The sequence below is a fragment of the Gastrolobium bilobum genome, unplaced genomic scaffold (assembly GCF_033153095.1).
Source record: "Gastrolobium bilobum isolate Gb01-03AN ecotype WA unplaced genomic scaffold, APGP_CSIRO_Gbil_v1 utg12072, whole genome shotgun sequence".
NCBI classification, from domain to species: Eukaryota; Viridiplantae; Streptophyta; class Magnoliopsida; order Fabales; family Fabaceae; genus Gastrolobium; species Gastrolobium bilobum.
This window is the reverse complement of record NW_026899161.1, coordinates 500776-553147: the sequence shown is the minus strand read 5'-3', so window position 1 is coordinate 553147 and position 52372 is coordinate 500776. Positions and strand designations below refer to the sequence as shown.

General features: G+C 32.6%; 3 protein-coding genes and 1 pseudogene across 3 annotated transcripts; 3 read left to right on the top strand and 1 right to left on the bottom strand.

Moving 5' to 3' along the window:
* The first annotated feature begins 8179 nt into the window (after positions 1 to 8179).
* On the top strand, positions 8180 to 9334 carry LOC133287906 (glutaredoxin-C9-like). Its single transcript, XM_061485608.1, has one exon. The coding sequence runs from the start codon at positions 8401 to 8403 to the stop codon at positions 8818 to 8820; it is 420 nt and encodes a 139-aa protein (XP_061341592.1). The 5' UTR covers positions 8180 to 8400; the 3' UTR covers positions 8821 to 9334.
* A 3002-nt stretch (positions 9335 to 12336) lies between these two features.
* LOC133287884 (uncharacterized) lies at positions 12337 to 31871 on the top strand. The gene is made up of 14 exons (XM_061485572.1): positions 12337 to 12693; positions 20277 to 20438; positions 20638 to 20703; positions 20847 to 20990; positions 21140 to 21253; positions 26458 to 26559; positions 26644 to 26829; positions 27451 to 27540; positions 27616 to 27750; positions 28714 to 28836; positions 29038 to 29123; positions 29203 to 29815; positions 29991 to 30068; positions 30532 to 31871. The coding sequence occupies exons 1-14, from the start codon at positions 12445 to 12447 to the stop codon at positions 31570 to 31572; spliced, it is 3189 nt and encodes a 1062-aa protein (XP_061341556.1). The 5' UTR covers positions 12337 to 12444; the 3' UTR covers positions 31573 to 31871.
* A 294-nt stretch (positions 31872 to 32165) lies between these two features.
* LOC133287860 (GDSL esterase/lipase At1g28600-like) lies at positions 32166 to 34307 on the top strand (annotated as a pseudogene).
* Positions 34308 to 43779: 9472 nt separating this feature from the next.
* On the bottom strand, positions 43780 to 47629 carry LOC133287915 (NAC domain-containing protein 73-like). The gene is made up of 3 exons (XM_061485619.1): positions 47482 to 47629; positions 47147 to 47336; positions 43780 to 44375 (listed from the first exon to the last, which is right to left on the bottom strand). Exons 1-3 carry the CDS (start codon positions 47623 to 47625, stop codon positions 43780 to 43782), a joined length of 930 nt encoding a protein of 309 aa, XP_061341603.1. The 5' UTR covers positions 47626 to 47629.
* Between the last annotated feature and the right edge of the window lie 4743 nt (positions 47630 to 52372).

The following is a 52372-nucleotide window of genomic DNA, read 5'->3' as shown; positions in this document are numbered from 1 at the left end:
TTAACTATAAATATCAAACCAGGAACAAGTAAACTAAAATTGTATAATTAGCCATCCAAATTGAATTATGTATATGTACCATACAAAGTGCTAGCTTGACCAAGCAGTAAAACCAAGTACACAACATTCCCCAAAACTAGCAATCCACTGCGGCCTGCACTGCCCTGCTGCACAAGACCCAAGCCATAAATCTTCAAAGCATGCAAATAATTCATTCAACATTAGAATATTGTTGAATATAGAAATTCGTCATATTATAAATTTGTATATTTTATACCTTAATTTCTTTATTTGATACAAAAGTATAATACTTTTTTTTATCAGTTCAAAATATTCACAATTCATACTCGTACACAAATTAAATATTTATAATTAGAGTTCGTTTTTTCTACCTTCAATGTTGATAATTTATTTACGTTAAACCTAAAACGACGTCATTTTAAAGTGAAAATTAAGATATTTTTGTAATTATAATTTATTTCAAGATTATAATAATTTTTTTATTATAATTTTTTAATTTTTTAACCCAAAATAACATTATTTTAAAAATAAATATAAATAATTTATTTACATTTACTATAAAAACATTAAAACGTTACAATTTTTAAGGAACTACGTAGTTTCAATTTAGTAGGAAAAGAGGTAGCTGCATCTCTAGTGAACTACTTTGATGATACGTGTACTTGTGCAGGTCAACTTGTACATAAAAGAAATTAATGGCGAGCCTATCATTAAAAATATGAGAAAATATATTCTTATGTTATAGGAGATAATTTTTCTCTCCTACATAAATATTGATTTCTGTATTATTTTTTTATTATTTTTTATAATGATGGGTCTCATATATGATTATCTCTATTACATGAGAGAGTTCTCTCCTATTATATAACATTAATAAAACCCTAAAACAATATTGCTGCAAAAGAAAAAGACGTAAAAATATGATATAGCTACGCCAATAACATTGTTGGCAATATAATATTATATATTGTGTTATCACTTATTTTGCTTTGCTTTCGGCTAGTAAAATATTGGGAGACTGTCGTCATTGAATATGTCATTAACCTTCAATTAAATGACGTGCGTCAAATGTGGAAAAATACATGCAGCATGATTTGTTAGTACAATTGATTGGCATATATTATAAATTATTATCAGTACCTCCAAAACGACGTGGTAAGTCAAGATTTGCGTACAAAGATAAATTGGTAACGTGGATTGTGGGGCCCCTTTGAAGATTATTTACAAAACCAAAATAGTTGAGGATAGCCTAGGTTGAGTTGAGTCCATCGTTTTAACTTTACATGGGGCGAAGGTGATTGGATGGAAAAGATTGTAACAAGTGACAAACGATGAAAGCGTACAATTATTCTATTTATTTCCATTCTTTTTGCTGGCCAAATGGTTGGAAAAACATATACCATGCCTAGTTAAATATTTAATTAGTTAGCAAGGACTTATCAACAATAGTAATAGGGTTATGTATCTAGTATTTGTGAGCCTAATAATCAAAAGGTTCTTCTTTGTAAAAAGTTTATATTAAATTTTACATTCTAACTAAATAAAAAATAAATTCTGAAATGTATAAAATTTAAAAAATGATAAAAAAATATAAAATAATATAATAAGATAATAAATAATATATTTTAACATAGAATATGAGGATTCTTTTTCTTTATTAAAATTAAACTCTTCTATTAAGTATTTATCCACCAAAAAAATTAAACTCTTCTATTCTCTCTTTTTTTTCATCAAATGACTATAAGTGTAAATGACTAAAATATGAATAGAGTTATTTTGCTTTCAAAAGAAATTTATAGGTGTTCTTGTTTAAAATCAAATGTCTTGTTAATTTTGAGCATTTAATATAATATTTAATGGCCGAGTTTAATTTTAAATGAAATCAATCTTAAGTTCTTAACCATTATGTATAGTTATACATAATTAACGTTATATTCTTTCCCTTCTAACATATTTCCAGGGGTTGGCACTTGGCAGGTCACAAGCACAAGGCGTGTAACATGCACACAATGGAATACCAGAATTAACTTCTACTTTAGACTAAATAGATTTGACTTTCCTCCTTGGATGCCAAATGCCTTTTTGGTTGGCGTGGGATTGGATATTTTTTGTAATATATATATATATATATATATATATATATATATATATATATATATATATATATATATATTATTGCACATAATATTTCAATATAGCCCAAAATAAAAATAAAAAACCCAAAATATATTGAGAAAGATAGATAACACCGAAAGATATATAGTGGAAATGTAAACTAGCCTAAACACACCTTAAATTAATGTTAAATCTTGGATTAAAAGAATCAATATATATATATATATATATATATATATATATATATATATATATATAATAGTACATGTTATTACCTAATAAAATGTTTATAAGACATATATATATAATAGTACATGTTATTACCTAATAAAATGTTTATAAGACATTGGATTTCGTTTAATTTACACTTATATGATTCAACTACATTCGAAATAACCAAATAATGGTACTAGAAAACAAAGCAGGTAGAGGTAAGAATATATATTCAATTCTCCCTAATATTATCTTTAAGAGATATTTAAAGCCTTAATCTTGAGATATGTCCCAAATCAAATTAATCAAAAAACAATGAACCAATTAAAATATTTACAAATTTTTTTTACCTACAACTAATTAGCATTCATCGAAAAAAGGGAGGAAGATTGCAGTAACATTAATGAAGTTGATATATACATATAGAGAGATAGGATCCTTTGACACCGGTGTCAAATTTGAAATTTGACACCTCATCTAATAGTCGTTAGATAAAAAAAGATCAATAGTGTCACATGCTTACAAATCAGAAACGTTGATCTTTTTTGATCTAACGGCTATTAGATGAAGTGTCAAATTTTAAATTTGACACTGGTGTCAAAGGATCTATCTCATATATATATACCAACTCTAGTGAGTTAACTCTCAAATAACTCTATAAGTTTTTAATTCTTTAAATCGGTAATGTGATTTAAGTTCTTTTCAAAAATATATTTGATAGAAAATAAATATAAATTATTTGTGCAAAATAAATCTAAATTATTTGTGCACTTTACTCAACCTATTTTAGCCCAAAGGAGAATGGGAGAGTGACATAGCTTTGATAACATGATTAGGGCTCTGCATGGGTCAGGTCGGGTCAGATTTTTGTGCCGACTCGATCCAACTTGATTTTTATAGGTCATGTATTTTGACTCGGCCTGCTTTAATTTGATCCTAGTCAGGTCTGACTTGGTTTGAACTTTTTTAAACTAGTTCAGAACTGGGTCGGATCTATCCTGACTTGGTTTCTGAAGTTCTTCTGACTTGGTTCCGAAGTGGGTCAAATCTGACCTGATCCGCTTTTGACTTGGTTTCTTCACTAAATTTCGTCGAAATTTCTACGTTGCAAACGACGAAAATTTCGTCACAAAATTATTTTTTCGTCGGAATACTTTTTGTCGAAAAGCGACCTCTAATGAAAATTTTTACAAAATAAATTTTCTATCGAAATTTAGTTTCCATCAAAAGTTTTGACGAAAAAGATTTCCTCCATCAAATGTTTTAAACGAAAAAAGAATTCCGTCGAAAATTTTGAAGCATTGTTTTTCGTTCAAAATTTTGATGGGAATGTGTTCTGTCGAAAATTTCTACGGAAATTGTTTTGAGGGAAATGTTTCATTCAAAACTTTCGATGAAATTTAGATTCTCTAAAGAATTTTGACAGAATATTTTTTCCGTCAAAATTTTTTATCGAAATATTTTGTCAAAAAATTTTGCGAAATTTTTTGACAGAAATGTTTTCAGTTGAAAATTTTGATGAAAATGTTTTTAATCAAAAAACTTGACGAAAATATTGAGTCGAAATTTTTTGATGGAAACATGTTTTGCTAAAAAATTTGACAATTTTTTTTTTGTCAAAAAGTTTAATGAAATGTTTCCGTCGAAAACTTTCGCCGAAATTTGAATTCTATAAAGAATTTTGATGAAATTTTTTTCCTTAAAAAAATTTCGATGAAAATGTGTTTCGTCAAAATTTTTTATGAATATATTTTTTTGTGAAATATTTTGACGAAATTTAGATTTTGTAAAAGAATTTGACAAAAAAAACATTTCCATCAAATTTTTTTACATTAATATTTTTAGTCACAAATTTTGATAAAAATATTTTTCGTCAAAAAATTTTCGAAAAATTTGATGGAAATTTGTTACGTAAAATTTTTTGACGTAATTGTTTTACGGTAAAACTTTTCTTTTAATGTAATTGTGATTTTTTTTTCACATAATTGGTATGGGTCAAATTTTGGATCAATAAGTCATTATTAAAATAAGTCAGATCTAAAACTGACCCAAATAAAATGGGTCATTATTTAAACCCAGTTCAAAAAATAGATATTTATAGATATGATCAAAGTCAGATCAAGAACAGCACAAGTGAACCAATTTTTTTTACACCTCTAAACATGATCCAATGACCCCCTAACGTGTAAATTCACAGGTCCAATTTAATTTTTGGTGAATGCCAACTTAAAAATTCAACCGTGTGACCCCATTTTTATTTATATTTTAAATAATAAACAAACTCGATGAAAACGTGTAGTGGAACTGAACCACCCACACCCAGTATTCGAAAAACGACGCCTCCGAAACATGTGGACGGCGATCATCATACTCCTTCCCACCACCACGTGGCCAGCGAGTTGAGTTGGTGAAAATGGATGACAAAACCGTCAGAAAGTTGTCGTTTAGCTGCACCGTCCTCGCCTGTTAGTGGCACAAGACTTGTCAATTCCTAATAGGGTTGAAAAACTGTCACACCAATCTACGTGGACTTACGACCTAATAATACCTATGTTAATATAAATTAAGAAAATATTATATTTATTATTTTTTATTATTAAATTTTCACTGTTGATTTTTGTTAATTTAATGATTATAATTTATTGAAATTTATTTAATTAATAAATGTGACCCAATAAATTTTAATCGTTAGATTAATTGAAATGAACAATTAAAATTTGATAGTAAAGAAATAATAATAAAAAATACTAAGTATAACTTTTCCCTATAAATTAACATTCTTATCGAAATACCTATCATTTGTGATACGGATGATAATATAAATAAATAAATTTAAATATTGTTTCGATACTTAAAAAATATATATCAATTATCATTTTGACATTTTTATATATTAATTTTGTCAATCTAATCTATCCAAAATTAAGTCTTTAATATTCTAATTCATCTAGTCCACCATTCTAAACTTTATTATCTGGATGGAGTGATTACAATATTAGAAATCTAAAAATTGTGAGATTAATTAAAAGAGTTATCCAAAAAAATCAAATTGATAATTATTACACCTTTCAGAGAATAAAATAAGCTTTATTTAATTTAATTTTATTTATTTTTATTTTTTTTGTATTTTGACAAAGGATAGTCCAAATGCGCTACTGTTAGATTAACTCCTAAACTATACCGTGGGTCCGTGACTAATAAATTCTCTTAATAATTGTTTTTTTTTTCTTTCTAAAACTTGAACTTTAATTTTTCTCCTTAAGAATATAACTCGCTTAAAATCTCATCAAATTTTATGTATCAATCTATATTTGAAAATTATATTAGTCATTAAAACAGCAAAGGGAGAAGTTTAAGATTTTAAAGTTCAATCAAGATTTTAAACATTCTTATACGTTCAATGAAAATAGGATAAGATATTAAGATGAAACTTAAAATACAGAATAAATTGTTAAAGATATAAGTAAACTCACACAATGTATTCTGTAATATATAAATAATATGATATATGAAAAATAAATAATATTCTTTTTTCAAAGTCCGATCGACCTATCTGTTTCATTTTTTAGTAAATTCAACTACAACTATGTATTTTTTTCTGTGTTATTTAATTTTACGCTCTTAATATGTCATTATAAGCTACTTGTAAATATATTATTTAGAGATATTTATCAATGATTTTTTTATAGATAATACACAACTACATAAATAAGGGGGAAAATTATTCTCATTACCTGAGATAAGTTTTTCCTCTTACAAACGCTTCGATAACTGTGCCACTTTTTTTTTTCAAGTGGAGGAGCCCATAAATTTATTTCTATGACATTAGATAACTTATCTTTTTTAAAATAAGATTAATAAAACTCATAAATAAATACTATTGTTATAGAAGCATCTAATCTCATATTATAGGTGACACTCTCTCTTATGTCATAAACTCAACAAATGATGGGTCGCACCATGTGTTGATAAAAAATAAAAATAAATAACATGACACACTTATCAATGTATCTATATCATAAGACAATTTTTTTTTTTTTTTGGTACATTGCCAGGAGGTATCCCCATTCAACCTTCTCCGGGCACCATGCCCTCGGGGTACGGCCCGTTTGGGCTAGCCCCTCATTGTAACAGTGAGTGCACTAAGCTTCGCAACTGGAGAAAGGACGAGACTAATCCCCCAACCGAAGATTTTTGGCTTATCCTCTGGCCCCCAAAGATTTTCCAAGAAACTGCTTGAGACATGGTTTGATCCCTGCACCAAACAATCTCTTGGGAGCTCAGCTGCCAACTGAGCTACCCTAGGGGGTTCATAAGACAACTTTTTCCTACTACATAAGAGAATAATTTCTCATTCTTATATTACTCATTGGTTGTTTTTATGACTTTCTTATTTTAAAAGTACTTTTTATAAAAGGTATAGCTATTTAGATTTTTTTAAAAAAATATTTGGCTTTTATTTTTTTAGAAGCTAAAATTTGTAGCTTCAGAAAAAGCTGATTTTTGGCTTCTTTTTTTTAAAAGCATACATCCAAACAGATTTTATTTGAGAAGTGTTTTTTTCTTCTTTTAAAAAGACAGCTTTTGAAGAAAAAAAAAGTCCATCCAAACAAGCGGATGAGAGATCTTTAAATGATTTACTGTGTATCCATATTAGTTCATTTTTAAAAAAAATTAATTTTTGTATTTTTTAAAAAGAATTTATAAAAAAGTGATTATTTTTTAAATAAAACCTACTTTATTAACACAAACTGTTGTTTAAAATTTTAAGGTAATTAGTTAAATAAAAGATCCCCTAACAAAAGGTTTTCAAAAAATAGACCATAAACATATTTTCTTTAAAAGTTGGGGTACAAACGTACTGAAAATAAACATACCAGACCAAAACAAACGAACAAACATACACTTATAAAATCTTTTACAGTTCAAACTCCGATATAAGTAAAAGAAACGTAGAGTATGTTTGAAATCTGTTCAAAAAAGAATTTATTGATTTTTAGAATACAAATAAAAAAACTCGTTTAATAAGCCTTGACTTGTAAAAAAAATTAAAAATTATAATTGTTTTTAATTTTTAAAATCAAATTTAAAGAATCTATATGAATTTTTTTTGTTTTGTGTTTTGACTTTTAATTTTTAATAAACTTTTTTTTATAGAAAACTCTTATTTCATTAACTATTCTACGAAAAAAATTTAAGAATAAAAAATCAGAATATAATCAAACACATCTGTAATTGTGCAAAATAATTTTATTTTCAAAGCATGTTAAACTAAAGGGAAAATTATTTGTTCTGTTAAAGGATAGTTATTTTAGTTAAAATTAATATTTTTATTTAAAATTTAAATTAAAAAAACTTTCACTTTCTATGTCATAATTTTTATTGTATATCTTTTTCTCTCACTTGAAATGATGTAATTTTATATTTTTTAAAAGGACAACCATCAATCTAAAAAAAAGAAATCTTATTTGTAATAAAAATATTCATATAAACTTTTATTAAAAATTAATTTTCAAGATTTTTTTAGAGATATTTACATAAGTAGCTCATAATATAAAAATATAAATTGTAATATTAAAAATAAAATATCGTTAAATTATGAGAATAATATTTATTATGTGTTAGGGAATAAATTTTATCTCCTAAAACATATTTTTCTCACTATTCTTTTCACATGATCCCACATATTTATAATTTTGTGTAAAAGATAAAATTATTTCTTATAACGTTAATAAAGATTAAACTCTTAAATTATATATAAAATTTCCAGCATTAGACGGCAGTATCGTAGCATTTCTCGTCACGACTCACGAGTGCAGTGGATGTAACTTCCAGGAATCTGTTGACCGAGTCAGTGACGCAATATCGCATCACTCACAGCAGCGGTGACGCACGAGTGCGTAACTGCCATTGACGTTATAGTTCCCCCTCCCCGCAATTTTCTTATATTTCCACCTCTGCCCTCCACTATTCCCTCCCTCCCCTCGCTGGTCACAATCTCTCTCTCTCTCTCTCTCTCTCTCTCTCTCTCTCTCTCTCTCTCTGAATATCATGCACCAAGCAATCCCATATAAGAGTTGGATCACTGCCGGCACACGTGACTCACGTGATCTGCCAGTCGCCGGAGGGATCCAAGAAGCCAACGGCGGGGATCCATCCAAAGCCATCAGAATGGTTTCGGAGAACGCAGTGATAATTATTGGTAGACGTGGTTGTTGCATGTGCCACGTTGTCAAAAGGTTGTTACAAGGTTTAGGAGTCAACCCTCCTGTCTACGAGGTCGATGACGACCATGAACCTGCCCTCGCCGCCCACCTGTCCACCCAGCCTGGCTGCGGCGTCGAAGCTCTGCAGTTTCCGGCGGTGTTCGTCGGTGGGAAATTGTTCGGAGGGTTGGAAAGAGTCATGGCCACTCATATCTCAGGTGAATTGGTTCCTATACTAAAGGATGCTGGTGCCTTGTGGCTTTGACCATCTGATTTTTATTTTTATTTTTTATTTTTGAATTTCTCCGTCCGATAATGTTCTTATAAACTAATCCGGATCCCTTCTAAAAGATGATAACGAAGAGGATCGAAAACATGCTCTCAGCTAAGAGCTGATTGCTCATTGTATGGTTAGTTTCAACATATGTTGCTTTTTTTATTTTCTCTCCTTAAAAGAGGAATTAAATGTAGTTCTTAGTTTCCTCTTTTTTCTTCTTCTTATAATAAATCTCTCTTCTTATGTTGAAAAGCCAGAAAGAGAGATTTTGTACATTATGTTTCAATTAGTCTATGAGGACAAGTTTGTCTTGGATCCGAAAAATCTCTTGGAAAACGATGTTCTAATTATGCTTGGAGATTTAGAAAGTCTCAGGTTATGGTTGTTAGAGGAAACCAGACAAAGTCAAGGATTCCCGTATTTGTATAGAAAATCCACATGGTTCTTCGAGGTAATTAGTTACCAATGTGTGAAAATTTATCCTTTGAGAACTTTTATTCAATTAGAAATCAAGTGAGAAAAGATTTGGTGTTAGTTGATTTTATGACTTCTGTTTTTAATATAATAAAATTCACTGTTAAAGATTTTAATTCTTTTTTGTAAAATTTTATTTATGAACTTAGAAATAAGGTGGCAAATTTTCCTCATTTTTACCTGGTTTTGTTTTAAGTTTCATTTCTTGTACGCTGTGAAAGAGAGATTTAAATTTTGTACATTATGTTTCAACTAATTGATAAGGACAAGTTCATATTGGATTTGAAGAATCACATGGAAAACGATGTTCTAATTATCCTTGAAAAACGTTTTATCCCTCAATTAATACATTGGTGAGTTTCACGGTATTGATGTTAGAAATATACATCAGAAAACCAGACCAAGTCAAGCATACCCATAAATAATTGCATAGAAAATGCACCGGCAAATGTCCTTCCTTTTTTTAAAGAGTGAGATTTGTTGTACTAAGCGATTGTTTGGATTTTTTTTTTAAATAAAGTATTTAATGTTATTTTAAAAATTTTTGTCTAATGTTCACCCAAAGGGCATTCGTTTTGGATTAAAATATTAAAAAATTAGAATTATAACCTTGAAATAAATTAAAATTAGAAACACACACAATAATATCGTTTCAGTGAACATTAGATAAATTTTACAAAAATAACATTAGTAAAAATGAACCATTTTTTTTAGTTTTTCTTTGGCCAAACAGGTTTTGACACAAATTTTATAATGAAAAACTTTTTTTTTTATAATGAAGAAAAAGGTCAAAAGATAAAAGTTCCTAGAGGAGTTTTTTTTTAATCTCTTATCAATTTTTCTTGAATTATGTATTTTTTTGAAATGAATAACTATAGAGATAAGAGAGATTTTTCTTGAAATATGTGTTTTTAAACTAAATTTTTTATGTAATCATCAAACAGTTTTTTATTTCTTATTTTGTTTTTAATTTTAGCTTAAAAGTAGCTTCTGATTTAAAAAGAGAGTATCCAAATAACTGTTCTAAGAAAAAAACCAGTTTTGAAATTATTTTATAAACCAATAATTTATACTTAGCAGTTTATGATGATTAAATATCTCCTTTAATAAATTTAACGAAAATCGGAGAGGATTTGTAAAAAGTGGGAAAAGAACATGTTAATTGATTGTATGAGATAATGTGTAGCTTATAATAAAATTATCTTGATCTGTTTTCTATATATAAAATCTTTTGGCTCCAATTCTTTGTAGCTTTAGTCAATTCAAAGACTTATTCAATTGGCCTGCTTACTAAGTGGGATGAGATAATATGTAGTTTATAACAAAATTCACTATATTTCAAAATTTGTGCAAATTTTTTTTTATCTTGATCTAGTTTCCATAAAATCTTTTGGCTCAACTTCTTTGTAGCTTTAGTCAATTCAAAGCCTAATTGAATTGGCTTACTTACTAATTAAGTGAGTTTGCTTAAAGCATTAATAATTTGTATATAATCTGATTTTTTCTTTGATTCCAAAAGTATTGTTTTCTTACACTTTATGAACACATTAGCCAACGTAATATTGTAATGTGTTGAGGAATTAACAAACTAATTATACACCTCAAAAATCGTAAGCCAATTAGTTAAGGGATTGTAAATTTGTAATTATAAAAAATAGGACGTGAACCTTGGGAGCTAATAATCCCTCTCTTTCCTTTTTATTAAAAAAAATCAATAATAAACCTTTTATATAGGATTTATATTTCTCCGGTTGTTGTACGTGTAGCAGTTAAATACTTGCCATATATATATATGTGTGTGTGTGTGAAAATATTAAATGTGAGAAATCATAACCATACACAAGATGAAAGTACTAAATATGGAAAACATAATCATACACCTGTCATTGTTGTACGTAAAACGGTTATAAAAATGATTTTATCATATATATATATATATATGTTTACCAATAAACGAATTTTTTGTTTGAAATTTTTCTTTATTTACCAAAATTATCTAATTATCACATATTTTTTAAAATATATATTTTAATTAAAAACTTTTATTGAAAAAATAAATAAATGGATACATAATATTGTATTTATTGAAATTATACGAATTTAATATAAATAAAAAAATGAATAATGTTGTATGTTAATATGTTATGAAGTGGTGTGATTATAAAAGAGAAGAGACTAATCTATAATTATATCTAATAAGACATTATTGTTTACCAAAAAGATAAAAAATAAATAAATCATGAAAGGTAGATAAAGAAAGAATTTAATCCCAAAAATTATATATTAAAAATATAATTTCAATATTAAGTGTAAAATTAAGAAGTTTTATACTCAATGTTGACTATTAATTTGTTTATATCTAATAATTCACATTTTCTCCTTTAACAAATTGGAAATTTGTTTGTCTTTTTAAATCCTGATCCTTAAACTATTATTTTTTAATTGAAATTTTAATTAAAAAAACTCCCTCCAATTTTTTTTCCCATAATTTTTATTGTGTATCATTTCTCTCGCTTAAAATATATAATTTTATGTCTTTTAAAAAGATAAATACTAATCCCTTAATAAATCATAACTATTAAATATAAATAAATTAGGGCGTGGTGTTTGTCATTTTATATGACATAAGTTATGTCATTTTAGGAAAGAGATAGACACAGAAAATGAAAATCATAGGAGAGAGACAGTGGATGGTTTTTTATTAATTTAAAATTTAAATAAAAAAATTTATTCCGTGTCTATCTCTATCTTAAAGTGACATAACTTTATGTTATTTAAAATTACAAACATTTTTCTCAATAAATTAATGGTAAAAAATGAAAGTGTAATTTACATCCACATAAAATGATTTTGACCCTTGAAATGATCTCAATCCTTAAAAAGAAAATATCTTTTATTCTACTAATAAATATATTTGTTAATGTAACAGACAAATTTATAAGTGATTAAGGAAATAAATTCGATCAATAGAATTCCTTTCGTTGCAAGTGTTGCAACACAGAAAACAATGTTAGAATGAAATGACTGAAAGGTCCTGGCGCGAGTGGCGGAACTGTCATGCGTAAGGGGAAGGTCATTTCACAGTTTCCCTCCCCAATTTTAAACACAAAGACAGGGTACCAAAATCATTAGTAGAAGATGATCAGGTTTTTCAATCGAGGTAAGGACAATGCCGCCGATGCCTCACCAACCTCTCCGGCGGCGACGCCCTCTTCGTCGCCGGTGACCGGCCCGGCGAAGCCAATACGCCTCATCTATTGCGACGACAAGGGAAAGTTCCGCATGGACCCGGAAGGCGTCGCCACACTCCAGCTCGTCAAGGAACCTATCGGCGTGGTCTCTGTCTGTGGACGGGCTCGCCAAGGCAAGAGCTTCATTTTGAATCAGGTGATTTTTCATTTGAAGTGAATGAAAGATTTATGGTTTGGAGTTTAGGGTTTTAACTTTTAATTTGGACGCATTGTTCATTAGGATTGTGGAAGGGCATTCCGTGCTGTTGTTTTTGCTAGTGTTTTAACCATGGACTGTGATTGAGTGAGATAATTTTAGGTTATTTTTGTGTTTATGCTGAAATACCCCCTTTTTTGTTACTACGTAGTCTCTGATTATATTGGGGGCCGCTTTTGTGTCTACCTGATGGAGCACAGTGGATAGTGGTTTTGTGATTTTGAGTGGGTACATTTGTCATTTGTTTGCTTATTCATGTGCAACAGTAAGTTTGTTTTGTAGATTGTTATCGCCATTTGGATGTCTCTGTATATTGTGCTTAATATTCTGGAGCTATTCTGTAACCTGTGATTGTGCAGAAGAGAAAAAGTTGTGAACAGTTTTTTCGTGCCACTTAAAACTCTTTGACTTTGATGTTTAACTGAAGAAGAGTAATGGTTTTTATACATTGGGTTTGGAGCTTATGCTGTTAGCCTGTTACTAGTCTTAAAAGAGGTTAACATCAACATCACGTCATCACCTTGATCCCAAACTAATTGAGGTAAGTCACAGATAAACCCAAACGAAAATGAACGAAAAAGTTGAAGGAAAAAAAAGGATAAAAAAAAAATAGAAATAACAATAGAAATGAAAACGTAGCAATAAACAATTAAGAAGAAGAATAAAATAAAATAAAATGAAGTGAAAATAAAGATACATAAGAGAGAAAATAAAATAAGAAAGTAAAAATAAAAATACATAAAAAAATGGTCCAAGGATGATTCTTCATGAATAGCTTCCTGTGCTAGGTATTGAGGTTTTAGGACATTTTTTTGTACTCAAGAAACTATATGTCCCTGAGAATGTTGGATTGTCCTATGTTGCAGTAGCATATTAAAAGCTCGAGGACTGTTTTCAGAGTGGAGGGGTAAGACTAAAAAATGTTTCCCTGACCCCTAATCAATATTATTCAAGAGCAGAGGAAGAAGCTCAAATCGAAATCCTTTTGCTGCTGTAAAGGATAAAGCAACCCTAAAACCCAGGCTGATGATAAGAGATGAGATCTTCCTCTTTAAATGGGAGTTTTGTGTCTTATACACCTAGCTGATATGCAACACTGGCTCTTTCATTAACTATTATAAAAACAGCTCAAAGTAAATATTCATTATTTACATATAAATTTTAAAATATTCTTTTAAGATTGAGGGGTTTAGTGAAGATTCAAAATAAGAAACTTTGCCTTATATATTTTACATTAAGGTTACCTTATGCCATTGAATTATGTAGATTTAAAGGGCAAGCCTAGTGCACAAGGCTCCTCGACTTTGCAAGGGTAGGTTTGAGCGTCAATTTTATGCAGCCTTATCTTTATTTGTTTGCAAAGAGGCTATTTTCCATATTCTAACCTGTGAACTTCCGATCACAACGGAGCAATATTACCGTTGGTTCAAGGGTCATGTAGATTTAAGAAATTTAATTTTCAAGCTGAATAATTTACTAATGAGTAGATACATATAAAAAAGAACAGTATGATATTAGTTTAGTTTCCTAACCATGACTTGAAAAAGGGTAATGAAAGATATTATTGAAATTGTATGTAAATTGGACAAAGGGTTCTCTTTTTAAAGACATTACATGACCTAATGGGCTAAGCCCAATACAACAAATAAATAAATAAATATTATTATTTTACAACACTCCCCCTCAAGCTGAGGAAGAGATATTTATCATCTCAGCTTGCTAGTAAGCTCTTGAAATCTGTCTGAAGGAAGTCCCTTTGTCAATACATCAGCTAATTGACGCCCAGTGAGAATGTATGGAGTGGTAATCTAGCCGCTATCAAGTTTCTCTTTGATGAAATGGCGGTTGACCTCAATATGTTTAGTCTGATCATGTTGAATTGGATTATGAGCTATACAAATAGCGGACTTGTTACCGCATAGCAGCTTCATAGGTCCCTCGCATTTTATTTTGAGATCATCAAGTACAATTTTCAGCCACAATAACTCACAAATGCCTTGAGCCATAGCTCAAAATTCAGCCTCTGCACTTGATCTGGCAACTACATCTTGTTTCTTACTTCTCCACGTCACCAAGTTACCACAAAGAAACATACAATAACCAGTAGTAGAACGACGGTCAGTCACAGATCCAGCATAATCAACATCAGTGTAAACTTCTAAAGAGAGATTGCCATCACGCCGGAATATTAGTCCTTTACCAGGAGTGGCTTTAAGATACTGAAGAATTTTCTCCACTGCCTGCATGTGGTTCTCCTTTGGATCGTGCATAAACTGACTGACAACACTAACAGCATAAGCTAGGTCTGGCTAGTATGAGCCAGATATATCTGTTTCTCAACTAGCCGTTGATATTTTCCTTTATCAACTGGAGGACTCTCCTGTTCATAACCTATCTTGTGATTCTGCTCAATAGGAGTATTCGAAGGTTTACACCCAAGCTTTCTTGCTTCATTGAGAAGATCAAGAACATATTTCCTCTGACTGATAAAAATTCCTTTGTTTGAATGAGCTACCTCTATCCCTAGGAAATATCTCAGTTTTCCAAGGTCTTTAACTTCAAACTTAGAGGCTAATCGTGTTTGCAGAATATGTCTCTCCACAAAATCATCACCTGTTATAATAATATCATCAACATATATAAGGAGCACAGTGAGCTTCCCATCTTGGGAGTGCTTAAAGAAAAGAGTGTGATCTCCTTGACTCTATTTGTATCCTAAGGTCATCATAACCTTAGTAAACCTCCCAAACCAGGCACGAGGTGACTGCTTCAATTCATACAAGGTTTTTCTTAATCTACAAACTTTATTTTCTTCGTCCACATAATCAAAACTAGGCGGGATTTCCATGTAGACTTCTTCTTCTAACTCACCATTAAGGAAAGCATTCATCACATCAAATTGATTTATATCCTAATTGTAATGGGCAGCAAGGGATAACAAGACTCTCACTGTATTCATCTTTACAACTGGAGCAAAGGTTTCTTCATAATCAATGCCATAGGTCTGAGTGTAACCCTTGGCGACTAACCGAGCCTTATATCTCTCAAGAGTGCCATCAGAATTATACTTTAGGGCATAAACCCATCTGCACCCTACTGCCTTTTTTCCATTGGGTCTATCAATAACCTCCCATGTTTTATTTTTCTCCAACGCATTCATCTCCTCTTGCATGGCTTGAGCCCAATTCTCATCTTTCAATGCTTCATGTACTGATTTTGGGATTGAAATAGAATCTAGTGCTGAAACCAAGCTTTTGTGCTGCACAGAAAGATTAGTAGAAGAAACAAAATGGGAGATAGGGAATTGAGTACAAGATCTTTTCCCTTTTCTTAGGGCAATAGGTAAGTCATCAGAAGCAGAAGCAATGGGTACCTCATTAGAGGTATCAGAAGAAATAGGCAAATCATGAGAGGCAATAATATTAGAATCAGAAATTGGAGATTCATGACTTACCAGTGGTTCAGACGATTGAGGTTGCTGGTGAGACAATATGGGTTGTTTCCTCCTCTGATATACCAATTTAGGTGTTAGAATCTTTCGTATCTCAGGTGTATTTGAAGGTTCTGACACACCAGGAGCAGACACACTAGGAAGAGGTGTAGGAGTAGACAAGGACAATCCAGACTCAAAGAAGGAAAGGGATGAGTCTTCTGAAGAACTGTTCTCCCCCTGAAGATGAAGACCCAGGAAATAAGACTCAGATTCTTGAAAGGTGACATCCATAGAAACAAAAAAATTTCGACTTGGTGGATGATAGCACTTGTACCCTTTTTTATCAGGGGCATAACCAATGAAGACACACTTAAGAGCCCTAAGATCCAACTTACTGCGATGTTGTTTATGAACATGGACAAAGGCAACACATCCAAACACTCTTGGTGGAAGGCTCTGTAAAATGGGAACAGAAAGAAAGAAGGAAGTCATGGAATGAATAGGACGGGTATTGTTAAGGTCCCGTGAAGGTAAGCGGTTGATCAAAAAAGGCTGCAGCTAACACGGCTTCTCCCCAATAAGAACTAGGAACAGATGTCTGGAAAAGTAGTGCTCTAGGAACTTCAAGGAGGTGACGATTTTTTCTTTCAGCAACCCCGTTTTGTTGAGGGGTATCAACACATGTGAGCTCATGAATCATACCTCTGTCTGAAATGAATTGCGACAGGCGTTGGTTAACGTACTCAATACCATTATCAAATCTTATTCTTTTAATACACTTACCAAACTGAGCCTCAACCATGTGATGAAATCGAATAAATATCTCCGGTACTTCAGACTTGTCTTTCATCAAGAATATCCATGTTACCCGAGTACAATCGTCAATAAAAGAAACAAACCAACTTGCACCTGAAACACTATGCACTTTAGAAGCCCCAAACATCAGAATGGATAAGAGAAAAAGGTTCGCTGCTTTTGATAGTGCTAGAAGGAAATGACACTCGATGGTGTTTTGCAAATTCACAAACATCGCAATGGAAGGTCTCAACTGACTGATTTAGAAACAAAGAAGGAAACATTGACTTCAATAGACTGAATGGTGGATGCCCCAGACGCTTGTGATGGAGCCAAATCATAGACTCTGCAGTAGGAGGATGACGTGTCATTAATAACTGATTTTTGCTATCATTTATAGCATGTTCTGGAAGGAGATAATACAACCCATCCTGCTCATTAGCAACTCCAATTGTCTTTTTCGTGGTAAGATCCTGAATAATACAATGAGAAGGGAAAAATGTGATAGAACAATTCAAATCAGTTGTAAGTTTTTGAGTGGAGATAAGATTTATCATTTATAGCATGTTCTGGAAGGAGATAATACAACCCATCCTGCTCATTAGCAACTCCAATTGTCTTTTTCGTGGTAAGATCCTGAAAAACATAATGAGAAGGGAAAAATGTGATAGAACAATTCAAATCAGTTGTAAGATTTTGAGTGGAGATAAGATTAGTAGTGGTTAGATATATAGTCCCACATTGGTTGTATGTGCAACTAATGTGAAGTTTATAAGGCCTTGGGCACTCCCACCCTTTGAGCTAGCTTTTGGGGTGGTGTATCCCAAGGTTCTTTACATGGTATATATATAAAACCATTAATGTAGCCTCACCCAATAGCTTAAGCTTTTGGGTTGAATTGGTTCTTTACATGGTATCAGAGCCTCGTGTCCCGGGTTCGATCCTCACTGCCCCCACTTTCTTTCAAGTGGAATTTCTTTGTTCGCACAGGTAGGATGTGGATCGGAACCAGGCTCTGATACCATGTAAAGAACCTTGGGATACACCACCCCAAAAGCTAGCTCAAAGGGTGGGAGTGCCCAAGGCCTTATAAACTTCACATTAGTTGCACATACAACCAATGTGGGACTATATATCTCAACAAGTAGAAAGCTGAGGAACATAAAGAACATTTTTAAGAAACAAGGAAGGTTGAATTTGAATGTTACCAGAACCAATAACTGATTTATGGGATCCATCAGCTATGGATTAGTATGACTACCAACAATAGGATGATAAGAAAGAAAAAATTCAGTACGACAAGTCATATGATCAGTTGCACCAGAATCCAAAATCCATGAGGTTTTAAAATCAGTGCAAGAAGTAAGAAGAGATGTAGAACGTGTGTTCTTACCAGACAAGATCAAAGAACGGTCAGATGGATTACACATATTATCAATAGCGGGTTTAAGCTGATCCAACTCCCTTTGCTGAATATTCACATATGGAGAGACATGTGGAGACCGCGTATTAATTGAACCATCTTCTAAATCGGCCATAGTGATGAGAAAGAGTGAGAAACAGCACCAAAAACACACAACGTACACCCAAATGACGTTAGATCAGAGACAAAACCAAGCAGGAAAAGTTTTTTTGTGAACAGTACCCGATGAACAGTGCGCGATGAACAATATCGTTTTTTTTTTTTTTTTGAGCTGTTCCGATCTTCTGATGAAAAAGAAACCTCCGTAGAATGATAGATCTAAGAAAACGGAGTGAAACAAGGGTCCTCACGGTCCAAAAGGTCCCCCGAAATTTTTTTCCGACGGCGACTTTGTGGCGGCGAGAGGCAAATAGGGTTTGATTTTTAAAGACGGTGATTTGCGGAAGTAAAGCCCTCATAATCGAGAGCTCTGATACGAACTTGAAAAAGGGTAATGAAATATATTATTGAAATTGTATGTAAACTGTACAAAGGGTTCTCTATTTAAAGAGATTACATGACCTAATGGGCTAAGCCCAATACAACAAATAAATAAATAAATATTATTATTTTACAACACCATGTATAGGTGATCTATGCTTTGATCTAAGTCTTATTAGAAGTGGGCTTGGCGTAGTCTGGGAGAGGTTACAACTAGTTTAATCCATAGAATGGCTCAGAATAAAATGCCATTCTTTATCCTAGATTGGTTGGAAGAAATGTGTAAATCATTGTCTTAAGCATTTTCTAATGAACAGTCTACTTTTATTGTTAACTTGGTAGCTTGCAGAGCCTATTTTAGATTTTCATTACAGATGCATTTGTAGGAATTTATACAGTGTGCAGGTTATTAAGGTAATTTATTTTTTAGCTAATATTCCATATGTGCAGTCAATCATTACATGTGTTAGACAAATTACTTTTGGTGAATTAATGCTTTTTTTATCTTTTAACTGTTAGGTTTGATTGCATAACTGATCATCATCATCACATATAATGTTGTGCTGCTTGGGTAGGATGTTAGATACTTCTCCGATTGAGTTATCACCTTTTCATTTTAAGGGGAGGTTCCCTAGTCTGTGGATTTATTTGTTCTATACCCTACATATCTATGTCATAGGTTACAACAGGAAGAAATGATCATAATGATGGGATGAAATTAACTACTTCTAGGCTTGCTTGATATGTGGATTCCTTATGTAAAGGTCTAAGAGCCTGTTTGTTTGGCCATTTAAAAAAAGTAGCTTTTATGCCTTGCTTATTTTAGAAGTACTTTTTACAAAAGTTAAAGCTATTTAAAATTTTTAAAAAATGTTGAGTTTTTGAAAAAAAATATTTGGCTTTTGATTTCTGCATTTTTTAGAAGCTAAAATTTTTAGCTTCCAAAAAAAGTAAATTTTTGGATTTTTTTGTGAATTTTGCTTTTTTTTAAAGTAGACATCCAAACGAACTTACAGTGAGAAGTGTTTTTTTTGAAAAAAATTAGCTTTTGGAGAAAAAAAAATTCCATCTAAAAGGGCCCTAAATCTCTTTCAGCTATAGTATTTGACTACTTGTAACTTTGCTTTGGCTAATATTGGCTATAAGAAATTTAATTTTGTTTGTTCGTTTTACCTCTTCATCTCCATCGAACATTTGGTGGCCAGCGAAGTTTGTTATAGAAGTAAATTTGTTGCATGTTAAGAAAATGTTTTGATTTGTACCGTTTGTTTTTATATCAGTATGAGATGTGACTTTCTTCTGGCATTTTTTTTTTGGGGGGGGGGGGGGGTTTATGTTTTGAAATAAAAGATATGAGATTTTGTTCTCATTACTATAATATTTATAATGCAGCTATTAGGGAGGAGTAATGGATTTCAAGTAGCATCAACACATCGACCATGTACAAAAGGGCTTTGGTTGTGGAGTGCGCCATTAAAGAGAACTGCTCTTGATGGAACAGAGTTCAATCTCCTGCTATTAGACAGTGAAGGAATAGATGCTTATGATCAAACGGTTAGCTTGAGTTTTCTAAGTGATAGATATATGTTTTCTTTTATTTATGTCTGTTTGGTGTTCTAATCACTTTTGAATTTAGGTATTGATGCTAATTGTTGGAGTAATATTGTAGTACTTTTAGTATTTAGTTTCTTGTGTACATGTAGGTTTCCCATTTCCAACCATTGTATCCTCTCCTTTTTTTTACACTTTGCAGGGAAAATACAGCACCCAGATCTTCTCATTGGCTGTCCTTTTGTCTAGCATGTTCATTTATAACCAGGTTGGGACAGCTTATGGAAACCTATATTTAGGCATAATCAAATGTGATTTTACTTGTACATATTCTTTCATTTTGCTGTTTGATGACCAGTTTGTGGGTTCATTCTAAGCATATGAATCTGTTCCCTCTTCTCTTTTGCCTAGATGGGTGGTATTGATGAGGCTGCCATAGATCGCCTTTCTTTTGTCACTCAAATGACAAAGCACATTCGTGTTAGAGCATCTGGAGGAAGGAGTTCTGCATCTGAACTGGGACAGTTTTCCCCAATTTTTGTTTGGCTTCTAAGAGTATGATGTTTAGAAATCTTTTGTTACTGTGCTGCATCACATATTTTTGGAAACTTTGTATCTCGATCTTCCAATCTGATGATATCTTAACTTACTTTTTGCTGTCTAGTCCCATTCTTTGCCTCATTTGTCTTTCCTCTTGCTGACAGGACTTCTATTTGGACCTAGTAGAAGATAACCAAAAGATAACACCCCGTGACTATCTTGAACTTGCTTTGAGGTCTGTCGAAGGGAGTGGAAAAGATATAGCTGCTAAAAACGAGGTATGTTTCTACTTCATATTTTGGTTCTTCAAGGATGTAAGTCATAAATACTCTTTTTATCATGGTCGACTAATGGCTTATCCATTTGATTATGATCCTTAGATAAGTACCGGAATTTCTTCACTTGACTTGAGACTTGACAGTTTTTACTAATACGGTCCATACTGAGTTTTTGCTACATTTCAAATGCATTAAATATTCTAGGAAATAAAATAATACTTGAATGGAAAATTACTGCATATTATTTTCGAATAATTTGTACATAGATTCAGTCTAATATATAGACCTAGCTAATAATTACTTTCCTAATATAATGACTAAACAATGATAACATAAATTTTAAAATAATTACAATGACTTACACATAATATTTTGTGGTGAAGTATGCGGGACTAATGTGGAACTATTACAACACTCCTCTTTGAGCTGATGAATGAATAGCTGTCATTTCCAGCATGCCAGTAACCTCTCTGTAGGAAGTCCTTTCATTGACACATCTGCCAACTGAACCTTTGAGGAAAGATAAGTTGTGTTGATAAGTTGACTATCTAGTTCCCTTTTCTAAAATGTCGGCCTATCTTAATGTAAAGAACCAACTCAACCCAAAAGCTTAAGCTGTTGGGTGAGGCTATATTAATGGTTTTATATATCTCAACACGCCCCCTCACACGAGAGTCCACTGGGCTTGAAGGGTGGACGATGCACAGGCCCATCTACCTGTGCGAAGAAAAAAATTCCACTAGAAAGAAAGCGGGGGGCGGTCAGGATCGAACCCGGTACACCGAGACTCTGATACCATGTAAAGAACCAACTCAACCTAAAAGATTAAGTTGTTGAGTGATGCTATATTAATGGTTTTATATATCTCAACACTTAATATGTTTAGTTTATTACGCTGAATAGAATTATGGGCAATGTTGATGGTTGATTTGTCACGGAGTAACTTTATCCTCATATTACCCAATATAGTCATCATCTATAGCAGGCTAGCAGCTTGCAAACTCCTTGGGCCATAACCCAAAACTCAGCTTCCACACTTGATTGGGGACAACTTTTTGTTTCTTACTCTTGCATGGAACTAAATTTCCACCCAAGAACATAGCATAACCAGAAGTTGACCTCCTTTTCCTCTTAATCTCCCCCTTCTCTTTCTTCTTCCTTCTTCTCTTTTACTCCACTTTTCCTTTCAATCTTTTTCTCCTTCCTATTTATTTATGTGTTTTTCTTTTCCTTTTTCCTATATCCCTTTTTATGTTATTTTATTTATTTATCTATTTTTTATTTCTTACCTTCTTATTCTCTTCTGTCCTCTTATATATTCTTATTTGTATATTATTCTAATTTATTTTTCCTTTTAATTGTCTACTACTTTTCTATGGATAATATTATATATACATACATATATATATATATATATATATATATATATATATATATATATATAGGAGGGATATTCTAACTACCAAAATTTTTCACTACCAACTTGCTACCTATTTAATCACCATTAGATTAACATTTTCTCTCTCTTCAAAAACTTTTTAACATTCTCTCTCTTTCATCCAATGGTGATGTGATGAGTAGTAAGTTAGTAGTGAGAGTTTTTGGTAGTTAGAATATCCTCACTCTCTCTCTCTCTCTCTCTCTCTCTCTATATATATATATATATATATATATATATATATATATATATACATATATTAAGTTTTTTTTTCACAATCTTTTCGTACCATTTTTTGGGTTCATCTACCACCGACTCTAACTAGTTTGGGATAAATATGTTATTGATGTTAATGTTGATATATATATATATATATATATATGTGTGTGTGTGTGTGACCTTGCATAGTCCGAATCAGTACATAGTTCCATGGATAAATGTCTACCCGTTTTGAATAATAATCCTATTCTGGGTGCAACTTTGAGACCTTGCATAGTCCACTACTTGTAAATATCTGACTAAAAACACTAACAATATTTTGCAAGATTTGGTCTAGCATGTGCCAAGTATACCAACTTACCGACCAACCTTTGCTAAATTGAGAGCAAATCCAATGCACAATGTTACCTAACTTTGCGAGGGTAGGGGTGAAGTTCAATTATACGCAATCTTACTTTTGTATTTTTACAAAGAGATTGTTTATTGGACTCGAACTTGTGACCTTCTAATCACATGAGCAACCTTACTACCGCTTCAAGGGTCATCGTCTAATATAAAGCTTTATTAACTTTGGGTCTTTCTTCATTTCCCATTCAATGATTTTTCTCAATTGGTACACTACTAGCTTTATGTCCTTGCTTCTTAATTTCCCTTAGGAGAATATTAACTTACTTTGAAAAGTAAAGATACCTTGTTAATTGTAGGCCACTTCAATCTTGAGAAAGTGTTTTAGTTTTTTAAGATCCTTCATCTCAAATTTAGTTGCTAGTTTTTTCCTTAGATGTTGTTTCTCAATTGAGTGATTACTTGTTTTGATTTTGTCATTGACATATACCGGTAACACAATTAGTTTTCCTTCCTTTGAATGCTTTAAGAAATGGGTGTGGTTAACTTGACTTTGCCTGTATCTCAGGGACACTATTGCCTTAGTGAATCTTCTAAATCATGCACGAGGAGGTTGCTTCAGTTCATATATGCTCTTCTTTGACTTACAGACATTTTCTCCATTTGTAAAATCATATTTGGGTGGAATTTCCATTTAAACTTCCTCCTCCACGTCTCCACGAAGAAAGACATTTTTAACATCAAATTGTTGCAATTCCCACCCATGTTTAGTAGAGAGAGAGAGTAAAATTCTTGTCGTGTTCATCTTACACATTAGAGCAAATGTCTCTTGATAATCGGTTTTGCAAGTTTGGGTGTATTCTTTTGCAACTATCCATGCTTTAAATTCACCCAATTTATCATCATTTCAAGGTTAATGTCCACCTGCAACCGATTGGTTCTTTTCTCCTGGTTGTTCAACCATCTTCCATATTCCATTCTTCTCCAATGCCTTCATCTCATTCATGGCTTGAATGCAGTTCTTATTCTTCAATGGATCTTGCACTAGGGTTGAAATAAACCTCGTGTTGCAAGGATAGGTTTTTTGTAGAGACAATATGAAGTCATCAGGGTCATTCTCACCATTATGTAAAGGAATATTTAAAGTATCAGGGTTAAAAATATAAGAAGCAGTATTTTCGATACTTACTATAGGCTCAGACGACTGAAGCTGTTATTGGACCTATTCAGGTTTCCCTCCCTTCTTTGATACACTAGTTGTGGTGGACCAATCTTGGCCTTAGCCAATCAAGAAATTATTTAGTTGTGTCACTAGTATAAGGCACTAGATCGTGATTAGTAAAGCAAGAGAACAAGGAAAAATGGGACTCAGGGAGGAAGAACTCAACTTCAACTATGAACTCATGAACGTTGTCCCCTTGAAGCCAAAGACGGGGATAGTGAAACACATGTTCATGAAATGTGATATTCATGGAAACAAAGAAGCGATGACTTGAAGGGTGGTAGCATAAATATCCCTTCTGGTGAGGAACATAACCCATGAAAACACATTTGACAACACGATGATCAAGTTGTTGTGGTGTTGGCAGTGAACATGGACAAAGGTCACACAACCAAAGACTCGGGATTTTAGAGAAATCATAAGGTGAATATGACTGACATTACCAAGTACTTGGGAGTCAAGTAGCCATTAAGACATCTTCCTCCTAATATGAATTGGGAATAGACATTTGCAAGAGTAAATATCTATTAATTTCAAGTAAATGTCAATTCTTTACTTCAGCAACACTATTTTGTTGAGGAGTATCCACAAATGAGTTCATCAATAATACTATCCTCCTTCAAGAAGGTAGAGAAATGTGGGTTAACATACTCTCTACCATTATTAGAGCATAGATGTTTAATAGGCTTTCCAAATTGTATTTGAACCTTGCGATTAAAGTTTACAAATATTTGATATACTTTTGATTTGTATTCCATCAAGAGAAACTGAGTTACTCAGGTACCGTCATCAATAATTGACACAAACCAATTTTTTATCAGAAATATTAGAATCAAAAGCAAGGCCCTAAACATTAAAATCAGTAAGTACAAAAGTTTCAACACTCTTATAAGAATTGGGAGAAAAGATTACCCGGTTTTATTTAGCCAATTCGCTAGCACCACATTGAAAAGGCTCAACTTACTCTCCTGAAAATAATGATGGAAATATAGATTGGAATAGAGAAAAAGGAGAGTGGTCAAGATGCCTATGTTGATTCCAGATTTGTGAAGTAGGGGGTTTTAGAACTGCATTGATGGCAAGTAACTAGTAGCTTCTAATTGGGAGTACTTCATTAGGTTTGTTGAGGAGATACTACTACCCATGCTCCTTAGCAACTCTAATTGTCCTTTTTGTTACAAAATCTTGAAAAAAACAATGAGAATAGAAGAAGTTACTGAGCAATTTAGGTCTTTGGTAATTTTACAAATGGAGAACAAATTATTGGAAGGTTTGGGAATATGGTTCAATTGTAGGGAAGGTTGGACATTGATAGTATCACAACCAGAAATCAAGGCATTTGAGCCAATAGCCACCTTTAGGTTATGCTTACTAGAAGATGGTTGATAGGACAAAACTTGTGGAGGATGAAAGATCATATGGTTAGTAGCACTAGAGTTAATAATCCATGAATTATCAGAGGCAATACTAGGAGCATTGAAAGATTGAGAGCGGAAGTCCTAACCAATCATGGCTAGAGAACAAGAGGCATGAATGTTTACGAGGCGTTCTAGCTCATCCTTGTTAAGGGCTGGTACCTCACTTCCACCTTTGGGACTTTGCCTGTGTTATTGGACATACAGACTGAGGAATGGTGAGGTTTTGGGTGGTGGTAGTGATAGGTAGTCTTTGTATGTAGTGGATGTGGATCAGAGGTGTCGGGAAGCGTGTAGTGTACTATATCAGACTTGGGGATAGAGAATTATTTATCGGGAAGATTGATCTAGTATTGTCCTGTTTTACTTTCCATTGTTTCAAGACTTGTGTGCTCTTTGTATATCCTTTTGCAGCTTATTTTATTTTATTGTAATGCTTGTTTTATAAGTTGTGCACTATTATTTTAAAATAAATGCATTTATTAAGCTTTTGTGGCATATTGGAAATGATGATCTTGGTTTCCTCTCTGAGTTACACTAATTTTCTGACAATATCAATCGGTAGATTCGAGATTCCATTCGGGCTTTATTCCCAGACAGGGAATGCTTCACTCTTGTGCGACCTTTAAACAATGAAAATGATCTACAGCGACTTGACCAGATATCGGTAGGTGACTCACAAGCTACCATATTTTTTTGTCATTTATATTGCTGTCTCTTTTTGTCTTGAAAATTTATCTTCAATATGCAGTTGGAAAAATTACGGCCTGAATTTCAATCTGGCCTTGATGCTTTGACCAAGTTTGTTTTTGAGAGAACAAAGCCAAAACAAGTTGGGGCCACTATGATGACAGGTCCTGTGTTGGTTGGTATAACTGAATCTTATCTGGATGCTCTCAATCATGGTGCCGTGCCCACAATTTCTTCGTCCTGGCAGGTTTATATTTCTTGTTTAAATCATGACTTCATGTGAGAAAGGAACGTGTTTAACATATGGCGTATAATAGAAGAATTCTTTAATGTATGTAAACCATGTTTTCAATTTTGGTCATTTGTGGTAGTAAAATGAATATATTTTCAGAGGCATTAGTGGCTCATTGCATAATATGATTTTTAGATATCTGATGTCCTGTTTTGCATTTTACCTACTTTCTTTTTTGCACGAGATTGATACCATTTTTTTTAAAGTTCTGACTTATCTAGGAAATCAGATGATTGACAAAGCCATGATTATTTAGCATTTTGTGCAGTTGACGTTATATTCATTATTTTCACAACCACCAAATGTCTTCTGAAAGTGGAAATTTCTTCTGTATCAACTCCAAAGTTCAGGAAAATTTTCACATCAATTAATCTTGTGTACTGCATTCTCCTATGCCCTTCCTTTTAATGTGAATATTTTTCTGGCTTTTGAACTTGTACCTATGAGGATTTCATGTGTTTCTGGCCAAGTGTATGTAATCCATTAATCCATCAATGGAAGAAGAAAATAAGTTGGGACAACAAATATTTAGATCATGTTCTCGAGTTTTTGTTTGCTTATGTTGTTGGGTTGCAGAGTGTTGAAGAAGCCGAGTGCCGTAGGGCATATGATTCTGCTACTGAAGTTTATATGTCTTCTTTTGACCGTTCTACACAGATTGAGGAAGTGAGTAATCTGAATTAAGTAAATGTTAATTATATATTTCTTTTTTCTTTCCTTTTCTAATGATAAGGCTTGTAGGTTGCTTTGAGGGAAGCACATGAAGAAGCAGTTCGAATTTCAGTGTCTGCTTTTACTGCTAGCGCTGTAGGAGTTGGTTCAGCAAGGAAGAAATATGAAGGCCTGCTGCAGAAATTTCTCAAAAAGGCATTTGAGGTCTCGGATATTCAAAATTACTTAATTGGGATAAACTAACTAGATTTTATTTGGTGAAAGTTATGTGCATGTTATAGTAGATATAACTATTTTTTGGTTCAGGTGTCTGTATGTTTTTCTTTTTGTTCGGGTGGTGGGAGCGGGGTGTTGATGGAAGCTTCTATTGTCATATTACATGCAATGGAATTTTTTTCTTTTATTATGAAGTGTGTATACGCCTGGGATACCATTTGCTTATGATGCTAAAAAATTCAGCTGTCTTCAGTGGACAGAAAATTATATATAAGGCTATAAGCAGGATATTTGATCTCTACTCTCTAGTCTTGTTGATAGAATAAATTAGCTTCTATAGTTTAGAGAAGATTGATCTGCATGAACACATAAGCTACTTGGGCACATCTCATGTCAAAACTGTAGTATGTGGCTCATTATTGAACTGAATTTAATATCGTAGGATTTAGTGGTAGCCCTTAACAGGGGGGGGGGGGGGGGGGGGGGGGGGGGGGGGGGGGGGGGTCTGCTAGTCTGGAATTGGAATCGTAAACTGAATATGGTTGTTGCTACGTTGCATCACTCTGTGGGTTTTTATTCCAAATACAATATTCCATATAAGGTGAATGAAGTTTTATTTTTGCTATGTAACACCTTCATTATTAGTCTTCCCATTTCTGACAGTTTCAGAGTTTCTGAGCCAAGACCGTTCCTTATTCCTACTATTTCAGTGTTTTGTCAGATTTGTTTAGATTTAATTCCTTTTTTTATTATTGACAGACATCATGTGGTGCTTATATTAATAAATTGATGAATTATTAAAATTGATTTTGGATTTTGAGTTGTGACAAACCTAAATTGACTGTAGTTCTTATACCTAGTTATATTGTATAGGTGTGCCTTTTTTCTATTTGGGGAGTGAGCTAATGTTGTTTGTGTCATGCTCTAATTTCTTTGGCCCTTTGGAAAAAGGATTATAAGAGGAATGCATTTATGGAGGCTGATCTGCAGTGCTCAAATGCCATTCAGTCCATGGAAAAGAGGCTAAGGGCAGCTTGTAATGCTTCTGATGCAAAGATAGATAATATTGCCAAGGTAATTGTTGTTTGGCTAATTGTAAATTTTTATTACACTAGTTGTAGCGCTCTGGTTGTTGGTTCCTGTTTACTGAATTTTTTTTAAATGAAAATTGTAATTGGGGATATCATGGGAAGAATATTGGATATAACTAGGCTGTGTAGGGTGGCCGGCCTTATTGAAATGACAAACTGACTTGTTTATGCATCTTTGATGCAGGTTCTTGATGCTCTTTTGTGTGAATATGAAAAATCCATTCTAGGTCCAAGGAAGTGGCAAAAACTTACTGTCTTCTTACAACAAAGGTTGGTCTGTAGATATTGTTTTTCAATTATTTTATTTTATTTTTTAAAATTTTAATAGTTTACATGTTGCTGACACTAGTTTCGAAGGCCCAGTACTAGACCTGACCAAGAGACTAATAGATAAAGTTGAATCAGATAAGAGTTCTCTCAATTTAAAATGCCGATTTATTGAAGATAAGCTGACCCTACTTAACAAGCAGCTGGATGCCAGTGAAAGCGAGAAGTCTGAGTATATTAAACGCTATGAGGATGTCATCAATGATAAGAAGAAGCTAACCGATGAGTATATGAATCGCATAACTGATCTGCAGTCTAACCGTCGGTCACTGGATGAGAGGTATTCTAGCTTATCAAAAACCCTGGACTCTATTAAGCAAGAATCCATGGATTGGAAAAGAAAATATGAACAAGTTTTATCAAGGAAGAAGGCTGAGGAAGATCAAGCTAGTTCTGAAATTGCTGCCCTCAAGTCACATAACAATGCTGCCGAAGCAAGGTTGGCTGCAGCAAGGGAGCAATCTCAGTCTGCTCAAGAGGAGGCTGAAGAGTGGAAGCGGAAGTATGACGTTGCTGTTAGAGAAGCAAAAGCTGCTCTAGAGAAGGCAGCAATTGGGCAGGAGCGCACAAATATGCAAACACAGTTGAGGGAAGATGCTTTAAGAGAAGAATTTTCCGGCACTTTGGCTGAAAAAGTGAGCTCACTATGATCCTGCACTTTTTGCAAATATCTGTTTATCTAGCATTGTTATTGCATAAATATCACTTTGACACAAAGATGACTGGCATCTCTAGTTTAATCTTATCGATGTTACATGATGAATTGAATGCAAAATGGAGTTATTTATTTCATCCTTTCCGACTATGCAGGAAGATATAATAAAGGAGAAGACTGCCAAACTTGAGCATGCTGAGCAGTGTTTAACAACTTTGAAATTAGAATTGAAGGTGAGATTCATGGCTGCTTAGATAATTCAAGAAAACCATTTTATAGACTCTTTTACTTTCATTTCCACCTTCATGTCAATTTCACACTATTAGACAGATGGAGTGTTTGTCCCATGAAGCACTATTTTCAAGGGCTCTCAGTCAGACAAGATTTATGTTATGCCTTTTATAATGAATTGTGGTTTTCATTTGTGACACATCTTGCCTATCCACCCCTCTCCCAAAAAAAGAAAAGATCTGGTGGTTCAGAGTTGAGATTATTAAGAATTCTTAATTTTGTGAAGCGCAATGATGAGTATTTTAACTGAATTACTTGATTGAAACAATTTACAACAGGAAATTATTTTAATACCTCAAACCAATTTGGATAGTATTACAATTGAAATTTTTGTATTTGTCTATTGAAAGCATGTTCAGAGACCTTTTGCGATTAAATGATGTCTAACTCTAGATATATGTGCAGGATGCTGAGTCAAAAATAAGGAATTATGAAGCACAAATATCATCTCTGAGGCTTGAAATTAAAGAGTTAATCGAGAGGTTGGAAACTGATAACGCTAAGGCCCAGTCATATGAGAAGGATGTGATGGTAATTCAGCAGGAGAAGAACCATCTAGAGCAGAAGTACAAATCTGGGTTCACAAGATTTGAGGAGGTACAGGAAAGGTGTAAAAATGCTGAAAAGGAAGCTGTAAGGGCTACTGAAGTGGCTAACAAAGCACGGGCGGAAGCAGAGATGGCTCAGAAGGAGAAGAGCGAGATGCAGAGGCTTGCAATGGAGAGACTGACACATATTGAGAGGGCTGAGAGGAAAATTGAAAATTTGGAGAGGGAGAAAGATAATTTGGAAGGTGAATTGCAGAGCGTGAGGGATTCAGAGAAGGGTGCACTTGCCAAAGTTTCAAAACTGGAGGAAAAGGTAGAACAGAGAGAGAAGGATGTTGACTCACTTTTGGAGAAAGATGGAACTCATCGGCGAAATAGTGCACAGATTCTCGAACAACTTTTGGAAACAGAACGTGAAGCACATGCTCAGGCAAATAACAGAGCTGAGGCTCTCTCTCTCAAGTTACAGTCTTCACAAGCCAAAATTGATTATCTCCATCAAGAGCTGACCAAGTTTCGACTGAATGAAACAGTATTGGACAGTAAGCTAAACATTGCCTCCCATGGAAAACGTTTGAGGATAGATGATGAAATTGATGTAGAATCTGTTCAGGACATGGGTATGAGCCCTAGAATTATGAGGGAAAGTAAGAGATCTAAGAGCACATCTAATTCGCTTAAGTACAAGCCTCCAGAAGATGGTGGTTCCATTTTTGAGGGTGATGAGGACAACCATAGTCAGAAAACTAATGAGGATGATTATAAGAAGTTTACAAAGCAGAAGCTTATGCAAGAGCTGACAAAACATAACTATGGTGATCAGCTGCTTGGGTTGAAGAATCGCAACAAGAATGCTATCCTTGCCCTGTATGAGAAATGTGTTCTTCAGAAGTCATAACAGTTGTGTAAAGGACTTATTATTAGGACAAAGCATCTAATCACATCCACCTGCTGTGGAATCTACAATGGGTTTGGGTCCATGCAAATTTCATTTATGCCACGGTGGCTAGCATTTAGACTAGAAGTATTTTGTCAATTTAATTTTTCTGTTTGAGTGCTTTATTATATTATATGTGTTTAATTATTTTTGGAGCAATGATCATCGGGTTGGCCAAAGAAAATTTTTCATGGTCTGATCTTTATTTCTAAAATGCTTTAGTTAGTTGGATATAATATATCTTGTATAGTTTGTATTGTGTGTTTATTTTGGAAGTTAACGCTACTAACATTGGATATTAGATTAGGTTTTAAATCTTAGGTTAGATATTAGCCTTTTGCTTGACCATCCCTTTTGTTCTTGAAGTTGGGATTGAATAGAAATTGAATCATGCATACTAAACGGGAGTAATATGAAGTATTTGATTTTTGGGTCTGAATGAATTTATACTTGTAAAGAATAAGAAATTTTATATTTGATTTAATTATTGATTCACTAGTATTTTACGGTTTATATATTTAATAAATTATAAATTAAGACTCTAAATAAAATTAATGGATTGTGAGTGTAACTTAAATTTAAAACGACGATGGTGTTTGATGTGTAATGTTAAACAACTGTCATATGTATGGCTTTTTCTCTTTCTTTTTTTTATCCTTTTTCATTTTTTACAATTTTTTTTCCATCGTCAACTGTACTTTTCAGTTCGTTTTTGTAACTTTGCCTTGATCTTATGTGGCTGCATTTAATCCTTAATATTTCCTTGATCTTCTTTTTTTACTACAATTATCCCTGAATCCTACCATCATGTTAATGTCTGTTTTTATCTTTTAAAAACTCTATAACTTTAAACACAGTTTGTTTTATCATTCCTAATAATTTAGGTTATTGTGATACTGATACCCGAACTACTCCGTATCTTCTATTTCTGTTATGCATTGACAGAAACGAAGACAACAGAGGAAAGGAAAGGAACATGGAATTGACTAACCCCGAGTAGAGGGATAATGCAATGTGTGTGATATTTGATACCTTGGACATGTAAGACAATTCTTCTCATATATGTTAAACTAGTGCATTACCCGTGCGATGCACAGAGGAAAAAGATCATTTTTTATCGACGATCGTTCTTGATTAATTTCTAAAAGAAAGAATATGTCGTTATCTCTCTCTTTCTCTCTCTCTATATATATATATTACCCGTGCAAATGCAACATTTAACAGAATTCAATTTGTGCTAGTCTATGAAGGCATCAATACAAAAATTTAAAATTATAAGGACTTAATTCATTAATGATTGAAGAATTCGTACACTAATCTATAGTCATTTTAATTGTAGCCGATGCATATGGGTTGCCATTTTTGCCAGCCTACCTGAATCTCATCGAAGGGCAAAACGTCACGCAAGGAGTAAATTTTGCATTTGCCGGTGCAACTACACTTGATATGGAATACTTCACACGAAACAAAATCAATTCACTGACGCTAGATATTGTGAATGAAGAAATTTCTCATTATGAATCAATAATGATCTTACAAGAAATTAATACAACAATAATTGATAAGTCACTAACTGCATAACTAAATCATAACCGTAATCAAGATAAGCTGTTAGAGAACTCTTCTATCGTGATTGGTAGCTGCATGTATTACATCATCATCCACGTTGGCACTTGGCTTAGCATCTGTACTACTTAACTGATTAGTAGCAGTATCATTTGACTGATGAGATATGGACTCTCGGTTGGGCTGCTTATTGGGCTTTGGGAGATTATGTATTACCAGATGAAAATTCATTAAGCGTTCAACTTGATTCGTTTAAGAAGCTCAAACCTTCCCTTTGCAAAAATAAAGGAGGTTATACCAAAACTCCTTTAATAATGTTTTTGTCCAAAACATGAAATTTTCTTGACGTGTCGCGACACGGTTCGATAACTAAAAATCACTGTTTCTAGTGGGAGAAATTGGTGGGAATGATGTTAACGCGCTTATCATGGCAAATAAAAATATTCCAGAACTATGAGAAATAGTTCCTTTTATTGTTGAAACAATTATCAATACCACCTCCGTTTGTTATATTGAATTTAATTACTAGAATATAATGTTAACTTCAAGTTCAATAGTTTAATTAGACTTCAATTTCAATAGTTTGATAAGACCACGGTGGTGAATATATTCACCAACAATTTCCTTTTTGTTTCTTTTTATTTGCCAGACATTAATAGAAGAAGGAGCTGTGGAGCTAGTGGTGCCAGGGAATTTTCCAATTGGGTGCAATTATGCGATTTTGACATTGAGAAAGAGTGATAACAAAGATGATTATGATGAATCTGGGTGCTTGAAAGCTTACAATACTTTTGCTGAGTACTAAAATGGCCATAGAGACACTGAGGAAGAAAAATCCTAAAGCAAAGATAATATATTTCGACTACTACAGTGATGCCAAACGTTTGTTTCAAGCACCACAATTTTATTTTATTTTCTTTTCAAGCACCATAATATATCCTTATGTATTTTATTTTAATATTTTAATATTTAATATTTTATTATTTTAATATATCCTCAACTCAACTATTTGCTTTGAACCTTCAAAACGTATAAATTGGGATGGAGCTTACAAGCAAATAGCGAAGGCACTAGTTGAGGGACCTTTTGCAAATCCTTCTCTAAAATCCCCTCCTTTGAAGATTGCTTAGAATTCACATAAACGCTTAAGCTTTCTTTTGATGAATTCAGAAAAAGATTTGACTGCCCTGAGGCTCTAAAGCCTATGCATGAGAAATCTAATTTCATTGCGTTGGTTGAATACAAAAGCACAAATTTTGTTATTGAAGACAGTGGGTGATATTATATCACTAAAAGATTGAACCCATGTATAGAATCAGAGGAGGTAGATGATCAGAATTATCACTGTGCAATTATAAATATTAAAATTAAAGAACTGACTTACTTGAAATCAGATGATGATCTTGAAATCAGATGATGATGCAAGCAGAATGATAGAATAGATCGAATGATATGTCAGAAGTAGAGGAATTAAATCCGAGCCCACAGAACGTGTCTCCTTAAGACAATTTGCCCCCTCACTGATGCCTAAGGTTGATGGACACTTGTCTCCCAGGATAGAACGGATTACGTCTGAAGAATGGTGGCACTACCAATCAATAGCCCAAACGAACACAACAATTGCCAGAGGAAATCACACCGGAGGATGAACAACAGTATGCAAAATCGGAAGGAGAAAAAATTCCGGCAGAGTTTAAGTGCAGAAAACTGGATTCATTTTCTGAAGGTGTCAGTGTCTATTTATAGACAACGTAAAGTCACGTTCCAAAAGACACCTATTCGACGACGAAACAACACATCCGTTGGACACGAAAAGACACATTCGTTCGACATGAAAAGACACATTCGTTCAACACGAAAAGACACTCATTCAAGGATGAAACAACATGTCCGTTAGGATGAAACAACATGTCCGTTAGGATGAAACAACATATCCTTTAGGATGAAAAGATACATCTGTTTGTCGACGAAAATGCACACATTTTCCGTACCAAACTTCTTATTCATAACCAATAGATTGTCTATACAATTTATATATATATATATATATATATATAAATTCCAACAATCCCCTACATGGATAAGAAGTCAAATCATCGTGACAAAAAATGCACAAGAGTATAAATGCAAAGTGTAATTTCCTCAACGAGAAACAACTGCATCGAGACAGGTGGAGTTACCTTTGAACCTTCTCTAGTGAAAACCTATCGGATATACTCGGTCAAACGGCGGTCTAGGTCTACTTGAACCGTCAACCTTTAGTGTATACCTAGACAGTAGGAGTTACACAATTGCTTCTCTAGCATTGTTGGTCCTTTGTTGCGCCCATTTTGGCCGTGGGACACCTGCCTGGTTCTGCGAGTGTATTAGAGAATTGGCCTTTGTAAAATTCTCATAGAAGTGACCCTAACTTCACACTCACATAAGTGATTTCTTGTGATGTGACTCACTATACATCATCTGAACACAACAGATTAAGAAATCATTAAAAATCTAAGTGCTTACCCTCATAAATACACTGCCTTGTCTGAGGAATGAGTATGAGTTTAAAAACTCCACAGTGTTTGAACAGTCGACCATCTCTTAGTTGTCTCTTTGAACCTAGTTCATGGGATTTCCACTCTTCTAGGTAGAGTTACCGCAATGCTCAACAATTGATAGGCCTTAAACCCATTCCTTTCGACAAATTAGACTTAACATAGTCAATTGAAATGATTCCATTCGAGAGTAGTTGCCTTACGGTATCATGTCTACGACGTATGTGTCTAGACTTACCGTTATACATGACGTTCTTGGCCCTTCCATTAGCTGCTTGGCTATCACAATGTATGCATACGGCTGGGACCGGTCTTGGCCAATTACGAACATCCTCAATAAAATTACGAAGCCATTCGGCTTCTTCACCGGCCTTATCTAAAGCAATAAATTCTGCTTCCATGGTTGACCTTGCAATGCAGGTTTGCTTGGACGATTTCCAAGACACAGCACCTCCACCAAGGGTGAACACATATTCACTTGTGGATCTAGTGTCATTAGAGCCGGTGATCCAATTTGCATCACAATACCCTTCTATAACAGCAGGGTATTTCTCGTAATGCAAAGCATAATTCTAAGTATACTTCAAGTATCCCAAAACTCTTACAATAGCTTTCCAATGATTCTCATTTGGGTTACTGGTAAAGCGACTTAATAGACTTACTGCATAAGCAATATCAGGTCTGGTGCAGTTCATAACATACATAAGGCTTCCCAACACTTGAGCATATAGCTTTTGTGTTGTAGCTTTACCAGTGTTCTTTAATAAACTCAGATTAGAATCTACAGGATTCCTCACAGGAGTTATATTCAAACTCTTGAATTTCTCAAGAACCTTAGCTATATAGTGAGCCTGTGATAAGGCCAACCCTGTAGATGTTCTATGGATTTTAATACCTAGGATAACGTCTGCTATCCCCATATCTTTCATATCAAACTTATTTTTAAGTAACTTTTTAGTAGCATTAATCATTTGATTATTACTACCCATGATCAACATGTCGTCTACATAAAGACAGACAATGGCAAAACCTTTTTCAGTATTTCGAACATAGACACATTTGTCACATTCATTAATTCGAAATCCATTTGACAACATAACTTTGTCAAATTTCTCTTGCCATTGTTTTGGAGCTTGCTTTAACCCGTGAAGGGATTTTATTAAGCAACAAACTTTCCGTTCTAGTCCTGGAACAACAAAACTTTCAGGTTGTTCTAAATATATCTCTTCTTCTAGGTCGCCGTTTAAGAAGGCGGTCTTAACATCCATTTGATGTATTTGTAATCCATTCAGTGCAGCTACTGCAATCAACATCCTAATGGATGTGATCCTTGTAACCGGTGAATAAGTATCGAAATAATCGAGACCTTTACGTTGCCTGTAGCCTTTTACCACAAGCCTTGCTTTATATTTATCAATAGTGCCATTCTCTTTCATTTTTCTTTTAAAATCCCATTTACTTCCTAAAGGCTTATTGCCAGGAGGAAGGTTTACCAATTCCCAAGTGTGGTTGGACAAGATAGACTCTATCTCACTATTGATAGCCTCTTCCCAGAATGGTCTTTCCAGGGACGTTATAGCTTCCTTATACGTCCGAGGCTCATTTTCTAATAAATATGTCATAAAATCAGGTCCAAAGGATGTAGCGGTCCTTTGCCTCTTGCTACGTCTAGGTTCATCTTCTACATCCTCTACAGGATCAGTATCAGTTGTAGCATCCCGAGGTATCACAACCTGATCATCATTACTACCACTTGATTCATGTATTTTCTTATACGGAAATACATCTTCAAAGAAAGTAACTTCCCTGGATTCAATAACCGTATTAACATGTATATCTGAAACGTCAGATTTATACACAAGAAACCGATAAGCACTACTATTAAGTGCATAACCGATGAATACACAATCCACAGTTTTAGGTCCGATTTTCAACCTTTTAGGTTTAGGAACCGCAACCTTAGCCAAGCACCCCCACACTCTAAAGTATTTCAGGGATGGCTTCTTTCCTTTCCATATGTCGTTTGGTATGCTCTTTGTCAAACACCCCCACACTTCAAGATAATTCAAGGTAGGCTCCCTACCTTCCCATATTTCATAGGAGGTGTTCTTAATTTTCTTGTGGGATACTTTACTGATTATATATAATTTGTCATTAAATGACTTTTCCCCACAAACCGGACATCAACAATATCATATCATTTAATGTCTGGGTCTTTTTCTCAGCAATCCCATTGGATTGTGAAGCATAAGGAGCAATCATTTGTTATATGATATCACACTCCAAACTGAACTCCTCGAAGGGTCATTATAATCTTCCCCTCGATCGCTCCTTAATGCCTTTAACTTTCTTACTGAACATTAACATATATCAAATAATAAATCCAATTTAACCATAAGATAATATACAACTATCATATCATTTACAATATTCAAAGTTATCCATTGACCTAGATCATGCCATCACTAAGATAACTCTTTTGAGTTCACATAGTATCAAATATTTCACTAGATATAAGGCTTTTATATCCATCACATAGTGCATTTTTAAGCAAGAATTATCACTTGCCTAAATCATAAAGTCAAAACTTTCACATTTATAAGTCACAGGTTAATGGATATCAAACACCACCATATACCGTCAAATCCATTAAGTGTACCATATACAATTGAATGCCAATAAATGCATAACATTTCACACATAATAATTAATATAACAAAATACTCATGTCATAAATATTTCTCATTTATCATACTATATACCATTAAATGGCATCAAATTTCACTGCATTTCTCATTGAACCAGCATCAAAATAAGCACATCAAACCAAAGGTCATATATCAATTTTTGGTACCATGCTTATAAATATATAAAGCCATTTCGCAAAAGACTTAATATAATTTGGAAAGACCATCAACCATCAAACTGGATTCATCATAAATCATGGTTGTCTTTCACGAAACAATTCTTTTAGAATAAAGCCATGCATATAATTAGAAAAAAGTTCACAAAATTCAAAACATTATATAGCAATGTTTTCACGACAGTTAAAACTTTAATTCACCAAAAAGTTTCCAATGGCATTTTACGTATATTCCCCCCCTTTATGTAATGCATTAAATACATAATATACTTGCATGCATTAATGGAAATACATCAACCGACATGTTTGAACTTTTCGTTCATCTTTCTGCACCATAGAAGTTACTAAACTTCAAATTTCAAATATATGCAATGTTTAAAAACCAATTTTTTTTTCATAATAATGGCCTCACTGCAAATTCAATTAAAGCCAATATCAGTCGTACACACATTTGAAAATGAAAAGCCAAATAAAAATGGACAACCCATAGTGTAAGTGTTACACTCACAAGTCACAATGGTTTACCATTTCAGGTAATCATCGTTTTGGTACCAAATTGGTACGCAACTTTTGAATAGGAAATGCCAGCGTCAAAGAATTTTTTTTTTTTAAATTCCAAAACAGATAATCAAAAGCAATATGTATTATTGCACCGTTTTTAACTTCCAGTATTCAAACACAATTATTATTTCCAACACAAAAATCGAAAAGCAATTATATTTCAAAACCAATATGAAACCAGAAAAATGGATATCCAAATCGAAAAACAATCATATATATCAAGATGAAAACAGTAACTATGCATTCAACTTTCAAATGCTATGCAAAACCATTATGGCACGTTTATCGAGAAAAGCCAATAATAAGAATAATGTCACCATATCATCATACATCATATAATCCATTTTTGTGACCAAGTAATTTGAACACGCAGTTCGAGAAGAGAATAAGAAATACATATGTAAAATAATGGTAACTGCAAAGCAAAAACTGACACTGTGCACCCAATTCCAAATTCTATTCAAAAGTAATAAGAATCACGAAAATCGAGTAACACAAATGTTATGCACTTTCAACAATTCATGTAAAGACAAAATCGTACATGAAGCATAGACATCATCCCGAGGTTTTTTGTCAAAAAAATATATATTATTATTATTTTTTAATTTGTTCCATTGCACGAAGACATTACCGATAAATTTCAAAAGAACATTCTCGGAAATTTTCTTCCCAAATGAAAATTCTATTAACATAGATTATAAATTCAATTTCTGTTATACAAACAGAATTTTCGATCAATCACACAGATTAATACAATAATCACGTAATAAATAAAGAGCAGTATATAAAAGAAATATGATATACTGATCACAGGTTCAAAACACCAAATTGTCTTAAGATTGTTATTGAAGACAGTAGGTGATATTATATCACTAAAAGATTGAACCCATGTATAGAACCAGAGGAGGTAGATGATCAGAATTATCACTGTGCAATTATAAATATTAAAATTAAAGAACTGACTTACTTGAAATCAGATGATGATGCAAGCAGAATGATAGAACAGATTGAATGATATGTCAGAAGTAGAGGAATTAAATCCGAGCCCAAAGAACGTGTCTTCTTAAGACAATTTGCCCCCTCACTGATGACTAAGGTTGATGGACACTTGTCTCCCAGGATAGAACGGATTACGTCTGAAGAATGGTGGCACTACCAATCAACAGCCCAAACGAACACAACAATTGCCAGAGGAAATCACACCGGAGTTTAAGTGCAGAAAACTGGATTCATTTTCTGAAGGTGTCAGTGTCTATTTATAGACAACGTAAAGTCACGTTCCAAAAGGCACCTATTCGACGACGAAACAACACATCTGTTGGACACAAAAAGACACATTCGTTCGACACGAAAAGACACATTCGTTCAACACGAAAAGACACTCATTCAAGGATGAAACAACATGTCTGTTAGGATGAAACAACATGTCCGATAGGATGAAACAACACATCCTTTAGGATGAAAAGATACATCTGTTTTTCGACGAAAAGACACACATTTTCACTACCAAACTTCTTATTCGTAACCAATAGATTGTCTATACAATTTTCGTAACCAATAGATTGTCTATACAATTTATATATATATATATATATATATATATATATATATATATATATATATATATATATATATAAATTCCAACAAATTTAACCTAAAAAAAAAAGCACAAATTTATTTTTTTTACCGGGTTGAATTAGTTACATATACAATAAAGAATGTCATTATTTTCAATTAAAAACTATTATAATTTAGTTTACCTTCATGCAAAAAGTGTTCTCAGTGTGATTTCATTTTTATAATTTTTTTTATTAAAAATAGGATCATAATACTTTTTTGAATAACTTAAATAAACTGATTAAACTCTGAACTAATTCTATAGAAGTTAAATTAAACAAAGAACGCATCAACAGGAATAATTTCAAACAGAGTTGTGACTAGCAACCAACTTATATCGGCGACATACATGACGGTATTGTAATGATGAATTCCATCGCAATGCATTGCAGACGCTTTGTTTGTTAAATTTTAGGTCACCTTTCTGCTATTACATATTATGCACTTTGTTGACTAAGAAGCCAGCTGTAACAAGTTAACAAATAACAATGAACCCGGTCGGATATACAATTAATGAGCTAGGACACGTTTTTAATTAGTTTGTGGATAAACAATGAAATTAAGAAAACCTTGCACTTCACGGAAGAATTTTGTTTTGCTTTTGCTTGTACTTTGTAGGTTTGTTTATTCTGGCTAGATATAGGTCGTGATCCTTGAAGCACACGCTTTCCAATCTGTGTTTTTCAAAGTTTCAGATTTTCTTTTCTTTCCGCGTACGCTATTGGTACTTGACCTTAGTCAATAAGTTGGTGGATAATGTTTATGTTAAGATATTAATGGGAGAAATTCCTATGTGCTCATGGAGTTTAAAAAATTCTTTCTTTTAAATCATTTAATGTCCGTAACATTAATGATAATATTATTTGATTAAGTTAAAAGGTATATTAATAAATAAATATTAAACTAAATATTGATGAATTCTATCTTGTAATAACTAGCGTGAAAATAAATATAACGATAGACAAATTTAATATTTTATATAAAAAATTTAGGAAAAAATCTATTTTCAGCCATTGTGATTTTATGATTTATTATTTGACCTTGTGTGATTTCAAATTTTCACTTACATTCATTGTAGTTATAAAAATATATCACTTAGACTCCTTGTGGTCTTGTATATAAATAAATTTTTTATTTTTCTCAATTTTTATCTTATATTATTATCATATTATAAATTATAATTATGTATCGAAAAATATAAATTATTTATTTAAATTTAAATTAATTATTTAATAATAATATCAATTATATCCTTATAATTTTATACATATAATTTTTTTTTATTTTCCTTCTTTTTTATTTTATATCCCCATCTAATGCATTTAAGGCAAATAAATAAAAATAAATTTTAAAAAAATTCACTTATTTTTGTCATGAAAATAAATTCAAATCTAATGTTATTTTATAATCCGACGATAACAAAAATAGTAATAAAAGGTTGTAAGAAAAAAAAAGTTATAAGAATAACCTCCCTTAATTTGTTAACCAAGAAAGATTAAGAAGTTACAACACAAAAGGAAAAATGCATGTAGCGAATCAACGTTAACACAAACATAAACAAACAATGTCATTCATTTATATATATAATACAAGAAAAATGAATTTTCTCCTAATAACTTTGATGAGTAAATACATTGATCAAAATTACTTTCGCCAAAATTCAAGGAACTTAATACCTCATCAAATCACCATTAAAACAAAACAAAATAAAATCCATAATTAATAACTCAAGGGTCTAACATGAAATTCATTTTTTCGTGAAAAAATAAAATAAAATAAAATCCAAACAAGAAATGAATAAAAGTCCTTGTAAAAGAAGGCATATATAGCGAATTTCTTAAAAAAAAAATGCTCAAAAAACGATTATAAAGGCTTTCCTAATAATTATGAAATAAGTAAGAACAAATCTACGACCCTTACATTATTTCACCATCAAAATCCAGTGAATTTATTATATTTAAAGGAAAAAGAAAAAGAGAGGTTCTCTGTTTTAAAATTAATGGGATGAGAAAAAGAGAGGTTCTCTGTTTTAAAATTAATGAGATGTTTGGTAAAGGATAAATTTTTTTTATGCCTGAGAATTATGATTCCCAGAAATATGAAATATGATAGAAAATCACTTTTATATGAATGTTACCAAAAAGCTATTTGGTAGGTCAAAATATTACGACATTTTGTTTCCAAAAAAGTGTAAATTTTTTCCAAGGGATTCCAAGAATACCACCAAATGACATTTTGTTTCCAAAAAAGTGTAAATTTTTTCCAAGGGATTCCAAGAATACCACCAAATGGATGGCATTTTGAAATAAAATTGTACATAAAATAAAATTTCGAAAAAAATAGATTCCCAGAAATTTTTTCAAAAATCTTATATCAAACATAGTAAATATGATTACCGCTATTACTTTTCGGAAAATCTCAAAAAAAAAAATTCTACCAAACACCCGTATATATAGGGATTAAGCTTCTTAGCAAAGTTGCATAGACATATGATAATAAGATGAGTAGGATTATATTGATAAATTTTTTTTTACAAACTTACAAATTACACTAAATCTGACCGGTTATACTCTACTCAAGAATGTATTACCGATCAGATATAATATATTTGTAAACCAAAAATTTATAAATATATCATTCTGCTGATAAGATATTTCTGTCATTTAATAAACATAAATTTCTAGGCAAAACATAGTATATATTGACATCGTGATGGATAGTCAATAGACAATGACCCTACTGAATTATAATATCTGTAAACAAAGTGTAAGATTTTACAAATGTACCTATACACTCAAATCAAGATCAAACCACAGTACCGCAAATACCTTGTGTGCCTCTCAACTTCAATCAAAGTCAATTATGAATAAGTCCATCCCATGTGGTCCCAATATGGAAGCCAACTTATTTTTTCAACCTTGGAATTCCTTCATTCTATATCCCACATATAAATATTGTTATATAATTAGTAAAAGAAACAATAGACATCTATATATATATGCAACCCAGAAGCTCTTCCCAGCCTTACTTTCTGTCCAGTCTTCTTGCTTTATTTGCATCCATTGCTACGCGAATGTAAGAGCCATCACCTTGGACAATTAAGTTTGAAATAAGTTGTGGGGAGCTTTCACTGTTAGTATCAACATGAACATGGACATGGTCATAATTTATATAAGGAGCAGTACTGTAGTAATCCACAAGTGCTGTATTATTAGGTATTGTACTTTCATTGTGGCTACTTCGGTCATTCAATATTCTTTCGTATGGATCCTTTATAATGGAATTACCACATTGTCTAGGTTGTGTCTGGTAGAAGACCTTTGAAACCACTAATTCTCCATCTTTTTCTTCTTCATTACTGCCAAGATGGTATTGATGCATCACCCAATTAGTCTTCTCAGGTTTCTTTTGCCTGCCATAGTTGGTGTAGAGTACTAATATCTTTTTAAAACCCTTCACTGCACCACCAGCAAAAACTGGTCTAGTTTTGCCCGTTTTGTGCCATCTTGTTTCACTTCCTTCTTCATCAGTGTGAACCTTTCTTCTTTTCCTTGTTCCAGTTGTGTATGCTTTAGAAGGCTTATGAAAGAAGTGGCGGATCTGTCCATCATTGCTTACTCCTGCATTGTTTCACACAAGAACTTCTCATACATCTTGCATTATGTAAAGGAGCTCTTCTGCTTAGTATGTGATTTATGCATATACCTTAACACATAATGATAAGAGAAGAAATGATGCCGAAACACATAAAAAAAGAAGAAGCTAAAACGATATCAAAATTTAACAATTAATAATTGAAGTGTTAAGCACCTTTTTGTATGATGTCAAATAATTCTAAAAGGCAATTAAAAATAAAAGTGTAAAATTACGATAATACCGTTTGAAATAAAATAATTTTAAAAATGACAACAAAAATGCATGATTCTAAATCAATTCTGAGTGCTTCAAGAAATAATATAATATGAGGAATGCAAAACATTATATTGATGAATGTTACTAATTCAAAGATGCAAAACGTTATATTGTTTCAGTCCATAGGATTGCTTTCTCTCACGTGCACAAGTATTGCATGGATGATGCATACATATGAATGAAGAAAGATATATGTACTAAGAAGTATGCACAGATCTCTTACAGCCCATGAATGAATGGCTAACAATTGATGTAGGTCATGGAAAATAATGATTGAAATTATTTTAACAGCTCATTTCAACCTTTTTGTGGTTTCTATGTTAGACGAATATGTTGTATCAATAGTCATATGAATTACTAGTTCTACATTAATTCAATATAAAAAAATGGCTTGCAGAGGGGAAGATATCCAATGAAAATCCTTGCGAATTAGTTTTATAAAGGATTCAAATTAAAGGTGTGGTTGAAGCATAGTAAGGAAAACAAAAAAAGAAAAAGAAAAATGAATTGATTTTCCAATATTAAGGGATCGAATAGTTTTGTATTTTTATCTTTATTAGCAGTTACCTAATTAACAATAACATTAAACAATCAATTAGAAATTGTAAATATATGATTGATGTTTATATAGGGGTTAAATCTATAAAAATAACTAGGAGGTTTGATCAGAAAAGCACCCGATCGTATTTCAAAAAAAAAGAAAAAGAAAAAAAAAGAAAAGCACCCCATCAAAAGAGTAACAAGGCAGCAACCTCATCTTTTGTGTGTTGATGCCGACATACAACCGTCAATTTGGTGTTACGTAAAAATATTGCTGAAAATACTTATATATATATATATATATATATATATATATATATATATAGAGCCAGGATCATTTTACACCAGTGTAAGTTACACTCTTAATCTTGTTCGTTGATCCTATTTATATCTAAGGGCTCAAATTTTTTAGTAACGTGAGCCATTAGATACAAGTGGATCAATGGTTAAGGTTGAGTGTAAGACTTCTAACTCTTAGACCGGTATAAGAATATCTTGTCTTATATATATATATATATATATTGCTGAAAATTAAGGACTAACATTTACATTTCATTTGCTGAATGACTAATTTAAGATATATGCCACTAATGAGTTTGGTAGTCATCGCCAACTCAAGCACTTTCTTGTAACGTAGCTAGGTGTGTATGAATATGATCTACGGGATTATATTTTAGAAGCTCCAATAAGGACAAACATCTAAGAGTAAAATAAGAGAAAGTTTCTCAAAAGATATTAATTCTAAGGGGATTGTATTGGTCCTCTTACATAACAAGTTCCTTCCATCTTGCACACACAAAAACCATAGCGGTCAACTTTTTATTTTTTTTTGTATTTTGAAACTCTCACGGGCCCATGCTTTTTTGTTAGTGCACGAAAAACATTTCTATTTCTTATAACATAACAAATCTATTCCCCTAATTCTAATGCTACAGCAATAGATTATATATTGAGCCCCTAAAATTCACTAAAGATTCAAAATTTTATTACCCACGGATAAACCCTACAAATAAAAGAAAAAATCTATAGTTATGCACATTTTTTTACTCTCTTTTTTAGTTGTTACTGTGCACACCCCACTCTTACAGTGAGAAAATATATAATACCACTGTTATACTTACGACAAGCCTATAATATTGTGCCAACTTTTTTTGAAGAAAGAGAATAAAAAAACTAGTGTAAATTACACTATCGTACCAAATTCCCAATATCACTGTTGTACCCAAAATACTCTCCTTATATTATTTGCTATTTCCTAAGGTAACTTCCCTTATAGGTCTCTGAGAGAAGACACCTAGATCTTATTGAAACATATCAATCTAAAATCCCGATCCATAGAGGATCGAACAAATTGGATATATAAAAGCGATGAGTGCTACTCCCAGGTGCCTTTTTCTTTCAAGATATCATCTTCTAGGAACGACAATACGAGGATTGGACAGAACTTTTTATTGCTACGTTACATTTGCAAGAAAGACAAAGCAAAAGTGACATAATTTTTTAAACTGTCTTTTATTTCAAGGTGTCCGCTTATTTTTATCTCCAAATTTACATACCTGGATTTTTAATTAATCTTTTTTAAAATTGTCACTATCTCTAAAAATAACAAGAATATTTAATTATGTCATGTTAAAACTAAAAACGTTTTATCATAATGTTAATAATTGATTTTTTTGTGATCTCATTTGTAAAGAGTATAAATGTTCTGCCGTCATTCTCAACCGCCTTATAATTAGATCCGTTTCAAAGGGAAAAAAAATCATTTTCATTACTGAAACAATTAGTTTCATGCATGCGGTCACCGTGCACATCAAGACGTGTCTCCCAATAAATGAGAAATTCAATGATGAGTATAACCTATGCAATGCATCAAACGGTATTCCAAGTCACTAAACAATATTAATTAATTAGACCCAAAAAAAAAAAAAAAAAAAAAAACCTGGTAGCTTTTCTGGGTGTGTATAACAGATTCCATTCTCGCCTTCAAGCGTTGGTATGAACTCATCAATAAGGGGATGAAGCTTGCACACATCAGACGCCACCTTGGCTTCCAAATGTTCTAGTATTTCTTGATCATTCGGATCAAATTTCACTCCTGCTGGTAACCCCGGCAAGTCATGAATTCCACCCTGTCATTTCATCACAAACAGAAAAATTAAAATAACTAAAGGTTGGCGCATAAACAGAGGGAAACTTTTGAAAAAGATAAAAGCACAAACATATATATCTATATATATAGGTGAGGGAATCAAAAACCTTTACTATAATTAGTACCTGATCTTTGAATTCAATGTTATGGCCGCATGAGGGGCATGTTATGGTTCGAATTTCTTCGGTGTTATTAGTAGTTCTAGGAGTAATAGTGGGCCTGACTGATTCAATGCCCTTCTCCTCATCAGAGTCATTGCACCATGTCATCTTTCTATCTTAATTTCTTATGCACATATATCACAAAACAGAACCTTTTTCTTCCAATCCCTCCTACAATAACAGCTCTCCCTAATAAAAGCTTGAAAAAATAGAGATGAAAAAGGATGACGAAAGGTAAAGCTAGGAGCTTGTAACTTTTGGGACACGTTTATCCTGAATCACCTTCTTGTTGTTGCTGAAGGGAGAGAATTTAATCCAAACGGGTTTCCACTTTTTCTTCTTCAGTATATGTTCTCTATGTAAATTATATGATCAAAATGATTGAACTGCCTGATTTCCCAAGTTGCTAGCTCTTGCTCATAGAGAGAGAGAGAGAGAGGTTACAATAGCCGATGAAAGGAAGGTGGGAAATAAAAGTGGGGCTCTAGATATATAGGAAAGGTTGCTTGGACGTCAAGTTTGGCTCTGTTTCCGTATATACGCTCTTGCCAAGGTATAAATGCGGCCAAGCTAGGGAGACTTTTCTTTTTGTGTAGGGATTAAAATTAATTAATTGCACTTGAGCCAATTAAAAAATTAAAAGGGTATCGTTATTATATATGAAAGATTAAAACCTTACTAAAAAAAGAAAACTTTATCATAATCATAAGAGGAAGATTACAATTTTAACTTTACTATTCTTATTACTTGATTGGTTATAGTTGGATCAATTTAAAATCAAGAATAGTTAATTTTTTATTTTATTTTTTAATCGTTAATTTCAAATTGATCAAACGATAAGTAATCACATAATATTAATAATAACTTAGTATGTAGAATCGCCCCCGATCATAAATGCCCCGAGTTAAAAAAAATAAAAAGAAAGAAAAGATGGTGGCAAGAGTAGAGATGGGGCAACCCGATTCTTCTTACGACGTTTCAACAGTTTAGAGAGAGAGAGAGAGAGAGAGAGAGAGAGAGAAATTTTGGGTGTGTTGAGACTCGAGAGTCGAGAGTTCATCAGCTGCAGTGTCAAATTTGAGTGCCCTCAAAGCTATGTAAAATTTCATAATTATCGGACATGTACATAAGAACCGATAAAGAATGTAACATAAGGAATTATACGTTAATGATTTGAGTATATTTTTCACCAACCAAAAAAAGGCGCTGTATATTCCCATTAATCACTTTCTTCACGTACACTACTATATATTTAAAGTAGCGAATTTCTCTCACTCTCCTTTTAATTGTGTTGGGTATGACTCATACTTCGCATGCTGATAAGGTCCTAATTATCAGGGTTAGCAGAAAGGCAACTGGGGTTCTGCTCCCAAGTGAACGGGCGGGGATCTGGGGGAGCCGTCCCGGCAGAGGTCGGGGCGCAGTGCCCCCGGCCCGTAGAGGCTAAGTACTATTATGGGCCTCTATTTTATTGTAATTTTCTTAGCAGTTTGGGCTTTGGCCCATGAATAGGTGTTGTTAAGGTTTTCTAATCCTATTTATATTTTTCTTGTAAACTGAGTGACTTGTAACGAGTGGCGGTGAGGAGAACATAGTACAGACAAGCTGAACGTAGCTTTAATTGGGTGAACCAGGGTAAATCATCGTGTCAATCTCTCTACTCTTATCTCTTTTTCTATTTTTTCGATTTTGTGTGATTATCGATTTCGAACAAATTGTCCTTCACACATATAAACACTTCTTATAAGGATATTATATTCACTATCTTATCTAAACTAATCTTAGAAATACAATGTATAGATCAATCTTATATGTAATCACAATGTGAATAGTGAAATCATCATAAAATTTTCCATTTCTATTATATTATCATAGCGTTCATCCGAAAAAACTTGGTCATGTCAAATTGTGCGAAACTTGGGTCCTCCCTTTCTCTTACGGTTCTCACAATGACAAAAGAAGGCAGTGACCGAAAGAATCTTAAGTTGAGAGATCCTATATCACCATTTTATGTCGTCCCATCCTACAACCATGAAATCATGTTGACAAATATAATGTTGCATGGTTTGTAAAAAATAAACTATAGTTCATCAGTCATCACCGAATCCACTACCAAGCCAGAGGAAGACAATTCTGATTAGGGATATATTTGGATGGTTTGTAATTCAATTATCAATGGTTGGATTCACAATACCATATATCATCAACTTTTTAAATAGCAAAAAGAACTTTGGGACGATCTCAGAGAAATATATGAATCGTTTGATGCAACTATGGCATTTATCCCTTTGCAATTCTTTCGGTCAAGTTAAGCATAAAAATATCTTTATGCCTCAACTTGGGAACGATAAGAATAATATATTCAAATAATTGTGAATCGGTATTTAATAACAAATACGATTGATTTGTTTATTTATTTTTTTGGGTGAATTAAATAATACTTTTTGTGATATTTTGTAGCAGTCTCGCTTATAATAACTTCAATCATATAAGACGTTTGGCGTGATAGAAAATAATGTGATATAAAATAATAATAAAAAATTCACCTGCCAACTTAAATTTTTAGTTACATTGTTTGCTGGGTTGAACCAAAATGTATGTAAATTTTCTTGCAAAAATATGTTACGTTATAGGATTGATTTTATTTTGGCGCTCCCATAGTGTTACCTTTTATTACCATTTGTGGAGACATGTAACCCTAATTGACTAGAATCGGGTGCCCTTGATTGATTTGCTCAATTATGACTTTCAACGTGTTTCTGTCGGTCCATTTATTTTCCATTAGAAAAGAGATTATGCTATGATGCTTGTACACAACGACTTGCTGCCAAAGTCGTCGACGTTTCGGTGTTGCTAGGATCAACAAGTGACATGTCACGATGGAGGGATGTTTTTGTCAATGTGCATTGAAGTATAAAAGCAGAAAAGACACGACCGCAGACGAGCATAACGCTTTGTTAATTATGAATTTTTGACGCGACAGCCGCCGACACATCTTTGTGTGCTTCTCAAAGAAGCCACGCAACTAGAAGCTTAGGCATTAAGCTTCTATTTTTTTATTTTTTATTTTTTTTTGGACGAGGTTGTTTTCCTGGTAATAGTATACCGTATACGTTCAAAGGGAATGATGAATAGCTCTGAATTTTTGAGGTCTCCAAAATTGTCCATTACCTTGCTGCAGTCTGCGGATATGATTGGTTTGTAGAAAGAGGGAAGGAAAAAGCCTGAACATGAAGAAGAAATTAGTAAACATACAACTTGACAGGGAAATGTACATAACAATACAATAAATGTAGGGTCTAGAGTGTGTTGTTAAAAAAGATACAAGTTGTGTCTTTTAGTGATTTACACAAAGTATGATCGGTTGTATTTTTTGTAATTCTGAAAAGTTACTTTTTTTTTTCACTTTACACGTCAGCGATGTGACTGGAAAAAAAAACAATTTTTCAATTTCACACAAAGTACTACTCGTCGTACTTTGTGTAAAACACTAAAATGACACGAGCTTGTGTCATTCAAAAGGATACTTTTTTCCCATAAATGTATCAACTTGTATTTAAAACTTTGAGATGTTTGGTAGAGGAAATTTTTTTTTTTATCTAAAAATCTTAATTTTAAAAAATATAATAAAAATATTCCGTTTACGATAATATTCAAAAATTAAAAATTAAAAAAAATTCAGTTTTCATAAATCCTCAAAAATATCAACTACCAGACGCGCCAAAATGTAATAAGTTTATCCAAACATTACAGATCATTCCCACCAATGAAAAAAAATGGTTACATAAAATATCCTCCTCAATGACATACATAAGCATCTACTTTAAAATAAAAAAATCGTTAGATATTTTATCACTGTTTCATTTTTATTTATTTTTTTACCACAATATGATTTCAAAATAATAGGGGGGAAAAATGGCCCGCTCGTGAGACAATTAGTTGTTGTTTGATGTGTAATCGTACATTAAATTTTAGTTTGGCATGCGAATATCTATAGCTATTTTAAATTTTTAAAATGATATTTATGACAAAAATTACTCATAAAATGTGATAATCATATATATTATAAATCATGGTTATTTAGTAAGTGTTCATGTTATCTTAGATTTTTAATAATATATTTACATTTTTTAACAGATAATTAATTACAACCTTTTTGTTACTTAACTAGGTTCAATTCTTAGAAACCAAGGAAACGTTTGGAAAATTAATAAACGAAAAGCCCTAAGAAAATTTTTGTATAGAAATAGGGAAGAGTTAACAGAAAGTTTTAAAATTTTGTGTCTTTTATCACAAATGTGAGTGTATTCATTTATTTATTCCTTGTGAGTTGTAATTTTCATTTTTCAATATCACAAACAACTTTTTAAGCAAAATTTCGCTTCCAATTAGCTCACGTTATACTGGGTTTACTTTTCCTTTTTTAAGCTTTCTTAGTTTTCAGATGTAAAGTCTTTTATATTTATTTTTATTTTTGAAAAGTATAATAGGAATTCAAAATGAATTGCCAGTGATACTGACGGTCATAGAAAGAGGAGAAAAAAAAACATTTAAAAGACCTTTTCACATTAAAATTACAAATTAAAGTGTAACACGTAATGATATCTCAAAAGAAGAAATAAAAATAAAAGTTTTAAAATAAAAAAAGGACGGTATAATTTAAATGGAAAATATTACTCACCTTTCACATGAGATATCATCTCTCATTTTCTCTAACTTCGATATCCGTACTCCACTTTTTTCTTTTTCTTTTTCTTTTTTTTTGTAATGGTGGGACCCACCTATTTTCTCTTTACAACATAAGATAACTATCTTATGTTAAATGAGACTAATAAAACTCAATTTAAATAGCTCT

What these genes read in the sequence shown, in the direction of transcription:
- LOC133287906 (XM_061485608.1), top strand. Translation starts at nt 8,401, where the DNA reads ATGCACCAAGCAATCCCATATAAGAGTTGGATCACTGCCGGCACACGT.
- LOC133287915 (XM_061485619.1), bottom strand. Translation starts at nt 47,625, where the DNA reads ATGACATGGTGCAATGACTCTGATGAGGAGAAGGGCATTGAATCAGTC. An exon ending in ACATTGAATTCAAAGATCAG is followed by an intron (nt 47,337 to 47,481) that starts GTACTAATTATA and finishes ATGAAATGACAG; the next exon opens with GGTGGAATTCATGACTTGCC. An exon ending in ACACCCAGAAAAGCTACCAG is followed by an intron (nt 44,376 to 47,146) that starts GTTTTTTTTTTT and finishes GAAACAATGCAG; the next exon opens with GAGTAAGCAATGATGGACAG.
- LOC133287884 (XM_061485572.1), top strand. Translation starts at nt 12,445, where the DNA reads ATGATCAGGTTTTTCAATCGAGGTAAGGACAATGCCGCCGATGCCTCA. An exon ending in ACTGTCTTCTTACAACAAAG is followed by an intron (nt 29,124 to 29,202) that starts GTTGGTCTGTAG and finishes TGCTGACACTAG; the next exon opens with TTTCGAAGGCCCAGTACTAG. An exon ending in CTTTGAAATTAGAATTGAAG is followed by an intron (nt 30,069 to 30,531) that starts GTGAGATTCATG and finishes ATATATGTGCAG; the next exon opens with GATGCTGAGTCAAAAATAAG.